This window comes from Mobula birostris, chromosome 28 (assembly GCF_030028105.1).
Source record: "Mobula birostris isolate sMobBir1 chromosome 28, sMobBir1.hap1, whole genome shotgun sequence".
NCBI lineage: Eukaryota > Metazoa > Chordata > Chondrichthyes > Myliobatiformes > Myliobatidae > Mobula > Mobula birostris.
In genome coordinates, this window is record NC_092397.1 from 8821022 (window position 1) to 8893110 (window position 72089).

Here is a 72089-nt window from a genome sequence, read left to right on the forward strand (position 1 = left end):
AGAATTATAACACATAGTTACAACAGTGCAAAGCAATACTGTAATTTGATAAAGAGCAGACCATGGGCACGGTAAAAGAAAAGTCTCAAAGTCCCGATAGCCCCATCATCTCACACAGACGGCAGAAGGGAGAAACTCTGCCTGCCATGAACCTCCAAGTGCCGCCAACTCGCCGATGCAGCACCATTGGAAGCACCCGACCGCAGCTGACCCTGAGTCCGTCCAAAAACTTCGAGCCTCCGACCAGCCCTCCGACACCGAGCACCATCTCTGCCGAGTGCTTTGACCCCAACCCGGCCGCCGAGCAACAAGCAAAGCCGAGGACTCGGGGCCTTCCCCTGCGGAGATTCTGGATCACACAGTAGCGGCGGCAGTGAAGCAGGCATTTCAGAAGTTTCACCAGATGTTCCTCTGTGCTCTCACGTCCGTCTCCATCAAATCAGGACTGTGCACGGCACCCGACTTGACAAGTAACAGACATCACCACTGGAGTGGCCGCTGCGAGCTGCGTCGCGCCGCCATCTTCTCCTTCGGATCACAAAAGTATCAAGATCCAACAGTAGACAGCAATAACTTGCTGAAAAATACTCTGGAAAAATTTCCCAAAGTGTTTCGCAGAGACGTACTCAGGGTAGGCTTTTGAGCCTCCAAGCGGAAGGTCATTAAAGTTGGAGAGTAGCTTTACCATAGGGGTGCATTTGGAGAGGGAAGCTGAGAGCGGAAGGGTTGGAATTCTGGAATGAGGGGGCAAAGATGCCTAATCTGTGTGTCGGAGTATCCCTCAGCAGAATACAGACAGGGAAAGCTGAGACTGCGATGGATTTGAAGATGAGGATGAAAACAGTAATCGTTGCACACTGTGAGATGGCACCGATGACCCACTTTCTTCAAACACTGCCTCCGCGTACCAAAGCTGTTGCCAGTGCACTGCTGGGAATGCGGAGCCCGGGTCTTAATATATTTACAACTCAGGATGGTGCCAAGCCTGGGAGGAGATGATGGCATGCCCATGTTCTTGTGGAGACCATAGAACAGAATGGTGTCGGCAAAGAAGAGCGTGCAGGAACACACACACACAAAAGGCTGGAGGAACTCAGCAGATCGGGGAGCATCAATGGAAAAGAGTAAACAGTCAACATTTCGGGTTGTGACCCTTCCTGAGGACTGCAAAGGAAGGGGGAGGATACCAGAATAAAAAGGTGGGGGGGTCGGGTGGGGGGGAAGAGGAAGAAGGCTAGCTGGAAGGTGACTGGTGAATCCAGGTTGGTAGGAAAGAGCTGGAGAGGAAGGAATCAGATAGGAGAGGAGAGCGGCCCATAGGAGAAAGGGAAGGAGGAGGGGACCCAGGTGGAAGTAAGAGGCAGGTGTGAAGAGGTAAAAGATCAGAGTGGGGAATAGAGGAGTGGGGGGTGGGGTAGTTTTTTGCCAGAAGGCAAAATTGATACTCAGGCCATCAGTTTGGAGGTACCCGGACAGAATATAAGGTGTTCCTCCTCCTCCACCCAGGTGGTGTAGCGGCATCGACGCCGGACTTTGGAGCGAAGGCTCCCGAGTTCGAATCCAGCCGGCTCCCTTGCACGCTTTCCATCGGTGACGGGTTGAGCGTGGAGCTGGCAACTCGGCCTCGTAAAAAAGGAAATTGCCTGCTACAGAAACATCAACCGCACAAAGCTGACGGCCCGTGCTCTCTCTCGTGAGCTTAAGGGCAATTTCTTCTTTCTTTCCTCCACCCTGAGGGTGGCCTCATCCAAGCACAAGCCCGACACGTTGGAACAGGGAATGCGGATGGGAATTAAAACATCGGCTACCGGGAAGTCCCACTTGACCATGCAGGAATTGTGCAGCTAATCCCACTCCCCAGGCTTAATTGCTGGCGCCTTTCAAGTTCCTTTTCCTTTCTATTCCCCTTCAAAGCCAAGATTAAATCCCTCCTCTGCGTCACCAGGCTATATACTTAAGATGCTAACAACTCCCTCAGTTGATGATCAGAGTCAGGTTTATATCACCGGCATATGCCGTGATAATTGTTAACTTTGTGGCAGCAGTACAAAGCAATACATGATAATAGAAGAAAAGAACTGTATATTAAATAGTTAAATTAAGTAAGTAGTGCAAAAATTGAAACAAAAGAAGTGAGGTTCAACGTCCATTCAGAAATCGGACGGCAGAGGGGAAGGAGCTGTTCCTGAATCATTGAGTGTGTGCCTTCAGGCTTCTGTATCTCCATCCTGATGGTAGCAATGAGAAGAAGGCATGTCCTGGGAGATGGGGTCCTGAATGATGGTTGCTGCCCCTTGAAGATGTCCTGGATATTACCGAGCTTGGTGCCCACGATGGAGCTGACTGAGTTTACAACTCTCTGCAGCTTACTTCGACCCTGTGCAGTAAACCCTTCCCCACCCCGCCATCTCGGATACTGATGCAGCCAGTTAGAATGCTGTCTCTGGTACGTCTGTAGAAATTAAGGCCAAAGCATCACCGGCAACAGTATCTTTTCCTATTTATGTGCTGCTCATCGCTGGCATCTTTTTTTCCTGATCTTCTTCACATTTTAATCTTCCTTGTTTTCTGAATCCTTCCAAACAGCTCTACACCCTTTTTGTGACTGGGTAACCAAAGTGTGCATTGTACTGGTTAGCCTGTTTTTGTGAGTTTTATAATTGCATTTTCAGGCTTGCATTCAATTACCTAATCTTTATTCTGTTAGCCTTTTAGTCTCCTGCTGCACGAAATAGACATTAATTGATGAGCTTATAATTAATTTTGGTCCCCTTTTAAATTTTCCAATGATAAAATAACTTCCTTCTCCACTAATGGCACATGTTGTCATTAATTATTTTCCATCAATTAATCAAATTTTCAATCATATTATTAAAAGTCCACATTCTGATCCAGTGGCAGGTGTAAAATCTTCCTGGTTCCAACTCATGATAGATCTCATATTTAGCTGTAACTCTGAAGCCTTAATAAGAGGTTATTTCAGGACTGCATCTACCCACTTGATGAAATAATTTATAATTTTTTTTTGTTATCCAGCTGGGCACTGAACTTTAATTAAAATAAAATGCATGTGCATAGTTTTTCAAACTTTATTTAGTTCAGTAGTTCCTAAAAACAAAAAAATACAATACTTTCTTCAGTCCTTGGTAAAAGTTTTTTTTTTCGCTCTCAGTATCATGTACCATTGAGCTAAGTCTTCTAATATACAGGCTACAACAAACTCAGAGTGGATTAAATTATTAGCACGTTTATTACTTGCAAGGGAAAGTCTACCTTCGTTTGTTAAGTTGGTGGTAGGTAGCTTCAATCTTACAACTCAAAACAGAACATTTTTATACATTTACAGAGTCCCCTTTAAAATGGATGGTGACCAGGGGGAATTGTTGGCAAGGACACAGCCTATTTTGTTTTAATATCTTCAATCCTTTGCATCCATGCCAACCAAGTTGCGTACCTGAGCTCATGCTTTTTGCCTGATGTGCCCTTTCCTACTCATGTACCTGTCTTGCTTGCCTGCTGCGGTGGAGGAGGCAAATACATTAGAGGCTTTTAAGAGACGCTTGGATATGCACATGGATGTGAGGAAGATGGAGGGATATGGACAGGAGGGAAGAGGGAGTAGTGAATGGGTGTTTTTGATTTGCTTTTTTAGATGGCTCGGCACAACATTGAGGGCCGAATGGCCTGTTCGTGTGCTGTCCTCCTCTATGTTCTAGGGATATATTGTGTGTTTTAAGATCACCAATACCATCCCTTTGTAGATATATTTCAAGATAACACTATTCTCTTCTTTGAATTCTGTAGCTACCATGATTCCGTGGTAAATATAGACATCTAAAAGCTCACGCATCTATGGTTCCAATGATAGATGACCGTGTTTATCCTCAAGGGCCCCTTTCTTTGTCTCGTTACCTTTTTGCTGTTAACATAGCTGTAGAATTAGGGCTCTGCAAGATGGCGCCAGCGAACAAGGCGACCAACGTCCCGCGGACATTTGCAAAACTGCTCTTTTTACTTCTTCTTCTTTCAAATACGATCCCGCGACTGAGCTGCGTGCGGCTTGCATCCTGAGATTTGCATTCGGACGGTGTGTTCTGGGGCCGATTGCTTGGTTTGATGGGGCGGCCGCTGCGGACTGGGGCGCTTCGGCGAAGGATAGCCCTGTGGCTTGCCGTTGGCTGGCGGCGCGGCGCTGAACTGAACTAAACTGGATACTGCTGGTTCGACGTTTGATACTCTATGCGATGTTTGCTTGTTTTTTGCCATTGTGCGATTTGTTCTTTATTTTTGACGTGTTGGGTGTTCGAAGTTTTCTTGAGCAGGCTCCATGGTGTTTCTTTGTTTCGTGGCTGTCTGTGGGGGAAGACAAATCTCAGAGTGGGGTTCTGTATACATACTTCGATAATAAATGCACCTTGAATCTTTGTGTATAAGAAGGGCCAGAGTCACCTCTACTTCCTGAGGAGACTGAGGCCCTTTGGAGTACGCAGGCCTCTCCTTCACATGTTCCACCAGTCTGTTGTTGCCAGTACAGTCTTCTATGCGGTGGTGTGCTGGGCAATGGCATCAACACGGGTGATGCCAACAAGCTCAGTAAACTGATCAGAAAGGCTGGCTCTGTTATAGGAGTCAAACCGGACACACTGGAGGCTGCGATAGAACCAAGAGACCTACGGAAAATCCGGGCAATTCTGGACAATGTTTCTCACCCTCTGCATGAGGAGAACAGAGGAACACTTTCAGTAACAGACTAAGACAACTGCACTGCTCCAAAGAGCGCTATAGGAGGTCATCCTTACCCTCGGCCATTAGGCTCTATAATGAGTCAACCTACAGCCGGGGAAGTGATGACCCCCCCCCCCCACCCCATTAGACTGTTTGAGGTATCTTATTTTTTATTCTTTCTGCTTCTCTTCTAATATTTATATACTTTATACTTTATTGTCGCCAAACAATTGATATTAGAACGTAAAGCATCACAGCGATATTTGATTCTGCGCTTCGCACTCCCTGGATTAGAAATCGATAGTAAATATTTAAAAATTAAATTATATATCATAAATAGAAAATAGAAAAATGGAAAGTAAGGTAGTGCAAAAAAACCGAGAGGCAGGTCCAGATATTTGGAGGGTACGGCCCAGATCCGGGTCAGGATCCGTTCAGCAGTCTTATCACAGTTGGAAAGAAGCTGTTCCCAAATCTGGCCGTACGAGTCTTCAAGCTCCTGAGCCTTCTCCCGGAGGGAAGAGGGATGAAAGGTGTGTTGGCTGGGTGGGTCGTGTCCTTGATTATCCTGGCAGCACTGCTCCGACAGCGTGCGGTGTAAAGTGAGTCCACGGACGGAAGATTGGTTTGTGTGATGTGCTGGGCCGTGTTCACGATCTTCTGCAGCTTCTTCCGGTCTTGGACAGGACAACTTCCATACCACCCTAGAAGAATGCTTTCTACAGTGCATATATAAAAATTTAGTGAGGGTTTTAGGGGACAGGACAAACTTATTTAGTTTTCTCAGGAAGTAAAGACGCTGGTGGGCCTTCTTGGCAGTGGACTCTGCTTGGTTGGACCAAGTCAAGTTATTTGTGATACTGACCCCTAGTGCAGTTGTAATGCTACTGTTGCACTGTAATTTCCTTTGGGATCAATAAGTTATCTACCCATCTATCTAACTATCTAATATCCTCAATTCACCTTTGCCTATTTTATTCACCAAATCTATCCCATGTCCTTGTTCCTGATTTCACTCCTCCACTGCTGATGCAACCAGTTCTTCCTTTCCTCCTTTTGACTCCCCCTGCCTTCAAACATCCCCTCCCAATCAGCACAGGAGTTCAGGCAGCATCTATGGAAATGAGTAAGCAGTCGACGTTTCGGGCCGAGGCCCTTCCTCAGGACTGAGAAGGAAGGGGGAAGGCGCCAGAATAGCAAGGCAGGTGGGGGAGGGGAGGAAGAGGGCTAGCTGGAAGGTGATAGGTTGAGCCAGGTTGGCGGGGGGGGGGGGGGGAAGGAAGAAACTAGCTGGAAGGTGATAGATGGAGCCACGTTGGGGGGTGGGGAGGAGGGGGCCAGCTGGAAGGTGATAGGTTGAGCCAGGTTGGTGGGGGTGGGAGGAAGGGAGCTAGCTGGAAGGTGATAGGTGGAGCCACGTTGGGGGTGGGGAGGAGGGGGCTAGCTGGAAGGTGATAGGTTGAGCCAGGGTGGGGGGGGGTGGGAGGAAGGGAGCTAGCTGGAAGGTGATAGGTGGAGCCACGTTGGGGGTGGGGAGGAGGGGGCTAGCTGGAAGGTGATAGGTTGAGCCAGGTTGGGGGGGGCGTGGGAGGAAGGGGGCTAGCTGGAAGGTGATAGGTGGAGCCAGGTGGGTGGGAAAGGTCAAGGGCTGGAGAGGAAGGAATCTGATAGGAGAGGAGAGTGGACCATAGGAGAAAGGAAAGGAGGAGGGGAAGTGATAGATGAAAAGAGATAAAAGTTAGAGTAGGGAATAGAGGAAGGGGAGGGTGGTGGGAGGTGGAGGGGAAGTCTTGTTTATTGGAAAGAGAAATCAATATTCATACCATCAGGGTGGAGGCTACCCAGACAGAATATAAGGGATCGCTTGTCTACCCTGAGGGTGGACCAATGGACCGGCATGTCGGAACGGGAACAGGAATCGGAATTAAAATTCCCCAATCACCCAATCACCTTTGCAAGATTCTGCCAAATGTCATCAAGATTATCCTTGACCCAGATTCGAACTTTAAGTTGCGAGCCACTTCTATCTTCCTTCACCCCCCGTCCCCCATAAAGTTATTTAAAAGGAGTTTCAATCATCCCAGGGTTCTCCCCCGCTGACACTGCAGTCCATTCTCTCTCCGCCTTTTCCCAGTAGGAGGTCAAACTGTTGCACTCTCCTGTATGAGTAAACTTTGTGACGTACTTAAAAGTGGGTTTTTTTTGTAGTAATTTTTAAATTACTGTGGACATCAGGAAGGTCAAGGAACCTAAATTACAGTCTCGGGTTTGACAGGAGGTGAAATTCAGCATTACTCCTGTCAGAGTTTACAAGGGTGTGCAAAGCAGGCACCGCCGAGGCCTCACAGTGCAGAAAGGCAGCATCTGGACGGAGCAGATGGGCAAGGGCTGAGGTTGGACTGGGTCCAGCGTCATCCAGACAATGTTTCTTTGAGGGAGCTGAAGTGGTTGAAGAAGGACATTCCGGGAGAATGCACTCCAGTAACTCGAAGCGACCGTGAAACGAGAGGCGAGAAAGTATATTTGCAAATGAAAGAGTCACGGGGAATTAACATAATCAGTTAATGCAATCTGGAGCGGGCTGCCTGAAAGGGCAGTGGCAGTAGGTTCAACAATGACTTTCCGAAGGAAATTGGGTCGACCCTTTCAAGCGTAATGTTTGGAGATTTCAAAGATTCTAAGTGCATTTATTATCGAAGTCTGTTTGCAGTATACAACCTGAGATTTGTCTTCCACACAGACAGCCACGAAGCCAAGAAACAACATGGAACCCGCTCAGAGAGAAACATCCAACACCTAACGAGTAAAAAAAAAAGAACCAATTGTGCAAATGGCAAAAAAAAGAACGAGTGAAAATGACAGAAGATAAAATATCAAGCCACAGAGTCCTTGAAACAGCCTAGGAATGTTCAGTTCCGTTCAGTTCAGATCAATTTAACGCTGGGTTGTTTGTTGACTGCAGGTCCGCCCGATCAAAATCGCACAAAATGGCAACCAGAAACCAGAAACGCGAAACGCGTCATGACGTGAGCTACAGAGTCCAATCCGCAAACTGCGTCGATTAAACCTTACCCAAGACCCAAGACTCCGGCGCCATCTCCGGCAGCAGCGAGCGAGAGGGAGAGAGAGAAATAGACCGGTCCATCGCAGGCAGACGGCGCTGAACGCCCTCTCGTCCTCGCTGATTTCAATCTTGCTCGACGCTTCAGTCGGCGAGAAATGGAGTCGGTCGCGGGCTCCAGGCTTCTGGGCCTCCAGGCCGTACACTCCGCTTCGAACCTTGCCGAACTCCCCCGGGGACAGCAGAGCACCAGGCCGCTCAATCGGCCAGAAAGCGCGCCTCCAAAATGTCAATCGCAGGTTCCAACGGCGGCAGAGTCGCATTTGGAAGAAGAAGAAGAAGGAGGAGTAAAACTGCCTGAAGGATGTTGCCATGGCTGCAGTGTTCGCTGGCGCCATCTTCTTCCGAGAATTACAAAGCAACATGCTGAGTTTGAAAAGCAATGCAGAAGCAATGGGCTGAATGGCCTCCTTACATGCCACACCATTGAGTTTTGCTGTAAGTTTAAAGTTCACAACGAAACAACACTCTCATCTTCAATCACGGTAACCGACCTATCAACTGAAGCGATTTGTCTTTGCACGGAGACCACATGCGATGTAACATCACCTGGATGTACACTTTCAGTCACAGCCTGAGCGGGTTTTACTGAATACTCGTGCTTGTTAGGTAAACCATGCGTAGGTTCACAAACACTGTAAATTGTTTTAATATTAATAGTGCGGCAAGAACTAGATAGGCCAAATGGCCGGTTTCTGTGGTGTACGGTCTATGATTCTATGTCATGGGGGACGGAGGGAGAGTCACTAATTGTAGCCGATCCCTTGAGAATAAACCTGTGCCGGGTGTGCAGTGGTATCTGCCCCCGGACTTTGGAGCAAAAGGTCCCGGGTTCGAATCCGGCCGGCTCCATCCGTGCTGGGTTGAAAGTCGAGCTGGTGACCCGGCCTCGTAAAACAGGCAAATGCCAAAGAAATGGCCAGGCGCGGGGAGAATCTGCACCAATAAAGCAGCCTCCACAAGACACTGAAGGAACTCAGGAGATCAGGCAGCATCTATGGAAAGGAATAAACAGCCGACGTCTCGGGCCGAGTCCCTTCTTCAGGACCGAGAAGGAAGGGGGAAGAATAAAAAAAAAGGCCTGGGGGGAGGGGAAAGAGGCCATCTGGAAGGTGATAGGTGAAGCCAGGTGGGTGGGAAAAGTAAGGGCTGGAGAAGAAAGGATCAGATAGGAGAAGGGAAAGGGAAGAAGGTGGGAACCCAGGGGGAGGTGATGGGCGAATAGAGGAGTTAAAGTTAAAGTCTGTCCCGAGCCTTGAAGCCCATCAGGCCGGTGCTTATGCTGGTTTCTGTGGTGTAAAGCGACTGAGAGTACGAGACCTCCCCCCAGATAGGACGCCAGTCTATCGCGAGGTTAGCCCCCAGCATTTGCCGGTACCCATTTTCAGCTGGGTGGACTGGAGCAGTGTGTGGTTTAGTGCCTTGCTCAAAGACACAACACGCTGGCTTGGCCGAGACTCAAACCCACGACCTTCAGATCGCGAGCCCTATGCCCTAACCACTTGGCCACGCGCCACGAATAGAGGAGTAGGGGTGGTGTAATTTGTTCACTGGAAGGAGAAGTCTGCTTCCTCTTTTGGTTCGACGATTAAGAACTTAATTAAAAAAAAAACACAGAACTTCAAATTATTTGGAGTTCAGGTCATCGCAACTGACCTTGACATTGAGATTGATCAGCTGTGAATCTTGCCTCACTCAGTGTGATCAGATGGTCACAATTTTTTCTCTCCGAACCGTAGACGTGCTTGGTACTGTGATGATGGACTGGAACAGAAAGCAGAAATGACTGGAGTTTACAAGGGGCGCTGTCCAGCAGAGCTGTCTTCCCTATTAAAGAGCAAATCAAACCAAATTTCTCCGTCCCAAATCAGAGAATAATTGTGTCATTAGGTATTCATTGCTCTTGGAAGCGATTTCACTTGCACATTCAGTATTAATATTTGAAAAGTTTGTTTTATGTTAAGTTTATATGCTCTTCTATAGATGTGTGGTGGAGAGTTTAAGATACTGCTAGAGAATCTCAGAGACTTCTGGCTGGAGGCTGATAAAACAAGGATAACAACTGAAACACTTTGTTAATCACACTTTTGCTGGTAAAGGATCATCGCGAGTCATAGTCTGTAACTTCCCTTTGGACTTAGAGACAATTGACGAGGGGAGGCAGTGGACCCTTCGCCGAGAGCAAGGAAGACCTAAGATTTAGAACATAGAACATAGAATAGTACAGCACATTACAGGCCCTTCGGCCCACAATGTTGTGCCGACCCTCAAACCCTGCCTCCCATATAAGCCCCCACCTTAAATTCCTCCATATACCTGTCTAGTAGTCTCTTAAACTTCACGAGTGTATCTGCCTCCACCACTGACTCAGGCAGTGCATTCCACACACCAACCACTCTCTGAGTAAAAAACCTTCCTCTAATATCCCCCTTGAACTTCCCACCCCTTACCTTAAAGCCATGTCCTCTTGTACTGAGCAGTGGTGCCCTGGGGAAGAGGCGCTGGCTATCCACTCTATCTATTCCTCTTATTATCTTGTACACCTCTATCATGTCTCCTCTCATCCTCCTTCTCTCCAAAGAGTAAAGCCCTAACTCCCTTAATCTCTGATCATAATGCATACTCTCTAAACCAGGCAGCATCCTGGTAAATCTCCTCTGTACCCTTTCCAATGCTTCCTATAGTGAGGTGACCAGAACTGGACACAGTACTCCAATTGTGGCCTAACCAAAGTTTTATAGAGCTGCATCATTACATCGCGGCTCTTAAAGTCTATCCCTCGACTTATGAAAGCTAACACCCCATAAGCTTTCTTAACTACCCTATCCACCTGTGAGGAAACTTTCAGGGATCTGTGGACATGTACCCCCAGATCTCTCTGCTCATCCACACTACCAAGTATCCTGCCATTTACTTTGTACTCTGCCTTGGAGTTTGTCCTTCCAAAGTGTACCACCTCACACTTCTCCGGGTTGAACTCCATTTGCTGAATTGGAAAGGTCGGGTACCGGCCGAGCCGAGGCTACGGGGTCCAGGCCCCAGGGCGTGTCGAAGCAACTGAACCCCATGTTTGGATGATGATTTGGGCACCGGGCCGAGTCAGGAAGGTCGGGTACCGGTCGAGACGAGGAGGCGGGGTCCAGGCCTCAGAACGTGTCGCGGCCACTCAGCCCAGTGTTTGGATGACAATTAGGAGCCGGGTCAGATTGAGAAGGTCTGGGTGCCGGGGCTCGAGACGAGGGACGGGCATGGTTCAGCTCACTGCTCCGCGACGTTGACTCGGCTCTGTGCTGAACTGAGGGTCTGTGGTCGGACTCTCTTTGTGGACTCCAGTTCAGAATACGATCTGCTTACATTATTGTTTGCGTGATTTGTTTTTTTTTCTCTCTCTCTCTGCACATTGGGTGTTTGGCGGTCTTTTTGGGTTCCTTTGGGTTTCTTTGCTTCGTGGCTGCCTGTTAGGAGACGAATTTCAAGGTCGTACAACGTATGCATACTTGGACGATAAATGTACTTTGAACTTTTGAACTTTGAGAGTATATTGACTGGCTGCATCACAGCCTTGTATGGAAACGCCAATCAGCCCAGTACATCACAGTTAAAGCCCTCCCAACCACTGAACTCCCAAGCATCTACCTGAAACATTGTTGTAGGAAAGCAGCATCCATCATCAGAGATCCTCACCACCCAGGCCATGCTCTTTTCTTGCTGCTGCCATCAGGTAGAAGGTACAAGAGCCTCAGGGCTCACCCCACCAGGTTCAGGAACAGTTACTACCCCTCAACCATCAGGCTCTTGAACAAAAGGGGATAACTACACTCAACTTCACCTGCACCGTTCCTGAAATGTTCCCACAACCAATGGACTCGCTTTCTCATGTTCTCGATATTATTAGATTATTAGACTATGAGGACACTCAGTCCTTGTTTATTGTCATTTAGTAATGCATGCATTAGGAAATGATACAATGTTCCTCCAGAATGATATCACAGAAACACAGGACAGACCAAGACTAAAACTGACAAAACCACATAATTATAACATATAGTTACAACAGGGCAAAGCAATACCGTAATTTGGTAAAGAGCAGACCATGGGCACAGTTAAAAAAGAAGTCTCAAAGTCCTGATAGCCCCATCATCTCACACAGACGGTAGAAAGAAAAAACTCTCCCTGCCATGAACCCCCAGCGCCACAAACTTGCCGATGCAGCATCCTGAAAGCACCCGACCACAGCCGACTCTTGAGTCCATCCAAAAACTTCGAGCATCCGACCAGCCCTCCGACACCGAGCACCGAGCACCATCTCTGCCGAGTGCTTTGACCCCAGCCCCGGCAACAGGCAAAGCCGAGGACTCGGGGCCTTCCCCTCCGGAGATTCCGGATCACACAGTAGCAGCGGCAGCGAAGCAGGCATTTCAGAAGCTTCTCCAGATGTTCCTCCGTGCTCTCACGTCTGCCTCCATCAAATCAGGATTGTGCACGGCACCCTACTTGACAAATAACAGGTATCATTCACCGGAGTGGCCGCTGCGAGCTGCGTCGCGCCGCCATCTTCTCCTCTCCTTATATTTATTTATATTTGCATTTGCACAGTTTGTTGTCTTCTGCGCTCTGGCTGATCTTTCATTGATCCTGTTTACAGTTACTATTCTATAGGTTTGCTGAGTATGCCCGCAGTAAAATGAATCTCAGGGTTGTATGTGGTGACATGTGTATACTTTGGTAATAACATTTACTTTGAACTTCGAAATAAATAAATTGTGCAAAGAAAGTAATAATGGGGAAGCATTTAATCCTAGAAATAGAAATCAGTAAATGCGAGGAATTTGAAACCAAAAATTCTAAAATGCAGAGAGGAAGTTTTAATCTGTTTAAATGAAACTGTTGTAATTTTTGATTTTGTTCTTGCACTTTCTGTGTTTAGAGCACAGTTCTTATGCTTAGTTAGCAACTTCATCTGTTCAAAGTTCATTTATTGTCGAAGCACGTATACATTATACAACCTTGAGATTCTCCTCCTTACAGGCCTCCACGAAAGAAAGAAAGCTGAAGAGCCCGTAAAAGAGCAGACCGTAAAGCACCCAATGAAACTAAAAGCAAACCGCGCAAAAAATAAAAGTAGGCGAACAGCATTCCGGACGAAAGCGAGACCACAGACGCAGGGCCCGGAGCAGGCTTCAGCCTCAGCCTCAGTTCAGCACAGAGCCGAGCAAAGGAAGTAGTGGGCAGAACCGGCCTCTGGGCCTGACACCATGCCTTTCCAATCTGTTTCTTTTACTCTTAAAATCAGTCTCCTCACTATAATGGATGTAAATTCACAACTTAGCTGCTTATAAGCTTCTGAATCAAATAGGTGGATCCCACCAATTATAATATCCTTGAAGCCGTTATTGATATAAACTCATCACAAATCCTTTTAATCCCGTGGGAGACTTCTGTGGGAAGATTGGACGTGTCAAATTGAAAGTAAATGCCTGCGTACAGATTGCAGGTTATGGGCATAGAATGTCTCATAAATAATGATGATAGCAAATTCAGACGCATCTGAATACGTTTATCATCACCAGTAGCTCTGGTTACTACTGCATCTTGTTGCCTGGCATGGATGTTCCCCCCTTTTTTGGTTTCACCCCGTGCTTCTGAAATCGGTCACTGTTCGATAACCAGGCCCCTTCAAAGTCGTAGAGTCATAGAAAAGTATAGCACAAAAGCAGGCCCTTTGGCCCATCTAGTTCGTGCCGAGCCAGTTAAGCTGCCATCAACCACAACCCTCCCTACCCCTACCATCCGTGTACCGATCCAAACTTCTCTTAAACGTCAAAATCGAGCTCGCGTGCACTACTTGTGCTGGCAGCTCGTTCCACACTCTCACCACCCTCTGAGTGAAGTGGTTAGATTAGATTATGAAGACAGGCAGTCCTCTTTTATTGTTATTTGGTAATGCATGCATTAAGAAATGATACAATATTCCTCCGGTGTGATATCACAAAATACAGGACAGACCAAAACTGAAAAAAACTAACAAAACCACATAATTATAACATATAGTTACAACAGTGCAACAATACCATAACTTGATGAAGAACAGTCCATGGCACAGTAAAAAGTTCGAAGTCTCTCAAATGTCCCACATCTCATGCAGACGAGAGAAGGAAGAAAAACTCTCCCTGCCATACCTGACCACGGTCCGACTCTGAGTCATCGGAAAACCTCCAGCTCTGATCAGCTGTCTGACACCGCGTACTGAGCGTCGTCTCTGTCCGAACGATTCGACCTCCTTCTCAGTCGCCAATGGCAGGCAAAGCCGGGGATTTTGAGGCCTTCCCTCCGAAAGATTCCCAATCGCGCAGTAACGACAGCAGCGAAGGAGCGTTTCAGAAATTTCTCCAGATGTACCTCTGTGTTTTCACGTCCATCTCCATCAAATCAGAATTGTCCATGGCCCCTATTTAACGGATATGATATCATTTTTCACCAGAGGGCTGCGCACGCACGGCGTGCTGCTTCTCTCTCCTCCCCTCATGTTCCCCTTAAACTTTTCACCTCTCACCCTTAACCTATGACCTCTAGTTGTAGTCCCACCCAACCTCAGTGGGAAAAGCTTGCTTGCATTTACCATATCTATACCCCTCATAATTTTGTATACTCCTATCAAATCTCCTCTCAAGCTTCTACGTTCTGAGGAATTAAATCCTAACCTATTCAATCTTTCCTTATAAGTCAGGTCCTCCTTGTAAATTTTCTCTATACTCTTTCAACCTTATTTACGCCTTTTCTGTAGGTAGGTGACCAAAACTGCCCACGATACTCCAAATTAGGCCTCACCAACACCTTATACAACTTCAACATAGCATCCCATCTCTCATACTCAATACTTTGATTTCTGAAGGCCAAAAGCTTTTTTATAACCCTCTCTACCTGTGACGCTAATTTCAACAAATTATGTGCCTGTATTCCCAGATCGCTTTGCTCTACCTGTCCTGCAATTTGCCACACTGTTTACCAGTCGCACATTTTGTTTAGTGTTTCACTGATTTCTGTACTAAGAATGGTTTTGAGGAAGCACTTTAAACCGTCGCGGGTCAATAAATTCAGTTTTAAAAGATTTGACAATCCAAAGGTCAGCTTGTATATTGACATACGCACCCGTGGAATGCGCCGTTGCCGTCGGCGACCAACACAGTCCGAGGATGTGCTGGGGGGCGCTGGGGAGCTGCCCACAAGTGCCGCCACGCTTCCAGTACCAGCGTAGCACCAACCCTAACCCCGCACGTCTTTGGAACATGAGAGGAAACCGGAGCACCCGGAGGAATTTTAGCCAGAGGATGGTGAATCCATGGGACTCGCTGCCACGGGCGGCCGTGGAGGACAAGCCATTGCGTGGATTAAAGGCAGAGGTTGATAGGTTCTTGATTGCTCAGGGCCCGAAGGGATAATGGGGGGTAGATCGGGGGCTGAGAGGCGAAATGGATCAGCCATGATGAAATGGTGGAGCAGCCTTGATGGGCCGAATGGCCTAATTCAGCTCCTGTGCCTTATGGTCTTGCAGGAATATCATGAAGGATCCCACCCAGCCTGCTGGCAGACCGTTTGCCCCATTCCCATTAGGGGAAGGGCAATGCAGAATCCAAGCCAGGACCGCTGGACTCAAGAATAGTTAATTCCCCTAGCAGTCAGGCTGAGCAACACCTCCACCCATTGACCCACCCCACCACCATCACTACATCCACATCCGCCGTTCCTTTCCAAAGCCCCTCAGCACCCTTCCTTCACTGTCACTTTACCTGTACATTCCACACCTCATGGCTACACCGACATGCTCGCTGTCCTGTTGTGCTTCCAGATGCCCTGCTGGTAACGGGAAGAGTTCCCCTCACCTAGAGTCAAACTCAATTACTTGTACATTGTATTTTGTAGGATTGCTTTTATGTCTATCTGTCTGTCTATCTGTGTCTGCCCTGTCTGGTCTATCTTGTCTATCTTGTATTACGTAACCAGCAACAATGAATATCAATCGAGACAGGTTATATAAAAATAACCAAACATTTACTAAACACGGATAAACAATAACAAAAAACAAATAGAAATCTTAACCAGAAGTTAACCGCTTTTCAGCCGTTCAACAAATCGTCACTGGTTCTTGAAGCGTTAAATGCGAAAACAGTTCTTAAAATGGTAAAGTCAGATACAGTTCTTAAAATGGTATATTTGAAAGTCGAACAGATTTATACGTTCAATTGGGGGAGACTTCTCTGGAGAAGGATTTCTTCATAGACGCGACTTTCCTGCTGGTTCTGTCCAAAGGATTCACCATGCAGGAAATAAAACAGTTTAAAAGAACTGACCTTAATTTCTTTTAGAGAGAGCAAACCTTTGCATGAACTCTTTTCTCTCTTGGCAAGAGTTATCTTTGATGCAGGTCACTACTCCTTCAACGAAGACTCAATAAGGTCGATCCTTTGTTAAACTGCCGAATGATACCGACTCCTCTCAATCCTTTGGGTCCTGAACCTCGATAAAGTCTTCACTCTCCCGCCTACTGCTAGAATAAGGTACATCAACACATCTAGCAAAAGTTTCGGTCCAGCAGTGTTATTCCTTGCAACAGAATGTAACAACCGTTTAAAAAATGAAACTGCGTCATAAAAACAAATACGCAACAGAAACGGAGACACACTAACGTTCTAGCTGGAAAACTAAAAACTAAAAATAAATACGTCATCTGGGGTCTACCCTTTTATACCCATGGTGCACATGTCATCACGTGACCTCACATCGGCGGGAAAATTACATCAGGTGACCTCCAAAAGACCATTACATCATTCTCACAAGAAAAAATCACAGATCTCTTTGAGGAATGTAACACTTGTCTATGCAGAATAGGCCTTTCTGGCCCTTTGAGCTTTGCTATCCAGCAATTTTCCCTGATTTAACCCCAGCCTAATCACAGGACAATTTACAATGACCAACTCACCCACCAACCGGACTGCCGGAGGAAACCGGAGCACCCGGGGGAAACCCGCGCGGTCACGGGGAGAATGTACAAACTCCTCGCAGGCAGTGTTGGGAATTGAACCCGGGTCGCTGATTCTGTAAGGCGTCGTGCTAACCACTACGTTACCGTGGGCAACACATGCAAAACGCTGGAGGAACCCAGCAGGACAGGCAACATCTGTGGAAATGAATAAGCAGTTGACGTCTCGGGCCGAACAATAGTCCCCCCCCCCGCCCCCACTTCCTCTCTTTCCCATTCTGACCCTTTACCTCTTCTCACCTGCCCATTACTTCCCTCCCTCCTGTTGTCCACTCTCCTCTCCTATCGGATTCTTTCTTCTCCAGCCCTTGACCTTTCCCACCCACCTGGCTTCACCTATCACCTTCCAGCTAGCCTCTTCCCTCTCCCCCCACCCCGCCGCCTTTCATTCAAGCATCTTTTCCCTTCTCTCTCAGTCCTGAAGAAGGTTCTCGGCACGAAAGCTCGACTATTTATTCATTTCCATAGCTGCTGCCTGACCTGCTGAGTTCCACCAGTAGTTTGTGCGCGTTGTCTTGGATCTCCAGCATCTGCAGACTTTCTTGCCTCTATACTTATCGTGTATTTATGCTACGTCGGATCATTTTGATCCCCTTTGCTGTCGACTGGACGCTCTTGAATTTTGTGACGAGAACAGTTCGAATCTGCCTCACGATGCAAACTGGTTGAGTGAACATGCAAATACGTGGCAAGTGGAGTTTGATGCGGGGAAGGTGTGAGGCCATGGCGTCTAAAGACAGACAATGATCTAAATGAGGAAACGCCAGGCACGAGCGAAGTGCAGATGATGTTCTTGTGCATGAACGGCAAAAGAACTAGCAAATGGAAAGGAAAGCACATGGTTTATTGGTCTTGGACGAGAGTGATGATAGGGAAGATTACTGCTACATTTGTACAGAGTACAACTGAGGACACATCTGGAATACCGTGCAGAGTTTAAGAAGCAGGTAGTCCAAAACACATTGACTTGGCTAATCTCTGGAATTCGAAGATTATCCTAATTTTATATATATAGGGGGAAGACGATAGAATAAAAGAGTGCGGGAGGGGAAGGAGTCTAGCTGGAGGTGATAGGTGAAGACGGGTGGGTGGGAAAGGTCAAGGCTTGGAGAAGAAGGAATCTGATAGGAGAGGAGATGTTGAGGTCTATTTGTGTGCAAATTTTGACCCAGAGCTGACAAAATCTTCTCCTTTTCAAAGGTTTGAAGGTACAATTTAATGTCAGAGAAATGTACACAATATGCATCCTGAAATGCTTTTTCTTCACAACCATCCACAAAAACAGAGGAATGCCCCAAAGAATGGGGGAGGGAACGTTGACCCAGACCATGAGAGGCCTACGTCGGGCATTTTCATGCCTTACAAGGCGCAGATTTGAAGTCCGTGTGAGGCGCCACTCCTCGCACAGACTAGAGCAATGTGTGGTTAAGTGCCTTGCTCAAGGGCACAAACATGCTGCCACAGCTGAGGCCTGAACTAGCGACCTTCAGATCACCAGATGAGCGCCTTAACCACTTGGCCACAGGCCCAACACAATGCCCAAGGAATGAATGACAGTTAAATGTTAGAACCCCAAAGTCCCCCCCCCCCAGCTCTCCCCTCTCATGTGTAAACGACTGCGAGCAATAATCCCCCCATCCTCTCACCGGCAAAAAAAACGCTTTGGCATTGCCACTGAGCACTCAAGTGTGAGCAAAGTGATAGAAAAGACACAGACTTGCAGTTACCCCAAAGACTTCGTGTTTCACCCAGTATTTGACATACCGCAGGTTCTCTCTCTCTCCCTAATAAGGGAGAAGGAGGTGTCTCCATTTTCCCAGCGAGCAGGGAGACATAACAAACAACTTGCTGGTTTACGACGTTAGAAGTCCGTTACGTCACTTTTTACTTTGGCGGTCTCTCAGATCAAGGATGATCTGCTTCAACTCCAGTTCTGAAAAGTTGCCTGTGCATAAATTTCTTTCAACATGAGGTAAATTGAAATGAATTGAATTGACTTTATTACTTCCATCCTTCAAATACATGAGGAGCAAAAATCTTTACGTTATGTCTCTGTCTAAATGTGCAATGTGCAATTACAGTAATTTATAATAAATAGTATGTACAACAGGATAGTCAATATAACATAGAAATACAGTTATGTCAGCATGAATTAATCAGTCTGATGGCCTGGTGGAAGAAGCTGTCCCGGAGCCTGTTGGTCCTGGCTTTTATGCTGCAGTACCGTTTCCCGGATGGTAGCAGCTGGAACTGTTGAGGACTTGACAGAGCACGTTTTTGTCGAGAACAAGCAGACCAGAAGTGATTAAGGAAATGACTCTGTTGCACAGATTCAGCATATAGACAGAGAGAGGGAGACAAACAGACAGACAGACAGACAGACACACACACACACACACACACACACACACACACACACACACACACACCCTGGTTTGCTTTGTATGTGTCCAGGATGTACTTATGTATGTGTGGTAGAGTAACATTCAGAATGAACCATAGTGTGGTGAATCTGTGAAATTTGTTGCCACAGACGGCTGTGGAGGCCAAATCATTGAGTGTATTTAAGGAAGAGGTTGATAGATTCTTGATTAGTCAGGGCACGAAGGGATACGGGGAGAAGGCAGGAGACTGGGGCTGAGAGGAAAGATGGATCAGCCGTGATGAAATAGCGGAGCAGACTCGATGGGCCAAACTGGCCCTATATCTCCTGCTCTTATAGCAAAAGAATCTCAGAGTTCCAAGCACATCTATTATCAAAGTACGTAAACATTATACAACCTTGAACAGACATCCCACCCCTGCAAAAGCTCATTTCAGGGAGGTAGCACCATCAATTTGCAGGAGACTCCGGGAACTTCCAGGAGAGGTGGGATGTCTGCAATAGAGTAGCTCCTTAGCAGCTAGTCAGCTAGTTAAAATACCGTTAGCTATGCTAATGAACGAATGACAACTGTTAAACTCACCTCAACATGTCTTTTACAGTCTTAACCCACCATGGGCAATAGAAAAGTCACTGTTGCAAACAGTGCAGCAAGCAACACTGTCATTATTTTTAACCACTATTAGGCAGGGGTACACTTTAGGGTAATCTGGGGTGACGTACGTTTTATATTTTCTTTTTTTGGAACACTCTGCCATGGTGCGCGCTCTCTCTCTCTCTCTCTCGTGGTCGCTCTCTCTCGCTCGCGCACCCTCTCTTGTGGTCGCTCGCTCTCTCTCTCTCTCTCTTGTGGTCACGCTCGCTCTCTCATGCTCTCGTGCTCGTTTTCTGTCTCTCTCTCTTGTGGTCGGTCTCGCACGCTCTCTCGCTCTCAAAAAAATTGGTTTCCGGGACATTGTATATAATTTGCGGGCATCAGAGAGCCACTATTAATATGCGGGAGACTCCCGGAACTTCCGAGAGAGGTGGGATGTCTGCTTGAAATTCATCTCCTTACGGGCAGCCACAAAACAAGAATCTCAAAAGAACCCATTAAAATAGGAAGGCCAACAAACACCTAATGTGCAGAGAGAGAGAGAGAGAAACAAATTGTGCAAACAATAAAAGTAAGCAAATAGCATTTAGGATGAAAGTGAGCCCTCAGACACAAGGCCCAGAGTAAGCCCGCAGCCTCAGCGTCAGTTCAGCACAGAGTGGAGGAAGTGTCGCGGAGCCCTCACACACAAGGCCCAGAGCAGGCCCGCAGCCTCAGCCTCAGCTCAGCATATTGCGGAGTAAAAGTACACATATCTCTCCTGAGATAGGACAGAGAAATACAACAGAATCAATGAAAATCTGTGCTGATTCAAAAACTGACAAGCGACGGATGTGCGGAAGAGGGCAAACAGAGCAAGTACATTTAAAGAAAGGCAAATACTGTTGCCAGGTTCCTAAACAAGTATCACCACACACTTTACCTTTAATTATCTCCTCTTATACACCCACAGACACTGAAGAGAAAAATAAAAATGTAAAATCTTCATTTCCTCGTGAGGAACAACTCAAACCCGCATGCAGCTCTCCTTCCAGCAGATTAGCTACCGTCAACTGGCCACAGCGCAGCCGTGGGGAGGAAAAGTGCTCTGGAGATCCACTGGACGAAGGCGCAGGGGCACGGAACTGAAGAATCTATTAGTTGATGAGCTGATGATGATTTTAATGTATTATGTAATGGATGGAGACAGGTGGTTTGGAATAGTTTGCTGGTGTGGATTTCCACATTTTTGACAAGTAGGAATCAGAATCAGGTTTGATATCACTGGCATATGTCGTGGAATACGTTCATTTTGTGGCAGCAGTACACTGCAGTACATAACAATAGAATAAAAGCAAGTAATACTTACGTATTTTTAAAAATTAAAATAAATAGTGCGAAAAGAGGGAAAAAAAAACAGAGAGGTGGTGTTCCTGTGTTCAACGTCCGTTCAGAAATCGGATGGCAGAGGGGAGGAAGCTGTTCCTGAATCGTTGAGTGTGTGCCTTCAGGCTCCTGTACCTCCTTCCTTTCAATGAGAAGAGGGCCTGGATGAGGGTGGGGTCCTTATGATAGATGCCTCCTTTTCGATGGTCCAGTGGTTCGATTTAATATCAGAGAATATATATACAGTATACAACCTGAAAGTCATACTCTTCACAGACATCCATGAAACAGGGAGAAAGAAAACCCAAAAGAATAAATGACAGAAAACGTTAGAACCCCAAAGCCCCCTCCCCCCTCCCCGCACTTGCACCAGCAAAAGTATCAACCCCCTCCTCCCCTCACCGCCACCACGCCGCTTCGACGCGCCCTTGGGTTCTATGTTCAATGTAAACCAGCTGCTCCTCGCATTCTTGCCCAAGCCGTTTGCAAAATACATGCGGCCTCACCTCGAAATTCCAGTCAGTCTGCGCCCTCGATGGCCAAAAAAAAAGACCTACGTTTGTGAACTACTATTTCTTAAGAAAAATGGCAGCCCGGTAACTAATCCGCACAAAGGGGTGTTGAAGTATCTTAACGTTCAGGGGAGCTTTGATGAGAAAGAATGGCTGTAGATGGTGCAGCTGCCAAGGATTCGTAGCGCCATGAGCAGCTTTTGAAGCTAAATAAACAAACACCCTGTATGGTAATTTCTGTTGAATTATTCTTGCTACAGTGACGGTAATCTGGAGGAGTTTGCTTCACTTACAGTTGTAAAAATGTAAATTGCCAAGAGTGAAATATTCCGTATGCAAAGCTGAAACAGTGATGTGGGGATATTGCGTCTTAACTAAGTAAGCAGCCTATTATTTTAAGCCTGTTAACTACACTGCTTGGTTTAAAGTGACATAGGGCATGTCTTATAGAGATTGTTAATAGAATGATCTTGAATTTTCCATCCGTGTCTGTAAACCTCACACGAGGCCCATGCAAACCCATTTAGGTCAAGTGCCTATGTGAGCAATTTTTAAAGTTGCTCATTTGAAGAGAAAGCCAGATAAGTGCGTGAGGGAGAAGAAGAAGCCTTCTAAGAAAAGCGAGGGTAAAGCAAAATAGCAGTCTCATCTGAAATATTAACGCTGGCACGGCCCAGTGGGACTAAGCCGACTGCTCTTGCCACGCAAGTTATGGAATTATTTTGACTCATTTGGCCTACTGAGGTCAAGTAAAAGAATGCATGAACATGGAAATGTGTCTTTAATTTGTAAACCGATACCCTGTAAATGGAATACGTTAAAGTTTATGATGATCCGAGCAGACTGCCAGAAGGAAGAGAGGTGATAGCTCACCACAGCACTCCATTGGGACCAAATTGTAGGATTTGGAGACGGCAGAGACAAGAATAGGCCAGTGCTCAACCTGTATGCTTCTAAATGATTGTTGCAAAACTGTGAGGTTTGGAGCGGAGCATGTGGCCTGGAGGCCGGGAAGCCTGGACACAGGGCCCGAGCCTGTGAAGCCTGGAGACAGGGCCCGAGCCTGTGAAGCCTGGACACAGGGCCCGAGCCTATGAAGCCTGGAGGTAGGGCCCGAGCCCATGATTGACTCCATTGCTTTACTCCGACTGGGGCGTCGAGCAGGGTTGGAGTCGACGAGGGCGAGAGAGAGCAGTGCACAGGCTGGTGTTTGGCGGCATCTGCTTGTGTTTGACCAGTCTTCCTCTCCCTTTGGTGAGCTGCTGTCAGAGGAAAGTGCAGGAGGTTTGGGACCCATGTTGCAAGGATTGATCAACGAGGCTGTGGACTCCTTTTGAATGGACTTTAAGGTTCATGTTGCATGTGTGCCTGGGTTCTGATTCTGATTCCTAAATCATGACTTTTCAGTTTTACAACTATATATATGTATATAATAGTTAAATTAAATAATTAGTGCAAAAAATTCATGGGTAGTATTCATGGGTTCAATATCCATTCAGAAATCGGATGGCAGAGAGGAAGAAGCTGTTCCTGAATCACTAAGTGCGTGTCTTCAGGCTCCTGTACCTCCTCCCTGATGAGAAGGGGGCTTGTCCTGGGTGATGGGGGCCCCTAACGCTGGACGCTGTCTTTCTGAGGCACGGCTCCTTGAAGATATCCTGGATACTACGGAGGCTGGTCCCCATGATGGAGCTGACTAAGTTTACAACTCTCTGCAGCTTATTTCAATCCTGTTCAGCAGCACCTCCCCCCACCCCCGTACCAGACGGCGATGAAGCCAGTTAGAATGCCCTCCATGGTACGTCTGCAGAAATCTACGAGTGTTTTAGGTGACATACCAAATCTCCTCAAACTCCTAATGATATATATCCCCTGTCTTCCCTGCTTTATAACTGCATCAATATGTTGGCACAAAGGACATTTTCTTTTAAAATTCTTATTTTAAATTTAATCCGCCTTGGACTTATCATTCCCCCTTCTTTGTCACATCTGGCAATTCTCTGAATTCTCTCCAGACTCTTCCATCCTTGGCTTCTCGATTTTCCCTGCTTGAATTGCTCTGAAATTCCCTGCCTAAATCTCTCAACCTCATTAATCTTCTGTTAAGAATCCACCCCCTGCCCGTTCGCCTCCTCCCTCAACTCCATTTGGGGCCCCCAAATCATTCTTCCAGGCGAGCCAGCACTTCACCTGCGAACCTGCTGTGGTTGTCTTTTGTGCCTGGTGTCCCGAGGCAGCCTCCTCTACCTTGGTGAGACCCATCGTAAATAGGGAGACCACTTCGCCGATCACCGAGACGCCGCCTGCAAAAACCAGAATTTCCCACGGCCAAACATTTTAATTCCCGTTCTGACACGTTGGTCCGCGGCCTCCTCTCCAGAAAGGTTGAAGCCACCCTCGAGTTGGAAGAGCAGCAGCTTATATGCCATTTGGGTAGCCTCCAACTTGATGGCAGGAATATCGATTTCTCCTTCTGGAAAATAAAATACGCCTCCTCATTCCCTCTTCCTCTATTCCCCACTCTGGCCTATTTACCTCTTCCCACCTTCCCTGGGTACCCTCCTCCTTCCCTTTCTCCCTTGGTCCACTGTCCTCCCCTATCAGATTCCTTCCTCTCCAGCCCTTGACCTTTCCCACCCACCTGGCTCCACCTAACTCCTTCCAGTGAGCCTTCTACGCGTCTCCCCACCTTTTTAATTTGGCATCTTCCCCGCTTCCTTCTCAGTCCTGAAGAAGGGTCTCGGCCTGAAACATCGACTTTTATTCTTTTCCATAGACGCTGCCTGGCGTGCTGAGTTCCTCCAGCATTTTGTGTGTGTGTTGCTTTGGATTTCCAGCATCAGCAGAATTTCTCATGTTCGGATTTAATATCGCATGTCATGAAGTTTGTTATTTTGCGACAGCATTACAGTACAGTTCGTTCGTTATGTGCTGTCTCGTATGACATCATCATTATGTGCCATGTCACATGACGTTGGCGATCACGGTCTTTCCGTGATTTATGTTTGTTCTTGGCAAATTTTCCCTACAGAAGTGGTTTGCCATTGCTGCCTTCTGGTGTGTCTTTACAAGATGGGTGACCCCAGACATTATCAATACTCTTCAGAGATTGTCTGCCTGGTGTCAGTGGTCACGTAGCCAGGACTTGTGATCTGCACCGGCTGCTCGTAGGACAATCCACCACCTACCCCCATGGCTTCTCATGACCCTAATCGGGGGGCTAAGCAGGAGCTACTCCTTGCCCCAGGGTGACCTGCTTACAAGCCTTACACCTCCTTTGGTAGAGACGTATCTCCACCTCGCCACCCTAGCATTACAGTGCAATAGATTAAAAACTATAAATTTCAATAGGAAATATATAGTATATCTTCTTCTTCATGTGTTACACGCTTGGCCGATCATGGCACTCCACATCGAACGATCCCACGCAGCGTTAATGATATCTCTCACACCTAGACCTGTTAGTTCTTTCACAGTGTCCATATATTTTCTTCCTTGCCTTCCTCTTCCGCGTTTCCCAGACATACGGCCGTGTAATGTAAGGCATTCTATTTCTCCCTTTCTGATGACATGGCCCAGGAATTTAAGTTTCCTCTCATTTAATGTTCTCATTAAAGATCTTTTTGTAAGGGCATGTTGGAGTACTGTCTCGTTAGTTACCCTATCTCTATATGATATTTTCAGCGTCCTGCTAAGAAACCACATTTCTGTTGCTTCTAAGTTTCTTTGGAGTTCTAGTGTTATAGTCCATGTTTCGGAAGCATACAGCAAGATTGACAAGATGTAACACTTTAGTAGCCTAAACCTTGTTGTCATAGAAATGTGTCTGTTGGTAAAAATGGGTTTCATTTTTTGGAAGTTGGTTTTGGCGATGGCAATTCTTCTTTTTATTTCTACTTTACTTCTAGCATCTTGTGATATAAAGCTAACAGGGTAATTAAAGGTGGTCTTTTGTTCAATCTCTTGGTTACCGATGTACAATTGGCAGTTGGGAGTATCCTACTGTTTTGATATCACCATACATTTGGTTTTCTTTTTTACAGTTGACGGTTAGACCAAAATCTGCACTTGTTTGTACTTTCTTGTCTTGGAGGATTATACAGTATATAAGAATTTATATTAATCAAGTAGTGCAAAAAGTGAGCAAAAATACTAAGGCAACTCAGATCAAAGTTGCTGGTGAACGCAGCAGGCCAGGCAGCATCTCTAGGAAGAGGTACAGTCGACGTTTCAGGCCGAGGCCCTTCGTCAGGACTAACAAAGGGTCCTGTCAAAGGGTCTCGGCCCGAAACGTCGACTGTACCTCTTCCCAGAGATGCTGCCTGGCCTGCTGCGCTCACCAGCAACTTTGATGTGTGTTGCTAGAATTTCCAGCACCTGCAGAATTCCTCGTGTTTACGTTTTTAAAAATACTGAGGTAATATTCATGATCCATCAGAAATCTGATGGCAGGCGGGTTGAAGCTGTTGCTGAAATGTTGGGTGGGTGTGCATTTTCAGGTCCCTGTACCTCCTCCCTGATGGGCAGGAATGAGAAGGGAGAATGGATGCCACCCTTCTGAGGCATCGCCTATTGAAGGTGTCCTCAGCGGCGGCGAAGGTAGCGCCCCCCGATGGAGTTTGTAACCCTCTGCAGCTTTTCCCAATCCTGGGCAGCGCCCCCCACCCCCCATACCAGACGGTGATGCAGCCAGTCAGAACGCTCCCCACTGTGCATCTGTAAAGATTTGCTAGAACCTTTGGTGACAAACCAAATCTTCTCAGATCCCGAATGAAATAGAGCCATGCCCCGCATGTAAAGGTCTTTACCTCATCCCCTCTCTAATCCTTCAAGGAGACATCTTAAATCTATGATCCCTGAATTTTGAAACCTTTGCAAAGAGGAACTTTTCCCTCTTAAAGGGCTTCTCATGATTTTATATATCTCAGTGAAGTCTCTCTTTTGGAAAGACTACCATAATTCAGCACAGCCTACTCCATTAAAGATTCAGAGATTCTTATTCTCAAAGTACGTACGCTGTATACAACCCCGAGATTTGTCTTCCCGCACAGACAGCCACGAAACGAAGAAATACCGCACAACAACTTCAAAGAAAGCTTCAAACTACCCTCCCCCAAAACGTGCGGAAAAAAAACAATTCACGCAAACGGCAAGAAAAAAAACGGGCGAGAAACACCGAGTATAAAACATCGAACCACAGAGTCATTGAAACCAGTGTGGAATGTTCAGTTCAGTTCAATTTAGCACTGTGTCTTAATATTGCCAAATTATACTCGATCACTGCTGTGATCCCACTGACAAATTGGGCGAGGTTGGAACAGGAACTTATTTGTTGCTGGAGGAGCAACACTTTATATTCCACCTGGGTAGCTTCCAACTTGATGGTATGAAGATTGATTTCTCCTTCCAGGGAACAAGTTTCCCCCTCCCCTTCCCCACTCTGACCTTTTACTTCTTTTCCCCTCCCTGGGTCCCCTCCTGCTTCCCTTTCTCCCGAGATCCACTCTCCTCTCCTATCAGATTCTTTCTTCTCCACCCCTTGACCTTTCCCACCCACCTGTCACTTGTCACCTTCGAACTAGCCTCTTCCCCCTGCCCCCCGAACTTTCAACTTAGGCAACTCTCCCCCCCCCCGCCCAACAGTCCTGAAGAAGCGTCTCGGCCCGAAAGGCCGACTGTTTATACGTTTCCACAGATGCTGCCTGACTTGCTGAGTTCCTCCAGCATTTTGTGCGTGTGGCCCAACGGGTTTGCGCATTCTAAAAGCCCCGTGCAGCGTTACTAAAATTAAATATGAATAAAAATATAAATTCAGCATCGTAAGCACTTCTGGCCAGCGTAATTTCACCAGTGAAAAAATACTTTTTTTAACATTTATTGGTTAAAACTGAAAAATCGAAGCCATAATTCAAAATACAATACTGTGCAGGTTACAAGTCAACAAACAGAATATCTAAAATGTTACATTATTTACATTTCACTGGGAAATTCTTCTGCATTTTAAGTTGCCTATGCGAGAAAAATAGGATCTTCTAACAGTGGAATAATTGGTATTTAGTCTCAGTCACAAAAATGATATTTTATACCCTGAGGAAATATCAATATATTTACGCAGCTAAAATTCTGCAAGCAAGATCCTGAGAATATTTGCCAGTGAGGATTATTTTTCTTGTACAGACTTGGGAAGGAGATATCCTGTTGTGATAAAGAGTATTTTCCTTATCAACATTCAGTCAGTCAGTCAGTCAGTGGGCGCCGTCCGGAATCTGGGGTTGGTGGCTAAGCACCTCCATCTTCTTCGATCTTGCGCTCTTTTCCTGGCCTCAGCATAACTCAACCCAGTCCATTGCCTCACATTATCGTACCAAGTGGTTCGCTGCCTTCCTCCTTCCCTCTTTCCTTCTATCATCCCTTCCAATAACAATTTCTGCAGCCCACCACCTCTTAACAAGTTCCAGCTTCCTTTTCTGCACATTCTTCAGCATCTCCTTTTCTTTCCTCGCTCCCTTCAACACTTCCATATTACTGACCTTCATCCCTCGTCTAATTTTCTGCATTCTCCTTAAGCACCACATTTTAAATGCCTCCAGTCGTCGTTGCGCTTCCTTGCATAAGGTCCACGGTTCGACTCCATACAACAGACTGCTCCAGACGTAGCATTTCCAAATTCTGCAACGCGGCCCAAGTCCAACCTCTTGCCACACATTATCTGCATTCCGGCAATATAATTCCCGTTTGCTGGTTCGCCAGCTGGCTCCTGGTGGTTCTGATGGACCATGGGGCTCGGTCCAATGGCTAGAGGTGGTCTAACATGTCTAAAGACTATTGAGAAATCCGGTGGACTTTTCTCTCCGTCTATTCTGGATGGTTCGTTAATTTAATTAGTTCATTCCTTCATTAATTTTATGATTCAAGTTTCAAGTCTACTTACCACATGTACAGTACAGTGCAATGCGTTGGTTCCGTTCACAACCAACACACCATATTCCGACGCCAACATGGCTTACCCACAATGCTCTGCAGAGCAACGCAGAACGCAACAAGCGACAAAACGAAGGCCAAGCAAGCCCTGTTCCTCCCTCCCGCCCGTGCGTATACACGGTCCCTTAACCCCAGGGCAGGCGTCTACTTCGGCCCCAGCGGATCCGGACTTTGGACCTTTGACTGCCCCCAGCGGACCCGCAGAGATTCGCAGGGCCGGGTCTCGGCTTCCAGACTTCTAATTTGGCGATCAGGCCCCGGACCTTGGCGTCCACCCTGGGGCTCGCTGATGACCAAGCACCGGGCCTCAGACTCTGCATTCGGGGATTTGAGAAGCCAGGGGTGCCAGGGATGGGGGTGGGGGGGTCAGAACCAAAAGGGGAGTAGCTTCAGGCAAATCACAACTTGGCGTTGGAGTTCTCCCGCTTGCCTCCAGACTGCAGAGGACTTTTTCTCATAGAGCCATAGAGAAGTACAGCACAGAAGCAGGCCCTTCAGCCCATCTTGTCCATGCTGAAACCATTTAAACTGCCCAGTCCCATCGACCTGCACCGGGGCCACAGCCACGGAGGATAGTGCCCAGGCTGAAGTTGTTTTAAGCAGATGGAGAACAAGTTCTGATGAACTAGCAGAGTCGTAGCTCATTCCTAGAGAGCAAATTAACCTGAACAAGGCCCCTAACCGTTCATCTTCTGTTCTCAAACCACAGGCAGACCAAGAGGTGTCAAATGATCATTCTCTTTTCTGAAGTGCAGGTTCCTGCCCAATCACATTAGTCTAAGCCAGGGGGGAAGTTTTGAAAAGAAATTTAAACACTCTTTTCCCTCCGCCTCTTTTTTTAAATTCCCATGACGGCCGTTATCAGCTCAGACCTTGCCAGTTATTTCTCTGTGCCCCACTCCAGCGTCCTGTCCTGAACTGAGGAGACATTGACAAAAATAAAATCCGACCAACTCAGATTGAAGCGGGGTTTGATAGAGGTACGCAACACAATAAAGGGTAGGTAGGGTAAATGCAAAGAATGCTTTCTTCACTGAGGTTGGGTGAGGCTGGAGCGAGGGGTCATGGGTTAAGGGTGAAAGGTGAAATGTTTAAGGGGACTCAGGTTGGGTGGGACTGGAGCGAGGGGTCATGGGTTAAGGGTAAAGGGTGAAATGTTTAAGGGGAACATGAAGAGGGGATTCTTCACTCAAAGGGTGGTGAGAGGGTGGAACAAGATGCCAGCAGAAGTGGTGGGCACGGGTTTGATTTAGAACATAGAAATCTACAACATATTACAGGCCCTTTGGCCCACTGACCATGTAACCTACTCTGGAAACTGCCTAGAATTTCCCACCACAAGGCCCTCTATTTTTCTAAGCTCCATGTACCTATCTGAGAGTCTGTTAAAAGACCCTATTGTATCCGCCTCCACCACTGTCGCTGGCAGTACATTCCACGCACCCACCACTCTGTGTGTGAAAACTTACCCCTAACATCCCCCTTGTACCAACTCCCAATCACCTTAAAACTGTGCCCTCTCATGTTAGCCTGGGGGGAAAAAAGGCCTCTGGCTAGCCACAGGATCAATTTTCAACACTTATGAGAAATTTTGAGAGTTACGTGGATTGTCAGGGTGTGGAAGGCTATGATATGGGTGCAGGTTGATGGGACGGGGCTGGTTAATAATTCAGCGTGGACTAGATGGGCTGAAGGGCTTGCTTCTGTGCTGTAGTGTTCTAAGGCTCTGTGAGTCTAAAGCTTTATAACAATTATGTTAGGAAAACGAAACGGATCAGGACAGCACTGTAAACTGATAAGCAAGATATAGAGTTGTCAGAAACAAGCCCTTAGGCCATTGTGTCTAAACAGGCATTGCAGTTATCTACACTATTTCTACTTGCTCATATTTGGTTAGCCTACTTTATCTCCCCAGTCCAAGCGCTTATCGAGACGCTTGCTCGATGTCCGGAGAGTACCTGCCTCATCCCCTGAAGGCAGTCCAGACTCCAGCCACTTTCTGTACAGAAATACCTCCCCCTCAGATCCTTCCAAACCTCCCTCCTCAGAAGAGAAGGATGTCCCTTTAGAACAGAGGTGGGGGGGGGGCGAGTTTCTTCAGCTGGAGGGTGGTGAAAAAACTGTGGAATTCTTTGCCGTGGACGGCTGTGGAGGTCAGGTCGTTGAATTTATTTAAAGCAGAGTTTGACAGGTTCTTGATTGGTAAGGGTGCCGAACACACTGGGGAGAAAGCAGGAGAATGGAGTTGAGAGGGAAAATAAATCAGCCACGATGAAATGGCAGACCAGATTCGATGGGCCGAGTGGCTTAATTCTTATGGTCGCATGTTTACCACATTTTCACGTCCATCAGCTCAAACTTCTCAGGCGCTGTGACGGGATTCATAGAAACATGGAAAATAGGTGCAGGAGTAGGCCATTCGGCCCTTCGAGCCTGTACTGCCATTCAGTATGATCATGTCTGATCATCCAACTCAGAACCCTGTACCTGCCTTTCCCTCCATACCCCCTGATCCCTTTAGCCACAAGGGCCATATCTAACTCCCTCTTAAATATAGCCAATGAACTGGCCTCAACTGTTTCCTGTGGCAGAGAATTCTACAGACTCACCACTCTCTGTGTGAAGAAGTTTTTCCTCATCTCGGTCCTAAAAGGCTTCCCCTTTATCCTGAAACTGTGACCCCTCGTTCTGGACTTCCCCAACATCGGGAACAATCTTCCTACATCTACCCTGTCCAATCCCTTTAGAATTTTATACGTTTCAATGAGATCCCCCCCTCAAACTTCTAAATTCCAGCGAGTATAAGCCTAGTCGATCCAGTCTTTCATCATATGAAAGTCCTGCCATCCCAGGAATCAATCCGGTGAACTTTCTTTGTACTCCAAGATTCGAACTCAAGACACCAATTGGATCCAGTTGGGAGTTGGCTGGTCCAGCGGTGACTGAGATTTAGAGCCAAGCCCTTTCAAGGGCCTAGTTAGAAAAAAAGTAGTGGAAGATAATGATAATCTGGATATCTGTGAAAACGATTGTTAATTTTTGAATTAATTGGGAATTATTTGAATTTTATTATTCCAAAGATTTGAGGGAGTGTGGGGTAATGGTGGATACCTGGAATTAGGCCGCAACTCAGCCACAATTTTCTTAGATTATAGAAGATTGAGAGGATATTTGACAGAGGTATACAAAATTATGAGGGGTATAGATAGGGTAAGGATAAAAGCAGGCTTTTTCCACGGAGGTTGGGTGGGACTACAACCAGAGGTCATGGGTTAAGTGTGAAAGGTGAAAAGTTTAAGAGGAACATGAGAGGAAACTTCTTCACTCAGAGGGTGGTGAGAGTGTGGAACGAGCTGCCAGCACAAGTGGTGAATGCGAGCTCGATTTCAACGTTTAAGAGAAGTTTGGATAGGTACATGGATGGTAGGGGTCTGGAGGGTAAACACAAAATCCTCTGCAGATGCTGGGGTCCAAGCAACACGCACAGCATGCCAGAGGAACTCAGCAGGTCAGGCAGCATCCGTGGAAACGAACAGTCAACGTTTCAGGCCGAGACCCTTGGTCAGGACTGAAGAGGGAGGGGTTAGGGGCCCTATAAGGAAGGTGGGGGGAGGGTGGGAAGGAGAAGGTTTATAAGGTGCCAGGTGAAAAACCAGTAAGAGGAAAGATCAAGGGGTGGGAGAGGGGAAGGTGAAGAAGGGTTTCACTCTGCCCCCTCCCCCAGCTGCCTATCACCTCCCTCATGGTTCCGCCTCCTTCTACTACCCATTGTGCTTTCCCTTATTCCTTCTTCACCTTTCCTGCCTATCACCTCCCTGCCTCCCTCCCCAACCCCTTTTTCCCCTCACTGGTTTTTCACCTGGAACCTACCAGCCTTCTCCTTCCCACCCTCCCCCCACCTTCTTTATCGGGCCTCTGCCCCTTCCCTCTTCAGTCCTGACGAAGGTTCTCGGCCCGAAGCTTTGACTGATCGTTTCCACGGATGCTGCCTGACCTGCTGAGTTCCTCCAGCGTGTTGTGGGGTATGGAGGGTCATGTCCCAGCGCAGGTCATTGGGAGTAGGCAGTTTAAGTGGTTTTAGCATGCACTAGGTGGGCTGAAGGCCCTGTTTCTGTGCTGTACTTCTCGATGACTCGGGCCAGGCAGCGTCTGCGGGACATAGTGAACAGTCGCCGTTTCGATCCAAGACCCCTCGTCATGTCTTGTCAGTCCTGGTGAAAAGTTTTGGCCCGAAACGTCGACTGTTCACTCTTTTCCATAGGTGCCGCGTCTGGCCCGCTGTGTTCCTCCAGCAAGTTTGTGAGTGTAACCTGTCAACTGGTATGTCTTTGGACTGTGGGAGGAAACCAGAGCACCTAGAGGAAACCTACACAGTTATGGGGAGAACGTTCAAACTCCTTACAGAAGGTACGGGAGTTGAACTCTGAACTCCGACACCCCAAGCCATCATAGCGCCGTGCTATCCACTACATGACCGGGGCGCCCACTGTGATGACAAACACGTGTTGAAGCCTTAGTGTATGATTATTCAGATGCCTTATGAGAATAGGTTGAGTGAACTCGGAGCCTTGGAGCGACGGAGGATGAGAGGTGACCTGATGGAGGTGTATAAGATGATGAGAGGCATTGATCGTGTGGATAGGCAGAGGCTTCTTCCCAGGGCTGAAATGGCTAACACGAGGAGGCATAGTTTTAAGGTGCTTGGAAGTAGGTATAAGGGGGATGTCGGGGGTAAGTTTTTCACACAGAGAGTGGTGAGTGATTGGACACACTAGAGGCAGGAAACATGTTCCCGATGTTGGGGGAGTCCAGAACCAGAGGCCACAGTTTAAGAATAAGGGGTAGACAATTTGGAACGGAGTTGAGGAAAAACTTTTTCACACAGAGGGTTGTGGTTCTGTGGAACGCTCTGCCTCAGAGGGCAGTGGAGGCCAATTCTCTGGATTCTTTCAAAAAAAAGAGTTAGGTAGAGCTCTTAAGGATAGCGGAGTGAAGGGACATGGGGAGGAGGCAGGAAAAGGGTACTGATTGTGGATGATCACAGTGAATGGTGGTGCTGGCTCGAAGGGCTGAATGGCCTACTCCTGCACCTATTGTCTATTGAATGCATGGAATGGGCTGCCGGGAACAGAGGTGGAGATGGATACGATAGTCTTTTAAGAGACTCTTAGATAGGTACATGGAGCTTAGGAAAATAGAGGTAGGGAAATTCCAGGCAGTTTCTAGAATAGGTTAAGTGGTCGGCACAACATTGTGGGCCGAAGGGCCTGTATTATGCTGTAGTTTTTTTAATGTTTTCATGCATGCTGATTAAAGTGTTTCCTCGCCCATGTATATTAAGAGTAATTAACTCTGAATGCAATTACAGGAATGAGCTAGATTGATGTAAGCAGAGTTGTCCCTGATAAGTTACTAATCACTTCTTTCTGCTCCCCGTGCCGAGTTCAAATCATTTTCGGAAATTATGGTGATGGAACGCCGGAGGATTGTCAGGCAGGAGGATCATATTGGCGAATGTTTTGTCAGACCTGCTCTGGGGAAAATGACAGGCCGCAGAATGATGAAGATGGAGGGTGTCATTTTTCTTTTGCATGTTCCATCCTCTACCAGATCAGCAGGCCAGTCACTGCCAGGGTAACTATGCTCACGTCCATCCAACAGAATGTACCTTATTTATGCATCTGTCTCGCTTTAAACATCACCGATAAGTGGCGTCCAGGGCCGTAATTAATCCTCTATATCGTTCGGCGACTGTTGTAAGTGTGGATGGCAGGGCCTACTCAATCTCCCTGAGTGGGCGTGCATCACATATTTCAGTGCCTGGCAACCCACAGTCGTTCCAGTTTGAGGGAGCGTCGTAATCGAATCCGAGTCGGAATCGGGTTTAATATCACCGGCATATGTTGTGAAATTTGTTGTCTTTGTGGCAGCAGTGCATTGCAATGCATAAGGTTCGTCCATCGCCGTCGATGAAGACCTTGACACCGTTAGTACTTTTTTACGAGGCCGGGTTGCGAGCTCGACACTCAACCTGGCACGGATGGAAAGCGTGCCCGGGAGTGGCTCGACTGGATTCGAACTCGGGAACCTTCGCTCCCGGAGTCCGGCGCTGATGTCACTGCGCCACCAGCCGGCTCGATGGTGTCAAGACTAGTGCGTGATTTGGATTTAAGTGAGGGAGAGTTGCGCAGCGTCAACCTCACTCTCTCTTCCCAATTCCCATCTGGATCCAGTGGCAAGACAGAGTCGAGATGGCTGGAGATGGGACTAGGCGCAGTGGATGACCAGGACGTCTTCTGTGTCTTGTCCTGCTCTACGCGTTCCACGACGCTTGCAGAGACCGCCTTCTTGACCGTTGGACCTTCCATTGGTCTCGTCCGCTCAATCCGCCGGAGTCTGTCTTCACATGCTGGGATGGACAACTCCCTATCTCACCGAGGGTTTGAGACCCGTCGGCTACCCTCGCCTGGTTTAGCCGGCTTGTCGGAGCCGTTGCCCGGGGTGTGGCCGCTGTCGCGTGCCAACAGCTACGGGGAGCCACAGGTGAGAGCCGAGTGCCAGGTGGGGACCAGAGGTGGACGAACCGCCCTGAAAAGGACGCGACATGTTCCCCCACCAGAGGTGCTACTCCTCCCTGACGCCCCATACACCCCTAACGCAATACATAATGCAATACATAATAATTGAGAAAAAACTGTGAATTACAGTAAATATATATATAAAATTGTGAATTAAGTATGTAGTGCAAAAACAGAAATAAATTAAAAGGTGGTGAGGTAGTGTTCATGGATTCAATGTCCATTCAGAAATCGGATGGCAGAGGGGAAGAAGCTGTTCCTGAATCGTTGAGTGTGTGTCTTCAGGCTCCTGTACCTCCTTCCTGGTGGTAGCAATGAGAAGAGGGCATGTCCTGGGTGATGGGGGTCCTTAATGATATACTCTGTCTTTGTTTATATATACAACGTCAATGACAGGTACATAAACACATACCTGTTGTCACATCGTCACCATCATCATCATTATGTGCTGTGTTGTATGACATCATCATTATGCGCTGTGTCGTGTGACATGGGCGACCATGTCTTTCCGTGACCATGATTGTCCTTGGCAAATTTTTCTACAGAAGTGGTTTGCCATCACCTTCTTCTGGGCAGTGTCTTCACAAGATGAGCAACCCCACCCCCCCACCCCCAGCCATCATCAAGAGTCTTCAGAGATTGTCTAGCCTGGCGCCAGTGGTCACATAACCAGGACTTGTCTGATCTGCACCGGCTGCTCATACGACCATCCACCACCTGTCCCCATGGCTTCATCTGACCCCGTTTGGGGTGCTAAGCAGGTGTTACACCTTGCCCAAGGATGACCTGCAGGACTAGTGGAGGGAAGGAGTCCCTTACACCTCCTTTGGTAGAGACTATATATATAATTAATTAAGTAGTGTAAAAAGAGAGCAAAAAAATAGGATATATATATATATAAAATTAAGCAACTTGAGCAGGAAAGGGAAAGTAAGTGAGGCAGTGTTTACAGATTCTTTGTCCGTTCAGGAACCTGCTGGCAGAAGGGAAGAAACTATTCCTGAATCGTTGGCTGTGTGCCTTCAGGCTCCTTAATGGTAGCAATAAGGCATGTCCTGGGTGTTGGCGGTCCTTAATGATGAATAGAAACCTGAATCACTTTTGGGGTGGGGGGATTTAGTATCAGCTGTTACTGGACTCCAAGAGGACCACAGCCTTGTCGTTGGGCTTGGGGGCTCGCGTGCCTCAGTGACCCGCAGAGCTACACTGGCTGGAGTCAGGGCTTTGTGCTTTGGCTCTTGGTAGGGTCACCCATGCCAAACAGGGTCAAAGGGTAGAGGCCAGACTAAGAGCGGTCTACTGGTCCTCCAGGTTCTGGGGGGGTGCGGGGGGCGGCGCGGTTCAGCCAACAACCCTGACTGGTCAAACAAAACTGTTAGGGAAACAGCGATGAAGAATCCTTCTACGTTTGAGTGCGACGGTATTCCTGAGTCTCCACCCGGGACTTGTGTGACTGACGGTAGTGAAAACCGCGAGGAAGCGACTGACGTGATGAAGGAAGCCCCGAACACCGCCAGAGATGGAGGATTTTCTAAATGCCTGCGGCGTAACGGGTAGTAAGAAAGTAAATACGTTATTGAACTGCTGACAATTTAGTCCAATGAACTGTACCTTGTTTCTGTTAACTTATATTGAAAGTTACTCAAGTTGAACTCCTGTCCAGCTCTAAAACGGTGCATGTTGCGCGTCTGCTGTTGATGTCAATAAACTTGGGTCATCATTTCCCAAGCTTAGTGTGGTTAGCTTGGAATTACACCTTGCGCAGGAGGGAGTAGATTGTCTTAGATCTAATGATATAAGTGACCGTGCACTCAAAATGCTTTCAGCGTCAGCATTCTATGGTCGATGTCGCTTCTGGGAGATTTTTGCTGTTTGCGGTGGCTCGCTGCAAAGGCAGGACCCGGGAAAGCAGCGCGGCGTGGCCTTGTGGTTCGTGCAGTCGCTTTGATCGCCCGTCGGGGTTCGATTCCCAATGCTGGCTGTAAAGAGCTGTACGTTCTCCCTGTGGCCGCATGGGTTTCCCCTGGGTGCTCCGGTTTCCTCCCACCTCCCAAAGATGTACGGGCTAGACCATTAAAGCAGCATCAGGCCATTCAGCCCATCGAGTCTGCTCTGCCGTTCCATCGTGTCTAATTTACTTTCCCTCTCAACCCCCTTCTCCCAGTAGCCTTTGACGCCCTGACTAATCAAGAACTTATCAACCTCTGCTTTAGGCGGGAGGAGAAGAGAAGTGACGCGCCACGCGTGCGCAGCCCTCCGGTGAAAAAAGATATCGTATCTGTTAAATAGGGGCTGTGGACAATACTGATTTGATGGAGAATGGACGTGAAAGCACAGAGGAACATCTGGAGAAATTTCTGAAACGCTCGTTCGTTGCTGTCATTACTGTACGGTCGGGAATCTTTCGGAGGGTAAGCCTCAAAATCCCCGGCTTTGCATGCTGTTGGCGACCGAGAAGGAGGTCGAATCGTTCGGACAGAGACGACGCTCAGTCCTCGGTGTCGGAGAGCCGATCAGAGCTCGAAGTTTTCCAATGATTCAGAGATGGACTGTGGTCGGGCATGGCAGGGAGAGTTTTTCTTCCTTCTCTCCATCTGTGTGAGAAGTGGGACATTTGAGAGACTTTGAACTTTTACTGTGCTCATGGACTTCTTCATCAAGTTATGGTATTGTTGCACTGTTGTAACTATATGTTATAATTATGTGGTTTTGTTAGTTTTTTTTAGTCTTGGTCTGTCCTGTGTTTTGTGCTATCACACCGGAGGAAATATTGTATACTTTCTTAATGCATGCATTACTAAATGACAATAAAAGAGGACTGCGTGTCTTCATAATCTAAAATATACCCTATAATTAAGTGTAACCGGGTGACCGTCAGATCTAATTCAGTATCGTTAAAAGTGTACCTAGGCATCCATCTGGGTAATGCTAGAATAGTTGTCTGTGCCTTTAAGGGAGGCGGTGATGTCATTACACATGCGCGGGATAGTGGGGAGACCATCTTGCTTTCTGCTGAAGACGTGGTAAGGTGTTGGAAGTGGGTTACTCCCAGAGTGTGCTGGGCGTGGCGAGGAAAGATTTTCTCGAGTGAGTGACTCAACGCTGGATTGCGTAGTTTGGGCAAAGTTCCTCACCAGCCAAGTAGGATTGCCACTACCGTGTTTGTACCGTATTAGTTCTGGTATTTTTTATACTGCATACACAAGGGTGTGAATCGGAAGTCAAACTGAGATTGTAACGGCAAGAACTGGTTTTAAATTTGTTCGTTTTGCTTTGCGACCCTCTTCTGGCACTTAGACATCGAAAACCGATAAAGGAATTAAAACCCGAAAAAGTCTTTGTTGTCCTGAGCGGGTACTTTTCCCCAGGCTACATACGGTTAGTGAGTTGTGGACATTCCGCGTTGGCACCCTACTCGTGGTGAGCAAAACTTGCGGCCTCTTCCCAGTGCAATCCTCAGTGATTTAACACAAGCAATGGATTTCACCGTAAGTTCTGACGTACATGTGACAAATGAAGCTGATCTCCTCTGTCTCTTCAGTAAAAGGGCAGAACTGTCTCCCTCCATCGGACCATGAGGTCCGACTAGTCGAGGAGGACCACCGAAAAGTGCCAGGCAGCTTTCCACTTGGAGTCTGGTTCAGGAGGGCTGGTCAGCTACTCACTCCGTGGACGCTGGGCCGCGGGCGAGGCGGGAGCGTGTGAGCCTCTCAGAACAGCACCTCCGATAGCTGGAAGCCCTGTCTGGGAGAATGGTGATGTCAGCCACGTTTTGTATGGTGGCTGTCGGAGATGGTCAGAGACTGGGGATGGTGCTGGAGACTTCGGATGCAGAGATCTGCAAGGTAACATGCCGGAGAAGATAGAAGATTTGGGATGGTGAAGATTTGGAAAAGCGGGATAGCATGTCAGAGGACACCATCAGATATAGGAGCCCAATTAGGCCATTTGGCCCATCAAGTCTGCTCCGCCATTTCATCATGGCTGATCCATTTTCCCTCTCGGTCCCCAATCTCCTGCCTTCTCCCTGTATCCCTTCATGCCCTGACTAATCAAGAATCGATCAACATCTGCCTTAAATATGCTTGATCTCCACGGCCGCCTCTGGCAACAAATTCCACTCTTTGGCAAAAGAAATTCCTCCTTGTCTCCATTCTAAATAGATGTCCCTCTACTCTGGGGCTCTGCCTTCTGGTCTTAGACTCCCCAACCATAGGAAACATCCTCTCCACATCCACCGTATCCAGGCCTTTCACCATTTGATAGGTTTCAATGAGCTCATCCCTCGTCCACCTGAATTCCAGTGAATACAGGCCCAGAGCCATCAAACCCTCTTCATACCAGAATCATTTGTGTGAACCCTCTCCAGTGTCAGCACATACTCTGTTAGTTAAGGGACCCAAAGCTGTTCGCAATACTCCAAGTGCTTCATAAAGCCTCAACATTACATCCTTGATTTTATATTCTAGTCCTCTTGAATGTTAACTGCATTCGCCTTCCTAACTGCAGACTCAACCTGAAAGATAACCTTCTGGGAATCCTGCACAAGGACTCCCAACTCCCTTCACGTCTCAGGTTCTTGAATTTTCTCTCCGTTTAGAAAATAACCTACCCTTTCATTTCTTCTGCATGACCACGTGCTTCTCGACACTGGATTCCATCTGCCACATTCTCCTAATCTAATAGGTTGTTCCGTAAGAAGGAAGATTGGGGATGGTGTTGGGGACTTGGGATTCAGAGGATTGTGGGATTGCACGTCGGTGAAGATGGAATATTGGGGAGTTTGGGATTCAGAGGATTCTGGGATCGCATGTGAGGAGGAAGAGGAGTAGCTGGGGTTGGTTACCTGATGGACAACATTCAAGTGATTGGCTCCCTGTCCACCATTTTGCGGGGAAGACCATATTACTGGGCGGGAGCAGAAGATGGCAGCGTGACGCAGCGCGCGCAGCTCTCCGGTGAAATGATATCGTATTTGTAAGTAGGATGCTGTGCACAATTCTGATTTGATGGAGACAGACGTGAGAAGGCACAGAGGAACATCTAGAGAAATTTCTGAAATGCCCGGTTCGCTGCTGCTGCTACTGTGTGATCAAGAATCTCTAGAGGGAAGGCCCCAAAATCCCTGGCTTTGCCTGCTGCTGGTGACTGAGGCTGAGATCAAAGCGTTCGGCAGAGATGGTGCTCGGTACTCGGTGTCGGAGGGCTGATCAGAGCTCAAAGTTTTCGGACGACTCAGAGTTGGACTGTGGTCGGGCATGGTAGGGAGCGTTTCCTTCCTTCTCTCGTCTGCGAGAGATGTGGGACTTGCGAGAGACTTCGAACTTTTTTACTGTGCCATGGCCTGTTCTTCATCAAGTTATGGTATTGTTGCACTGTTGTAACTATATGTTATAATTATGTGGTTTTTGTTATTTTTTTCAGTCTTGGTCTGTCCTGTGCTTCTGTGATATCACACCGGAGGAATATTGTATCATTTCTTAATGCATGCATTACTAAATGACAATAAAAGAGGACTGTGTGTCCCCATAATCTAATTACCTCAGGAGCATCGATGATCCAAAAAGAGATTTAAGCAGGAGGTGACATCATGCCATATACACCCAGACATAGAAGTAAAGACAGAGCATAAGAGAGAATTATTTTCAGGTGCATCTCTGAAATGATATGAAACAGGGCAGAAAGCCAAGAAGGGTCAGGCCCGCAACGTCAACTGCTTGGAGTCCTGAAGAAGGGTCTCGGCCCGAAACGTCGACTGCGTGCGTGTTCGTTTCCGTGGATGCTGCCTGGACTGCTGTCTTCGTCCAGCATTTTGTGGGCACGCGTTGCTTTGGATTTCCAGCAACTGCAGACTTTCTTGTGCTTGGAAAGTCTTGCTGGCGCATTTACTCCAGAGAAAGCTTTCCATCGCAAGGCTTGGGGAGATTTGGCAGAAGTCTACAAAGCTCTGGGGGGCAGGGGTGTAGATAGGGTAAATGCAAGCAGGCTGTCTTCACTGAGGTTGGGTGAGACTAGAGGTGGTGGGTTAAGGGTGAAAGGTGAACCGTTTAAGAGGAACTTCTTCACTCAGAGGGTGGAGAGGAGGTGGAACGAGCTGCCAGCACAAGTGGTGGATGTGGCTTTGATTTCAATATTTAAGAGAAGTTTAGATCGCTGCATGGATGGGAAGGATATGGAAGGCTATGATCCCGGTGGAGATGGATAGGATTAAGCAGATAATTGTTCAGCATAGACTAGATGGGCTGAAGGACCTATTTCTCTGCTGTAGTGTTCTAAGACTCTGGGTTATATCTCTGACTGCCCGCTGTTACTTTTAGCTGCTTTAAGGACAGGATTAAGGTGCATCCTGTTTGACTGGCACAAGAGTGCTGGTTTTTCTTTTGCGTGGATTCATCTGTAAAAATAGAGAAAAAAAATCATTAATAAAACTTAATGTAACGTCCCAGGAATATTAAATGTAAGTACCTTAATCTGGCATGTCACTATATGAAGTTCAAATCAAGTTCAGGCTTAAATTTATTGCCATTCGATTGTGTACGTGAAACCCCGCTGGTTTCCTTGGCTGCGTAAGTCTCGGGAAGACAATCTCCGGTCCCACCAAACCCGTGAGATTCAGACGGCTCTCTCACCCCAAACCCCGGTTTGTGTGGATGCTGTGTGATGTGCTACCCTGTTACAACTCAGTGCTAAGAAATAGCAGACAGCACACTGCATATGATTAAAATAACTATATTTATGAATCTTGACTTAACTAAAGGATTAGTAAGTAATGAAGAGTCAAATGTTCACCAGTCGGAGCTCAACCCTTCCAAAAGTCATACATATTCACTGATCCTCAGTAGACCCAGCACCTTGCTCCAGCGAATCATGGTCCCCCACCGGGCCGAATCCTACAACCGGTTCTCTCCAGCGTCTTCTCTCTTCATCACGCGCTGAACAAAAAAAAAACCCAAGACCAACCTTAGTGTCCCTCACAAAACCTCCCAGTTCCACCATCCTGATTGGACGACACACATTCCTCAACATCCCTCATCTTCAACAATAACCCACACAGTCTGAAAACAGAACAGACTGCTCTTACTGAACTGCTAGCATGAAATGCCTACAGCATCGCAGTAAAAATGTGAACCAGGGTGTTACATAGACTGACAAACAAAACAACATTCCTTCGGACCAAGGTGTGGAACATAGTACAGATAACTCATACATCATGGACCATAAGATACAGGAGCAGAATTAGGCTATTTGGTCCATTGAGTCTGCTCCACCATTTCATCATGGGTGATCCTTTTTCCCTCTCAGTCTCAATCCCCTGCCTTCTTCCCATATCTCTTCATGCCCTGAATAATCACAAATCTATCAGCCTCTGCCTTAAATACATCCAATGACTTGGCCTCCACAGCCACCTGTGGCAACAGATTTCCACCCTCTGGCTAAAGAATTTCTTCCTCATCTCTGTTCTAAAAGGACACCCCTCTATTCTGAGGCTGTGTCCTGTGGTCTTAGACTCTCCCACCATAGGAAATATTCTTTGTCACAATGGTTCTCTCAAGTGATGCTATGCCTTAGTTTGGAGAAAATTAGAAGTCGAACTTTTGAATCTATGTTTGATTTTGAGAAAAGATGGGGTTCATTTGCTCGTTATTATCATTTGAGTTAATTGATAGATTTCCTCCATGATCTAATTGTAAATTTTTGGTACATTTTTTTTCTTGCTGGCAGTTTTATGTTTATCTTTAGAAGCTTTTTGTGTGATGCATGGCTCCGGGGTTGAACACCTAATGGGATTTTTTTCCTCACTTTTTCTTGCTTAGTAGTGTTTTTTTTTTCTCCTTCGTTATCACCAAAATTTATTATAATGCTTTTTTTTCTTGAGACATTGTAAGTGTTGCTTACTTCAATGTACTCTTGTAAATTTTGGATAATAATAATAAAAAGATTTGAAAAGAAAGAAAGGCAATGTCCTCTCCACATCCACTCTATCGAGGCCTTTCACCATTCGACAGATTTCAATGAGGTCACCCCTCATTCTTCTCAATTCTAGTGAACTCACACACAAGACATAACGTAATTTTACCACACGTAAATTAGCCAATAATAAAATATATTCCAGAAGATTTACATTTATCTTAAGCTGCATTTATGACTTAAGTTAAAAAGTAAACAGAATAATGCTACTGGCATGTGACGAGACCTGGGTGATGGCAAAGAGTTCAGTTGTCTTACAGCCTGGGGGGAAGAAGCTGTTTCCCATCTTAACGGCCCAATCCTTACCTATTTTCCTCTACAAGAAAATGCACACTTCATCCCTTGCAGACTATATAAAGCACTGGTCGGGCCCCACTTGGATTATCGCAAGCAGTTTTGGACCCTTTATCTTAGAAAGGACGTGCTGACATTGGAGAGGGTTCAAAGGAGGTTCACGAATATGATTCCGGGATTGAAAAGCTTGTCATATGAAGAGCATTTGATGGCTCTGGGCCTGTATTCACTAGAATTCAGAAGAATGAGGGGTGACTTTATTGAATGGTGAAAGGCCTCGATAGAGTGGATGTGGAGAGGTTGTTTCCTATGGGGGGTGAGTCTGAGACCGGAGGACACAGCCTCAGAATAGAGGGCCGTCCTTTTAGAACAGAGATGAGGACGAATTTCTTTAGCCGGAGAGTGGAGAATCTGTGGAATTTGTTGCCACAGGCGGCTGTGGAGGCCAAGTTTTTATGTATATTTAAGGCAGAGGCTGATCGATTACTGATTGGTCAGGGCATGAAGAGATACAGGGAGAAGGCAAGAGATTGGGGGCAGAGAGGAAAAATGGATCAGCCGTGGTGAAATGGGGGAGCAGACTCGATGGGCCAAATGGCCTAATTCTTCTCCTTTATCTTATGGTCTTGTGGTCTTATATACAATTTACACCAATGTGCAGGATTTCCAGTAAAACAAATCCTCTGCATCATCCTGAGTTCAGTGTACAAGTTACTTACTCGCCCTAATAAACCCTTTTGTTTCTCGTTAACTTCTGAACTTACGATCTCACTTGGCACTTTTGCAAGGATACAGGGAGCAGTGGGTGCTGATCATGTAACTGAAAGTAGTAATTTAGAGGTGGGCTGTAATTATACAGAGAAGATTGAGTCTAGTCTCTCCAAAGCTGTTTGAGAATTTCAGAATCAGAATCATAATCAAGTTTAATATCACCAGCATATGTCATGAAATTTGTTGTCTTTCTGGCAGCAGTACAATGCAATACATAATATTAGAGAAAAAACTGTATTACAGTAAGTATATTTATATTAAATAATTGAATTAGATAAGTAGTGCATAAATAGAAATTAAAAAATAGTGAGGTTATGTTCATGGGTTCAATGTCCATTCAGGAATCTGACGGCAGAGGGGAAGAAGCTGTTCCTGAATCATTGAGTGTGTGCCTTCAGGCTTCTGTACCTCCTTCCCAATGGTAGCAATGAGAAGAGGGCATGTCCTGGGTGATGGGGGTCCTTAATGATGGATGTTACCTTTTTGAGGCATCGCTCCTTGAAGATGTCTTGGATACTACGGAGGTCAGTACCCATGATGGAGCTGACTAATTTTACAACTCTCTGCAGCCTACTTTAACCCTTGCAGTAGAACCCCCCCCCCCCCATACTAGACGGTGATACAGCTATTCCAAATGCTCCCCATGGTAAATCTGTGGAAATTTATGAGTGTCTTTGGTGATAAACCAAATCTACTTACACTCCTAATGAACTATAGCTGCTATCTTGCCTTCTTTGTAGCTGCATCGATATGTTGGGTCCAGGTTTGATCCTCAGAGATATTGACACCCAGGAACTTGAAATTGCTCACTCTCTCCACTTCTGATCCCTTCACTTTCTACCCCAGCGGTTCCAAACACTCTTCTTCTTCTTCTTCTTCTTCTTCGGTTGTCCATCGAAATCCGTTGACGACGTCCATTCCTTTAACGGTGAGATCTTTGATGACTTTACAGTCCTATCCTGGACTCACAAGCTCTATTGCAGGTGGGACAGGTATATGCAGTAGCGGTGGCAACCATGCATTTAAGACATCCGTTAGTCTTGCGAGACCATGGATCTGCGCCTGGAAAGTCTTCACTCTCCAGGGCGCAGGCCTGGGCGAGGTTGTATGGAAGACCATGCTGCAAGTCTCTCCTCTTCACGACACCGATGTTGTTCAAGGGAGGGGCATTAGGACCCATACAGCTTGGCACCGGTGTCGTCGCAGAGCAATGTGTGATTAAGTGCCTTGCTCAAGGACACAACACGTTGCCTCGGCTGGGGCTCGAACTCACGACCTTCAGATCACTAGACCGACGCCTTAACCACTTGGCCACGTGCCACACCGACCATGCATTATTGTGCGCATTACATACTGCATGTGTCCCAGGATGCTTTGCTGCTGATTTAGTCAACAAAGTTCACAGTTCAAAATAAACTTGCGATCGAAGTGTCACCATATACCACCTGAGATTCATTTTCTTGCAGGCATTCACAGTAGATACAAAGAAATACAATGAAAAACTACACACAGACGAGGGAGATGCATCCACGCTGAGAAATCTGTCTGGACTTCACGTGATGGCTCTTTGCTGCCACTAGTCTGGGAACCAGCGCAGTCTTCTTTGTAACTGATGAGTTGTTTGGAAGGGACCAACTCTTTCAGCACAGTCCTGAAGAAGGGTATCGGCCCGAAACGTCAACCGCTCACTCATTTCCAGAGATGCTGTCTGACGTGCTGAATTCCTCCAGCACTTTGAGTGCGTTGATTCGGAAGGGGCATTAGTTGAATTTACTGTAGCTGACTCTCTTAGGAACGACGTATTCTTTAGACTCAGGTAAAGACGAGTAAGTCTAGGGCAAAAGATGACAAAAAGTCTAGAGCGGGGGGTTCCCTGGGTTCCACGGACCCCTCAGTTAATGATAGGGGTCCATGGAGTAAAATCAGTCGGGAATCCCTGGACTCAAGCAAAAGATGAACCAAAGAGAATTCTTGTCTTCTTCCAGTTTCCTGTAAAAAGATAAACAAAAGTTTCAGCACAACGTTGGAGCTTTAGGAGTACAAAAACAGTTCGGTAGAAATGAAGAAGATACTTACAACCTCTTGCGATTAGCTGTATCTCTGGAGAACTGCGAAAATATTCTGCTCAAAGTCAATGTCAAAGTGAAATTTATTATCCAAGACTTGTACATTACCATAATACTTATCTGAGATTCATTTTCTCATGGGTGTTTACGGGAAAATAAAGAAATGTAGTACACTTTATGAAAAACTATACACAAGCAAAGACTGACAACAGCCAACGTGTAAAAGAAGAGAAATTGTGTAAATAAAGAAAAAACAATGATACTGAGAACGAGTTGTAGAGTCCTTGCCGGGGTGGGGAGGGGAAACCGACCGAATGTTGAAAGGAGTAGATAGGGTGGATGTGGAGGGGTTGTTTCCTATGGTGGAGGGTATCCAGAACTGGAGGGCACAGCCTCAGAATTGAGAGGCGACCCTTTAGAACAGAGGTAAGGAGGGATTTTTTTCAGGCAGAGAGTCGCGAATCTGTGGAATGCTCTGACTGCAGTGGAGGCCAGGTCCGTGGGTATATTTAAGACGGAAGTTGATCGTTTCCTGGTTGGTCAGGCCGTCTAAGGATACAGAAACATAGAAACATAGAAAACCTGCAGCACAATACAGGCCCTTCGGCCCACAAAGCTGTGCCGAACATGTCCTTACCTTAGAAATTACCTAGGGTTACCCATAGCCTTCTATTTTTCTGAGCTCCATGTACCTATCCAGGAGTTTCTTAAAAGACCCTATCGTATCCGCCTCCACCACCGTTGCCGGCAGCCCATTCCACGCACTCACCACTCTCTGCGTAAAAAACTTACCCTGGTATCTCCTCTGTACCTACTTCCAAGCATCTTAAAACTGTGCCCTCTCGTGCCAGCCATTCCAACCCTGGGGAAAAGCCTCTGACTGTCTACACGATCAATGCCTCTCATCATCTTACACACCTCTATCAGGTCATCTCTCATCCTCCGTCACTCCAAGGAGAAAAGGCCGAGTTCACTCAGCCTATTCTCATAAGGCATGCTCCCCAATCCGGGCAACATCCTTGTAAATCTCCTCTGCACCCTTTCTGTCATTTCCACATCCTTCCTGTAGTGAGGCGACCAGAACTGAGCACAGTACTCCAAGTGGGGTCTGACCAGGGTCCAATACAGCTGCAACATTACCTCTCGGCTCCTGAACCCAATCCCGCGATTGAAGAAGGCCAATGCACCGTAGAGTCAACCGACGCAGCAGCTTTGAGTGTCCTTGGTGAGGAGGCAGGTGTGTGGGGTTGAGTGGGATCCGGGATCGGCCGTGATGGAATGGCAGAGCAGGCTTGATGGGCTGAATGGCCTAATTCTGCTCCTATGTCTTATGGTGGGAGTCTTTGATGATGGATGCTACTTTCTTAAGGCAGCTGTGCATGTGGATGAGCTCAGTCATGGGGGCGGGGGTGCTTTGGTGTGTTGAATGAGTTGCACCACCACTTTCTTAAGACTTTTAAGACTTTTCCATTCCTGGGCACTTAAGTTCCCATACCAGGCCGTGATGCAACCAGTCAGGATATCCTCCACTGTGTACGTGTAGAAGTTTGTCAAAGTCTGTGGTCACATGCTGAACCGATCCAAACTTTGAAGATAGCTGCCACGCCTGCTTTGTGATGGCGCTTGCGTACTAGTGATGCGATGGTGCTAAAGTGTTTGAAGTTACCGAGCCTCAGGGTGGCGGGGTGGGGATACGCCTGTACCAAAGGAGGTGTAAGGAGCTCCTTCACTCCGCCAGCCTGCAGGTCACCCTTGGGTGACACAAGGAGGTCTGCAGATGCTGGAAGTCCAAAGCAATGCTCTATACTTTATACTCTATTGTCGCCGAACAATTGGTACTAGAATGTACAATCATCACAGTGATATTTGATTCTGCGCTTCACATTCCCTGGATTACAAATATTAAATACTAAAGATATTTAAAAAAGTTAAAATTAGTAAATATTAAAAACTTAAATTATAAATCATAGATAGAAAATAGAAAAATGGGAAGTAAGGTAGTGCAAAAAAACCGGGAGGCAGGTCCGGATATTTGGAGGGTACGGCCCAGATCCAGGTCAGGATCCGTTCAGCAGTCTTATCACAGTTGGAAAGAAGTTGTTCCCAATTCTGGCCATACGAGTCTTCAAGCTCCTGGGGCCTTCTCCCAGAGGGAAGAGGGCCGTAAAGTGTGTTGGTTGGGTGGGTCGTGTCCTTGATTATCCTGGCAGCACTGCTCCGACAGCGTGCGGTGTAAAGTGAGTCCACGGACGGAAGATCGGTTTGTGTGACGTGCTGCGCTGTGTTCACGATCTTCTGCAGCTTCTTTCAGTCTTGGACAGGACAACTTCCATACCAGGTTGTGATGCACCCTAGAAGAATGCTTTCTACGGTGCATCTATAAAAATTAGCGAGGGTTTTAGGGGACAGGCCAAATTTCTTTAGCTTTCTCAGGAAGTAAAGGCGCTGGTGGGCCTTCTTGGCAGTGAACTCTGCTTGGTTGGACCAAATCAGGTCATTTGTGATATTGACCCCGAGGAACTTAAAGCTTTTGACCTGTTCCACTTGCGCACCACCGATGTAAATTGGGTCGTGTGGTCTGCTACTCCTTCTGAAGTCAACAACCAATTCCTTCGTCTTGCTGATGTTGAGGGATAGGTTATTGTCTTTGCACCATGCCACCAGGTTCTTAATTTCCTCTCTGTACTCAATCTCATCATTACCTGAGATATGGCCTACAATTGTTGCACAAAAATTGTTGGAGGAACTCAGCAGGTGAGGCGGCGTCTGCGGAAATGAACGAACAGTCGAGGTTTCGGGCTGGGACCCTTCTTTAGGCTTAGAAAGGAAGTGGGGGGAGGATATGCCAGAATAAAAAAGGTGCTGGGAAAGGAGGCTGGCCAGAAGGCGATAGGCGAAGACAGGTGGGTGGGAAAGGTAAAGGGCTGGAGAGGAAGGATAGGAGAGAAGAGTGGACCAAAGGAGGAGGGGACCCTGATAGGCAGGTGAGAAGAGGTAAGAGGCCAGAGTGGGGAATTGAGGAAGAGGGGAGAAGGAGGGATTTTTTTTTTTAACCAGAAGAAGAAATCGATATTCATGCCATTCAGCTGGAGTCTACCAAGACGGACTATAAGGGGTTGCTCCTCGAAGCTGAGGGTGGCCTCATCTACGCTCAATAGGAGGACCTGGGCCAACGTATGGGAACGGGAATTAAAAATGTTTGAATGGGAATCGGAGTCGGAATAACAAGGAGCACTGCTGTTCCCTGTGCGGAATCTGATGTGAACGTTACAGAAGTTGTCACTCTGAATATTGCATAAACAGCACAGTTAGATTGTGGAAAATAAAGAGATTACTGAGCATTCAGAGAGCAAGTCAGTGACTTTGACAAGATGAAATGAACTCTTTACTCACAGGGGACCTGCTGTTGAGATGTCTTTTCCTTATCCAGTTAAGACTGAAGGAGGCAGAACGGAGATCTGCACAATTGACAAAACTGGATTTATGGAACAGTGTGTCAAGTAAACAGACAAGTAAAGGAGTCTGTGAAATCCTGCCCGGCACTGGAAATGTTTGGACGGTTCACCGCAGGGCGACCAGTACAGTGGAATAAGTAGGCTTAATTTTACACTCTGATCTGGCGGGGTGGGGGTGGGAGCGGGGAGGCTACTGCACAGGATCAAAGTAAGCTGCAGAGAGTTGTAAACTCAGTCAGCTCCATCGTGGGCACCAGCCTCCGTAGTATCCAAGGAGCGATGCCTCAGAAAGGCAGCGTCCATCATTAAGGACTCCCATCACCCAGGACGTGCCCTCTTCTCATTGCTACCATCAGGGAGGAGGTACAGGAGCCTGAAGACACACACTCAGTGATTCAGGAACAGCTTCTTCCCCTCTGCTGTCCGATTTCTGAATGGACATTGAACCCATGAACACCACCTCACTACTTTTTAATTTCTATTTTTTTTTGCAGTACCTGTTTAATTTAACTATCTGATACATAGATTGTTGTCGTTCTTTCTGGCGCTTGTGGTGCATGGGGGGGGTGGGTGGGGGGGAGCAGCCCTGGCGTTTCTTCAGCATTTGTCCGTTGTTATTTTTTAAAGAGGATGAATTGCTAGCTTGGCGCCCGACGCAGATGGAAAGAGTGCAAGGAGCCGGCCAGGTTCCGAGCCGCTACCCCACATCTCGAAGTCCGGTGCGGATGCAACTACACCGGTCGGCTAATAACTAACTAACTAACTAACCAACTAGATAAATAAATATATACTTAGAGTAATTCGAGGTTTTTTTCCTCTATTATTATGTACTGCTGCTGCAAACTTAACAGATTTCACGATACTAAACCTGATTCTGATTCAGATGCTGTGGTTCTAATCTATACGACAACAGATCATAATGCTTAGATATAGAATAGTACAGCACAGTACAGGCCCGTCGGCCCACAATGTTGTGCCGACCCTCAAACCCTGCCTCCCATATAACCCCCACCTTAAATTCCTCCATATACCTGTCTAATAGTCTCTTAAATTTCAGTAGTGTATCTGTCTCCACCACTGAGATTAGTGCCGATCCTCTGAAAAGTCATGCCTATGGTTGTAAGGTTCATTCTGAGGAATTTCAGCACCGATAGCGGAAGCAGAGCGAGCGTAAACTTCTCCGGGTGCTGATGGCAGACGGAGGGATGTTTTTGCCAAGTGAACAGAAAAACGAAAACCTGCAAACTGCCTCCATCCTCTGCTGCCGACGGCTGAACTGCCTCAGCTGTTGAAGTCTTTCTGAGCTCATGTCCAAATTTGATATTTTTCAGCCTTCACGACAAGAAATAACGCCCTTGATTTCTTCAAGCGGTTTGCATAAACCACACATGTTTGCATTGTACAGGCCTATTTTACAGTGATTTAGGCCATGTACGTATGGGAGTAGCTGGCTATTTTCACAAATTCTTTATTTATTTTTATGTTATTTAGAGAGACGGCGCAAAACAGGCCCTTCCGGCCCAAACGAGCCGCACCGCCCGGCAACCTATTCAACCCAAGCCCAATCACGGGACAGTTTACAACAACCAGCCAATCTACTGGCGCGGTAGCATAGTGGTTAGCACAACGGTTTGCGGTGCCGGCCACTGGGGTTCAATTCCCACCACTGCCTGTGAGGAATTCTGTCGCAGTTTCCCCGCGACTACGTAGGTTTCCTCCAGGTGCTCCGGTTTCCTCCATTGTAAGTACCTGTTCTGCGTGGTCTGACGTAGCACCACAATCTCGTTGTCTTGAGCAATAGAAAAAGTTCTGTTCTATTCTAACAGCAGAACAGCAGCAAAAGAGGGCCAGAAGGGCCTCCTCTGCATTTTCCCTCAACAAAATAAAATGGCTGGCACGTCTTTGGACTGTGCGAGGAAACTGGAGCACCTGGAGGAAATCCACACGCTTACGGGGAGGATGTAAAAAATATTTCTTGCAGGCGACAATGGAATTGAACTCTAGCCTCTGACTCCCCGCGTTGTAATAGCGAACTGCTCTCCTACCATGGCGCCCTTTAACCCTTATCTCCTGCTTATTGCTTTTCCTTGTAAAGTTGCTAATGTTTGCTGTCAGGCACAGTTTGACACAAGTCCCCAGAAGCCACGAACCATGAGGCAAGACATCAAGATAGATGGTTGGTTTCTCCACTATACTTTTACGCACGTCAGAACATCAGTCAAGTGTTATGTACCTGGGGCAGTTACAGCTTCAACAGGGCTCAGTGGCTATAAATCGGGGGACAGGAGCCAAGGCGGGTTTTCCCTTCTAAAGTTGGTTTGGGAGCTTTCTCCTATTGTATGCACTCGGAGGCCACTTTATTGGGTACACCCGGTTGTTAATGCAAATATCTAATCAGCCAATCATGTGGCAGCAGCTCAAGATGTTCATAAGAGCACGCGGACCTGGTCAAGAGGTTCAATCATTGTTCAGACCAAACATCAGGATGTGGAAGAAATGTGCTCTAAATGACTTTGACTGTTGGTGCCAGACAGGGTGGTTTGAGTATCTCAGGAATTGCTGATCTCCTGGGATTTTTACACACTACAGTCTCTATAAAGTTGTAGAGAATGGTGCAAATACAAAAAACATCCAGTGAGCGGAGGTTTGGTGAATGAAAGTAACGAGTTAATGAGCGAGGTGGGGGAAGAATGGCCAGACTGGTTCAAGCTGACAAGAAGGCAACAGTAACTCAAATAACCACCCGTTACAACAGTGGTGTGCAGAAGAGCATCTCTGAATGCACAACACGTCGGACCATGAAGCAGATGGGCTACAGCAGCAGAAGATTGTGAACATGCAGCCAGTGGCCACTTTATTAGGTACACCTGCTCATTATTGCAAATATCTAATCAGCCAATCATGTGGCAGCAACACAGGAGGTTCATTAAAGAAATTCAACGGGTTCTGATCTTGTTCAGACCAAACATCAGAAAGTGGAAGAAATGTGATCTAAGTCACCAACTGTACAATGATTGCTGGTGCCAGATGGGGTGGTTTGAGTATCGCAGGAACTGCTGTTCTCCTAGGATTTTCATGCACAACAGCCTCTAGAGTTTACAGAGAATAGGGCTTTGGGGTTCCCATGTTTTTCTGTCATTCATACTTCGGATTTTCGTTTTCTCCCTGTTTCGTGGCTGTCTGCAAGGTGTAAGAATTTCAGGTGTTATACTGTATGCATTCTCTGATATTAAATTGAACCATTGAGAAACAAAAATATCCAATGAGTGGCAGTTTGGCGGGCGAAATTGCCCTGTTAATGAGAGAGGGCAGAGGAGAATGGCCAGACCGGTTCAAGCTGACAGGAAGGCGACAGTAACTCAAATAACCACTCGTTAAAACAGCGGTGTGCAGCAGAGCATCTCTGAATGCACAACACATCAAACCTTGAAGTGGATAGGCTACAGCAGCAGAAAACCATAAGCACAAGTCAATGGCCACTTTATTAGGTAACATTAGGGGAATCTAATCTACCAAGTAGATTTAAAAAAATTTTTAAATTAAAGCCATATTGCAAAAGCCTCTTTTCGGTGGGGCACCCTGTGGGGGGGGGGGTGACGTATTCCTAAGAAGTTGCACACCACAAGTTGTTTAACTATTGAACTAAGAAACATGACCCGGAATGATGCAAGCGTGGCACTGTAGCCTAGTGGTTAACACATCATGTTACGGTTCAAGTGACCTGGGTTCAATTCCCGCCACTGCCTGTAAGGAATTTGTACGTTCTCCCTGTGACTGGGTGTTCCGGTTTCCTCCCACAGTCCAAAGGCGTACCGGTTGGTAAGTTAATTGGTCATTGTCGATTGTCCCGTGATTGGGCTGGGGTTAAATCGGAGGGTGGGTGTGGCTGGGTGGCGTAACTTGAAGGGCTGAGAAGGGCCTACTCCACGCTCTGTCCGCCTCTCGATAAATATAGGTCATGTCCACCATCTGTAACTATTGAAGATGGCCGACCATTAAAGATGGCCGCATGGGTTTCCTCCAGGTGCTCCAGTTTCCTCCCACAGTCCCACAACCTACCGGTCGGTAGGCTAATTGGTCATTGTAAGTTTTCATGTGATTAGGCTAGGATTAAATTGGAGGTGTGGCTCCAAAAGCCAAAAAGCCCTATTCCATTCTGTATCTCAATAAAGAAAACAGAATCATTACTTAAGCCAGGTGTGATGACAATTTATAAGGACCGCTAGCTCTAAAGCACTTTGAGGCTATCTGTAAAGGATCTGAATGGGAGTCCAGAGAACGAAACACAAAATGCTGCAGGAATTCAACAGGTCAGGCAGCATCTATGGAGAGGAATAAACATTTGACGTTTCGGGCTGAGAACCTTCATCAGGACTCAGAGAGGCGGATGAAGCCAGAAAGTAGAAAGAGGGGGGGAAGGAGTACAAACAGGCAGGTGATAGGTGAGACCAGGTAAAGGGGAAGGTGAGTGAAGAGGGGGACATGAAGTTAGAAGCTGGGAGGTGAAAGGTGGAACGTGTAAAGCCATGAAGAAGAAGGAATCTGATAAGAAAGGAGCTGACCTTTTTCCTGCTTTTTGCTTCGTTAGTCAAACCGCTACAGTGCCTTGAAAAAGTATTCTGACCCCACAACTTTTTTACTGTCTCATTTTCTAAATTTAAATTACATTAAAGCAGGGTGTTTTGAACTAACCTACAAAATATTGTGCATCGTGTCAAATCAACAGAAAAATTCCCAAAACTGTCAACAATTTACTAAATATTAAACACCGAACTTCTGAGGCTGAAAAATCATTTATCTCCTCTGTAATTACTATGCTAACTTTCCTACCTTACCAACTCACCCAATTTGTTGATGTAGAAAAGTTGGAAATTCATCGATGAATTCATAAGAATAAATGGCCCCTCTCTCAGTAAGGTCCAACAGTATGGTAGAGTTTCAACAGACCAGACCAAAACGAAGACATAAAAAACATTCAAGACAAATCGGGGAAATGATAATAGAGAAGCACAAATCTGGGGAAAGATACAAGACCATCTCAAAGGCACTGAACGTACCTTGGAACTCAGTGCAGTCCATCATAAAAAAAAAATGGAAAAAATATGAAACCACAGCCACACTGCCTAGGTCAGGCCGCCCCTCTAAACCTAGTTGCTTGAAAAGAATGGCACTTGTCTGAGAGTCTACTGTGACTCCAATGGCAGAATGAGCTGCAGAATTCAATGGCCGCAAATGGAGATGAAGTTCACGGCTCCACAATCTCCAAGGCCTTGCACAAAAGGGGTATTTATGGAAGAGTGGCAAGGAATTGGATCAGCAAGTTTGCTGATGATACAAAGATTGGAGGTGTAGTAGACAGTGAGGAAGGTTTTCAGAGCCTGCAGAGGGACTTGGACCAGCTAGAAAAATGGGCTGAAAAATGGCAGATGGAGTTTAATACTGACAAGTGTGAGGTATTGCACGTTGGAAGGACAAACCAACGTAGAACATACAGGGTTAATGGTAAGGCACTGAGGAGTGCAGTGGAACAGAGGGATCTGGGAATACAGATACAAAATTCCCTAAAAGTGGCGTCACAGGTAGGTAGGGTCGTAAAAAGAGCTTTTGGTACATTGGCCTTTATTAATCAAAGTATTGAGTATGAGAGCTGGAATGTTATGATGAGGTTGTATAGGCATTGGTGAGGCCGAATCTGGAGTATTGTGTTCAGTTTTGGTCACCAAATTACAGGAAGGATATAAATAAGGTTGAAAGAGTGCAGAGAAGGTTTACAAGGATGTTGCCGGGACTTGAGAAACTCAGTTACAGAGAAAGGTTGAATAGGTTGGGACTTTATTCCCTGGAGCGTGGAAGAATGAGGGGAGATTTGATAGAGGTATATAAAATTATGATGGGTATAGATAGAGTGAATGCAAGCAGGCTTTTTCCACTGAGGCAAGGGGAGAAAAAAACCAGAGGACATGGTTTAAGGGTGAGGGGGGAAAGTTTAAAGGGAACATTAGGGGGCGATTCTTCACACAGAGAGTGGTGGGAGTATGGAATGAGCTGCCAGTCGAGGTGGTAAGTGCGGGTTCTTTTTTAACATTTAAGAATAAATTGGACAGATACATGGATGGGAGGTGTATGAAGGGATATGGTCCGTGTGCAGGTCAGTGGGACTAGGCAGAAAATGGTTCAGCACAGCCAAGAAGGGCCAAAAGGCCTGTTTCTGTGCTGTAGTTTCTATGGTTTCTATGGAAGAAGCCCTGGATTAAAAAAAACATGTAACATCTTGGCATCGCTTAGAAGATACTGTAAAGATGTGGAAGAAGGTCTTGTGCTCAGATGAGGCTAAAGTGGAACATCTTGGCCTCAACACTAAGCACTACATGTGGCGTGAATCTAATTCTGCACATCAGCCAGGAACACCATCCCTACTGTAAAGTATGGTGGAGGTAGCATCATGCTTCGGGGATGCTTTTTAGCAGCAGGGACTGGAAATCTGGTCAGGATTGACGGGAAGATGAATGCTGCTAAATGCAGAGAGATCTTCGATAAAAACCTGACAGCCTCTGCCAGAAATTTTAAACTGGGGAGGAAGCTTGTCTTTCAGCAGGACAACGACCCAAAGCACACTGCCAAAGCAACCACGGAGTGGCCTCAAATGAAGAAATATGATGTCCTTGAGTGGCCCAGTCAGTGTCCTGACCTTAACCTGATTGAAAATCTCTGGCAAGACCTCAAGACTGCTGTCCATCGCTGCTCCCAAACTAACCTGGCAGAGTTTGAGCAATTTTGCAAGGAGGAATGGACAAATCTTGCTCCATCACGCTGTGCGAAGCTATTAGAGACTTATCCAAAAAAACACTACTGGCTGTAATAGCTGCGAGAGGTGGTTCGACGAGGTACTGAGCAGAGGGAGATGAATACTTTTGAACTGCTGACATTTCATTTTTTCATGCTTTATTAATTTTCCTGTTTTTTTTGGGCTCTGCCGTGAAAAAAGTATATTCAAGGATTCAAAGATTTGAAGTATATTTATTATTTAAGTGCATAGGCAATATAGAAAATTAGAACACATCATGACCCGGCTGGTGGCGTAGTGGCATCAGTGCCGGACTTTGGAACGAAAGGTCCTGAGTTCGAATCCAGCAGGCTCCCCTGCACGCGTTCCATCCGTGCCGGGTTACAGGCTGGTGATCTCTATGGAAACTCACCCGGCAGAAGGCAATGGCAAACCACTGGTGTAACTTGCCTCGTACGCGGTTCCCCACTACGTCAGAGAGGCGTGGAGGGAATATGTCCGCTGACAGGAGAAACTCCGGATGCGACGTACCATTCTGTTCAGAATGCATCATAAACCTGGATTAGAGCCCAAATCCACAAACTGCATCGACTAAATCTTGCTCCGGTAACATCTGCCGACGGCATCGGGGGAGAGGATTGTAGGCGGCGCTGAATGCTCGTTCTCCTGGATGATTTCAGTCCTCCGCGAGAGCTTCATTCGGCGAGAGATGGGGTTGACCGTGGGCTCACAGGCTTCCCGACCTCCACGCCATACGCTTGTGGAGACACAAAGCGACAGATGGCCCGATTGGCCCGAAATGGCCAGGACATAGACAACAGGCTCTAACTGGCGGAACCATAAAGAGAAGAAGAAAGGACTGGCTTCATGAACCGTACGGAGGACGTCGCCTCTGGTAGTGTTGTTCGCTGGCGCCATCTTCTTCTTTCGTACAATGCGCAAATGAAAATTCTCAGTTAAATTGATCAAAATCCTCGCTCATAATACTCATTTATGGGAACAAAGGGTTGAGGTCTGAATGCTTTTACAGGGCACTGTATTAGTTAAAGGGCCGTTAACAGCATGGTCTTATTTTAAATTTTAATGTGGGTGAAACACTTGCTATTTTCATTAACATGACCCTTATAAAACCACCCATATTACATTTCAAACACCATCTCCAGTCGTCTGTCCCTGTAATGTGAAACCCAAGAGAGCTACTGTACCTTTCTCTTCATTTAATATCAAGTGAGCTGATTTTTATGATGATTTTACTACACATTAGGTGAGCTTCTTGAACTTTTCTCCCATCTATATCCCATAATTATATTCAACAAATTTTTATTAAAAAGAAAAAAAATCTGTGGTGGAAATGTGAAATCAAATTAAAATGTCTGCTAGAAATATTCGGAGGTCAAGCAGTACCTGTGCAAAGAGAAACAAAGAACCCTTGAAACTAATTTCCTCATTGTGGGATCAGAAGTGGAGAGAGTGAGCAGTTTCAAGTTCCTGGGTGTCAACATCTCTGAGGACCTAACCTGGTCCCAACGTGTCGATGCAGCTTTGAAGAAGGCAAGACAGCGGCTGTATTTCATTAGGAGTTTGAGGAGATTTGGTCTGTCACCTAAAACACTCAAACTTCTGCAGATGTACTGTAGAGAGCACTGGGTCTAGCTGCATCACTGTCTGGTAGGTGCTGCACAGGATCAAAATAAGCTGCAGAGAGTTGTAAGCTCAGTCAGCTCCATCGTGGGCCCCACCCTCCGTAGTATCCAGGACATCTTCAAGGAGCGGAGCCTCAGAAAGGCAGCGTCCATCACTAAGGACCCCCATCACCCGGGACGTGCCCTCTTCTCATTGCTACCATCAGGAAGGAGGTACAGGAGCCTGAAGGCACACACTCAACGATTCAGGAACAGCTTCTTCCCCTCTGCCGTCCGGTTTCTGAATGGACATTGAACCCATGAATGCTACCTTACAACTATTTTATTCCTATTTTTGCACTACTTATTTAATTTAATTGTCTAATATGCATATATATTTAATATAGTTCACATTTTTTCCCTCTCTGTTATCATATAGTGCATTCAACTGCTGCCCGCAAAGTTAACAAATTTCACGGCGTCCGCCGGTGATATTAAACCTGACTCTGATTCTGATCAATCAGATCAGATAATAGTATATCAATCTGAAAGATTAAACCTTCTTTCTGTCCATAGGAACACTGGATACTTATAGCAGCTTCTGTTTTCATTTCGATTCACATTGAGTCCTAGAGCACTAAGGAACAGAGACAGGCCCTATGCTGAACTATTAATCTGCCGTTCGACATTCACACCCTCCACTCCCCTCCCATCCATGTACCCATCCAAACGTCTTTTAAGTGTGGAAATCAAGCCCGCATCCTCCACTTCCCTTGGCATCTCGCTCCACCCTCAGAGTGAAGAAGTTCCCCCTTAAACATTTCACCTTTCACCCTTAACCCATGACCCCCAACCCAACCCTCAGTGGAAAATTAAAAAGCCTGGTCTGTCCCCCTCAGCAAACTGACGTGGTTGAAGCACCACACATCAAAGTTGCTGGTGAACGCAACAGGCCAGGCAGCATCTCTAGGAAGAGGTACAGTCGACGTTTCGGGCCGAGACCCTTCGTCAGGACTAACTGAAAGAAGAGATAGTAAGAGAGATTTGAAAGTGGGAGGGGGAGTGGGAGATCCGAAATGATAGGAGAAGACAGGAGGGGGAGGGATGGAGCCAAGAGCTGGACAGGTGATTGGCAAAAGGGATATGAGAGGATCATGGGACAGGAGGCCCAGGGAGAAGGAAAAGGAGGAGGGGGGGGGGAAAAACCCAGAGGATGGGCAATGGGTATAGTGAGAGGGACAGAGGAAGAAAAAGGAGAGAGAGAGAAAGAATGTGTGTATATAAATAAATAATGGATGGGGTCCGTGGGGGAGGTGGGGCATTAGCGGAAGTTAGAGAAGTCAGTGCTCCAACCTGATGGCATGAACATTGACTTCTCTAACTTCCGCTAATGCCCCATCTCCTCCTCGTACCCCATCCGTTATTTATTTATATAGACACATTCTTTCTCTCACTCTCCTTTTTCCCCCTCTGTCCCTCTGACTATACCCCTTGCCCATCCTCTGGGCTTTTCCCCCCTCCCTCTTTTCTTTCTTCCCGGACCTCCTGTCCCGTGATCCTCTCATATCCCTTTTGTCAATCACCTGTCCAGCTCTTGGCTCCATCCCTCCCCCTCCTGTCTTCTCCTATCATTTCGGATCTCCCCCTCCCCCTCCCACTTTCAAATCTCTTACTCGCTCTTCTTTCAGTTGGTCCTGACGAAGAGTCTCGGCCCGAAACGTCGACTGTACCTCTTCCTAGAGATGCTGCCTGGCCTGCTGCGTTCACCAGCAACTTTGATGTGTGTTGCTTGAATTTCCAGCATCTGCGGAATTCCTCGTGTTTGTGGTTGAAGCACCCTTTGCTCACCTCAGGCTTTTGTGCGCCAGAGCAGATGTGAAGCAGTTGGCTTTATTTGCCGCGTGTACATCGAAGCATACAGTGGAGTGCTCCGTGTCTTGTCGGAGGACTGTGCTGGCGGCAGCCCACAGGTGTCGCCACTGTAGCGTCCCCACAACTCGCTGACTCCAACCCGTACGCCTTTGGACTGTGGGAGGACACCACAGCACCTGGGGGGAAACCCACACATTCACGGGAAGAAGGCCCAAACTTTTACCGACTTCGGCAGAGGAATTGCACCTCTGATCACCGGTGCCGTGTCACCTCTTCACCACTGTCTTTGTGCCTTGTTTTTCTGCCTTCCAAGCTGATGGCTCCCAAAGCCTTTCTTAGACCTTGTGGGCTCTTGTTAATCATTCCTTCATCCATTATTTGCCCTGTTGTGTGACGTGGGCGATCATGGTCTCTGACCATGATTGTTCTTGGCAAATCTTTCTACAGAAGTGGTTTGCCATCGTTGTCTTCTGGGCAGTGTCTTCTCAAGACGGGTGAACAACCCCGCTCCCCCCAAGCCATGATAGAACATAGTACATAGAATAGTACAGCACAGTACAGGCCCTTCAGCCCACAATGTTGTGCCGACCCTCAAGCCCTGCCTGCCATATAAGTCCCCACCTTAAATTCCTCCATATACCTGTCCAGTAGTCTCTTAAACTTCACTAGTGTATCTGCCTCCACCACTGACTCAGGCACCAACCACTCTCTGAGTAAAAAACCTTCCTCTAATATCCCCCTTGAACTTCCCACTCCTTACCTTAAAGCCACTTACCTTAAATATTCTTCAGAGATTGTCTGCCTGGCATCGGTGGTCGCATAACCAGGACTTGTGATATGCACTGACTGCTCATACGACCGTCTACCACCTGCTCTCATGGCTTCATGTGACCCTGAGACTGGGGGGCGGGGGTGGGCTAAGAGGGCGCTACCTTGCCCAAGGGTGGTCTGCAGACGAGCGGAGTGAAGGAGCACCTTACACCTCCTTTGGCAGAGACGTATCTCCGCCCCGCCACCCTGAGGATAAGTAACTTTCAGAGGGGTTGTCCTCGGACTAGAACGTAAGCGGCATCACAAAGAAGGCGATCTGAAAAGTTTGCATGCCACCAAAAACTTTGACACACTTCGACAAATACACAGCGGAAAGCATCCTGACTGGTTGCATCGTGGCCTGGTACAGGAACACCAATATCCAATAACGGGAAACTCTAAAGAAATTGATAGATATAACCCTGTCAGCCATGGTCAAGACTTCATACAACATCAAAGCCCACGAGCACATCTAGAAGGAGCACTGCTGCAAGAAGGCAGCATCCATCGTCGGGGATGCCAACCATCTTCTCACTAATGCCATCTGGTAGGAGGTCCAGTTGTCGGAGGCCGCACACCACCGGCTTCAGAAATAGTTATTACCCTACAACCATCGGTCTCCTGAACCAGCGCGGATAACTTCACTCACCTCGACTCCGAACTGGCACTGCCTCACACTTCCTTGGGTGGGGACGCACCTTGCTGGTCATACTTCCATATTTACCAAGTGAACTTGGGGAGAATTCTCACGCTGAAGAGCCGGCGTCTACTTCTGAGAACGTCCAACAGTTTTACACGCAAGGCCAGCCTGAGGTTTTACTGCGATTTTAATTTGGGGGTGGGGTGGGGGGGGGTGCGTTATGATCACTGGAGTGAGCCATCTGTTGATAAAGTGGTACTGCGCAACGATCAGGGTTAATAATACCTGCGTATCACTGAATGGCCATGGTTTGGCTGATAAATAATGGCTAATGGTGCAGGATAAATTGCCTCTCTCTCTGCTAATGATTGCTCGAGGCCACTCACGCCAGGCAGGAGCAGATGGCGACGACTTAGTTCATCTACTTGTCAGGAATTCTCAAGGAAGGTATTAATCATTCACTTGTTGTGCTGCCACGTTACAGTGGGAAGCTTGCTGGGTCGTCATTTCAGCGGCAAAGCATTCTGTCCTGCCCGGGCTGCGCTTGGCTCTGGGGCGTACCTGTCTCACACGGAGGGAGCGTACCAAACGTGGCGTGAATTGGCATTACTTCCCCTTCTTCTCCTGTGAAGGTCAGTGCCTCTCACTGCACCAGCTTCTCCAGATGCCCAGATACTCCGGACATCTCCGTCCTTCAAGGTCGCAGAGATCAGAACCCGAATCAGGTTTAATATAAATGGTAACACAAACAACAGGAATTCTGCAGATGCTGGAAATTCAAGCAACACACATCAAAGTTGCTGGTGAACGCAGCAGGCCAGGCAGCATCTCTAGGAAGAGGTGCAGTCGACGTTTCAGGCCGAGACCCTTATAAATATAAATGGTGTAGGGTGCGAAATGTAGTGCCTTTCAGCAGCAGTACATTGCAATACAAACTCTGATTCTTGAGTCAGAGAACTCATGGCAAAAAAAATCGACGGGGTAGACTTTAATATAAGGCACTGGTGAGGCCTCACCTTGAGTATTGTGAACAGTTTTGGGCCCCTTGTCTTAGAAAAGATATGCTGGCATTGGAGAGGGTCCAGAGGAGGTTCACAAGGATGATTCCAGGAATGAAAGGGTTATCATATGAGGAACGTTTGATGGCTCTGGGTCTGTATTCACTGGAATTCAGAAGGATGGGGTGGGAGGGGGATCTCATTGAAATCTTTGGATGTTGAAAGGCCTAGACAGAGTAGATGTGGAAAGGATGTTTCCCATGGTGGGGGAGTCTAGGACAAGAGGGCACAGCCTCAGGATAGAGGGGTATCCATTCAAAACAGAGATGTGGAAAAATTTCTTTAGCCAAAGGGTGGTGAATTTGTGGAATTTGTTGCCACAAGCAGCTGTGGAGGCCAGGTCGTTGGGTGTATTTAAGGCAGAGATTGATAGGTTCTTGATTGGACTTGGCATCAAAGGTTACAGGGAGAAGGCTGGGAACTGGGGTTGAGGCGGAGATAGAAAAAAAGGATCGGCCACGATTGAGTGGTGGGGTGGACTCGATGGGCCGAATGGCCTAATTCTGCTCCTACGTCTTATGGTCTTAATATTGCAATCAGTGAGTTGTTTTTTTTCTTTGTTTTGTTAGTCTCCCCTCTCACTAGGTGACACCTCTTTGCCCTATTAGGGAGAGAGAGAGAGGGCGAGCCCATGGCATGCTGAATCGTTTTTGTTGGATTGCAGATTTTGCCGTTGCTTGCTTGCTGGGTGGTGGGTGCTTTGCTGCTGCTTGTGCTTGGGAGGGTGGAGGGAGAGGGCTTCGGGGTTCTAATCTTTTTACTGTCAGTCATTCTTTGGGGCACTCTTCTGTTTTGTGGGTGTCTGTGAAGAGTAAGAATTTCAGGTTGTACACTGTATACATTCTCTGATATTAAATAGAACTCTTGAACTATAATAAAAATGTTAGAAAAACACTTAAAAAGTGAAATATATCTGTGTTTACTTACTGCCCGTTAAGCCGCTGGTGTTTCGGGCAGCGATGAACGTCCTCCATCTCTGGCGGTGTTCAGGGCTTCCTTCATCGTGTCAGTAGCTTCCCCTCGGTTTTCACTACGGTCAGTCGGCGCAACTCCCGGGTGGAGACTCAGGAATACCATCGCACTCAGATGCGGAAGGATTCTTCATTGCTGTTTCTGTGACAGTTTTGTTTGACCAGTCAGGGTTGTTGGCCCTGAGCTGAACCTCCAAACCTGGAGGACCAGTGGACCACTCTTAATCTGGCCTCTACCCTTTGACCCCGGTTGGCATGTGTGCCCCTACCAAGAGCCAAAACATAAAGCCCCTGACTCCAAGTCATTGAGGTACACAAGCCTCCAAATCCAATGACAAGTTTGTGGTCCTCGTGGAGGATATGTATAAAATCGAAAAGGGTGATTACTGGACTTGTTTTTATTTGAATGCGGGCAGTATGCAGAATAAGGAAGATGAACTTGCAGCACAGCAGGTATGATGTTGTCGGCATCACTGAATCATGGCTGAAGGAAGATTATAGCTGGGAGCTTAATGTCCACAGATGCACATTGAATCAAAAGGGCAGGCAGGAAGGCAGTGGGGGTGGCATTGTTCTGTGGGTAAAAGATGAAATTAAATCATTCGAAAGAGGTGACATAGGGTCAGAAAGTGTTGAATCATTGTGGATAGAGCTGAAGAACTGCAGGGGTTAAAAGACCCTGGTCGGAGTTATAAGCAGACTCCCAAACAGAAGTATAGATGTGGCATACAAATTGCAACAGGAGATAGTAAATGCCTGCTAAAAGGGCAATGTTACAATAGTCATGGGGGATTTCAACATGCAGGTAGATTGGGAAAATTAGGTTGGTGCTGGATTCCTGGAGGGGGAATTTCTAGAGTGCCTACTAGATGGCTTTTTAGAGCAGGGTCATGGTTGAGCCCACTAGGAGATCAGTTATTTTAGATTGGGTGTTGTGCAATGAACCAGAATTGATTAGAGAGCTTAAGGTAAAAGAGCTCCTAGGGGTAGTGATCATAATGTGATCGAATTCATCCTGAAATTTGAGAAGAGAAGCTAAAGTCAGGTGTATCAGTATTACAGTGGAGTAAAGGGAATTACAGAGACATGAGAGAAAAGTTAGCCAGAATTGCTTGGAAAAGAACACTGGCAGGGATGATGGCAGAGCAGCGCTGGCTGGAATTTCTGGAAGCAATTCAGAAAGCACAGGGTATGAACATCCCAAAGAGGAAGAAGTATTTTAAAGGGAAGATGATAACACTGTAGCTAAGAAGAGAAATCAAAACCAAACAAAAGACAAAGAGAGGACATATAATAGAGCAAAACTTGGTGGGAGTTTGTAGAATTGGGATGCTTTTAAAAACCAATAGAAGGCAACTAAAAAGCTCATTATGAAGGTAAAGATGGGATATGAAAGTCAGCTAGCCAATAATATTCAAGAGGATACCAAAAGTTTCTTCAGATACATAAAGTGTAAAAGAGAGGCGGGAGTGGATATTGGACCATTGGAAAATGATGTTGGAGAGGTAGTAATGGGGGACAAAGAAATGGCAGACAAACTGAATAAGTATTTTGCATCAATCCTCACTGTGGAAGACACTAGCAGTGGGGTGGAAGTCCCAGGTGTCAGGGGTCTTGAAGTGTGTGAAGTTACCATTCCTAGAGAGAAGGCTTTTGGGAAACTGAAGGGTCTGGAGTTAGATAAGTCACCTGGACCAGAGTTCTGAAAGAGATGGCTGAAGAGATTGTGGGGGCATTAGTAATGATATTTCAAGAATCACTAGATTCTGGAATGGTTCCGGAGGACTGGAAAATTGCAAATGTCCACTCCACTCTTCAAGAAGGGAAGGAGGCAGAAGAGAGGAAACTATAGGCCAGTTAGTCTGACCTGAGTGGTTGGGAAGGTGTTGGAGTCGATTGTTAATGATGAGGTCTCAGGGTACTTGGAGGCACATGGTAAAATAAGATGTAGTCAGTATGATTTCCTCAAGGGAAAACCTTGCCTGGCAGATCTGTTGGAATTCTTTGAAGAAATAACAAGCAGGATAGACAAGGGAGAAGCAGTTAATATAGAACACAGAACCAGAAAACCTACCACACAATACAGGCCCTTCGGCCCACTATGCTGTGCCGAACATGTACTTACTTTAGAAGTTGATGTTGTGTACTTAGATTTTCAGAAGTCCTTTGACAAGCTACATAACAAGTTATGAGCCCATGGTGTTACAGGATGGATAAAGCAGTGGCTGGTCGGCAGGAGGCAAAGAGCAGGATTAAAGGGAGCCTTTTCTGGCTGTCTGCCAGTGTCTAGTAGAGTTCCACAGGGGTCTGTGCTGGGACCAATTCTTTCTAAATTATATGTCAGTGATTTGGATGATAGAATTGATGGGTTTGTTGCAAACTTTGCAGACGATATGAAGATAGGTGGAGGGGCAGGTAGTTTTGAAGAAGTAGAGAAGGTACAGAAGGACTTAGACAGATTAGGAGAATGGGCAAAGAAATGGCAGATGGAATACAGTGTCAGGAAGTGTATGGTCGTGCACTTTGGTAGAAGAAATGAAAGGGCTGATTATTTTCTAAATGAAGAGAAAATACAAAAAAAAAAACAGAAGTGGAAAGGGACTTGGGAGTCCTTGTGCAGGATTCCCTAAAGGTTAATTTGCAGGTTGAGTCTGTGGTGAGGAAGGCAAATGCAATGTTAGCATTCATTTCAAGAGGACTAGAATATAAAAGCAAGGATGTAACGTTGAGACTTTATAAAGCACTGGTGAGGCCTCACTTGGAGTATTGCGAGCAGGTTTGCATCCCTTATTTTTGAAAGGGTGTGCTGAAACTGGAGACCGTTCAAAGGAGGTTCACAAAAATGATTCCAGGATTGAAGGGTTTGTCATATGAAGAGCGTCTGATGGCTTTGGGCCTGGAATTCACTGGAATTCAGAAGAATGGGAGTGACCTCATTGAAACCTATTGGATGGTGAAAGGCCTGAATAGAGTGGATGTGGAGAGGATGTTTCCTATGGTGGGAGAGCCTAAGACCAGAGGACGCAGCCTCAGAATAGAAGGAGAATGAGGAAGTAGAGAAGTTTAGAATGGAGATGAGGAATTTCTTTAGCCAGAGAGTGGTGAATCTGTGGAATTCTTTGCCACAAGTAGCTGTGGAGGCCAAATCTTCATGTACGTTTAAGGCAGAAGGAATACGGGGAGAAAGCAGGAGATTGGGGCTGAGAGGAAAATTGAATCTGCCATGATGAAATGTCAGGGCAGTCTTGATTGGCCAGTTGGCCTAATTCTGCTCCGATATCTGTGGTTTTATTATATAGTTCAAAGTAAACTTTATTATCAGCGTACATATATGTCACCATATACAACTGTGGGCATACTCAGCAAACCTATAGAGTAGTAACTGTAAACAGGATCAATGAAAGATCAACCAGAGTGCAGAAGACAACAAACTGTGCAAATGCAAATATAAATAAATAACATGATAAAGAGAACATGAGATAATGAGATAAAAGAGTCCTGAAAGTGAGATCACTGGTTGTGGTAACATCTCAATAGAATGAGGGTAGTTGTCCCCTTCTGTTCAAGAGCCTGATGGTTGAGGGGTAGTAACTGTTCTTGAACCTGGTGGCATGAGTCCCAAGGCTCTTGTACCTTCTCTCTGCTGGCAGCAGCGAGAAATTAAATTTGTGGTGCAAAAATTAATCAAAAAAGTAAAAAGAAACAGTACAGGGGTTCATTGTCCATTCAGAAATATGATGGCTGAGGGGAAGAAGCTGTTCCTGAGTCGTTGAGTGCATCTCTTCAGGCTCCTGTACCTTCTCGTTGATGGTAGCAAAAGAGAAGAGGGTACGTCCTGGGTGATGGGGGTCCTTAATGATGGATACCACCTTCTTTGTAGCTGCATCAATATGTTGGGCAGATAGATCTTCAGAGATGTTGACACCCAGTTTGAGGGGATTTGGTGTGTCACCAAAGACACTGTCAAATTTCTACAGATGTACCATGGAGAGCATTCTAACTGGCTACATCACCGTCTGATATGTGAGTGAGGGGGGGCGGCGCGAGGGGGCTACCACACAGGATCGAAATAAGCTGCAAAGAATTGTAAAATTAGTCAGCTCCATCATGTGCACTAGCCTCCATAGTATCCAGGACATCTTTAAGGAGCAATGCCTCAAAAAGGTGGTGTCCATTAATGAGGACCCCCATCACCCAAAACAAGCCCTCTCCTCATTGCTACCATCAGGGAGGAGGTACAGGACCCCGAAGGCACACACTCAGCGATTCAGGAACAGCTTCTTCCCCTCTGCTGTCCGATTTCTGAATGGACATTGAACCCATGAACACTACCTCACTGCGTTCTTTCCCACTTATTCTTGCTCTACTTATTTACACAGGAAGGGGATGAATTGCAAGGAAAAGACGCAGATATTGAAATTCTGCACAGTGGGGGAGGAAGTTACAAGACGAGTTGGTCAATTACTGCGGAGAATTGGAGAAGCTTGCAGGCCCGTGAATCTGTATGAGCGATTCAATTGGTTTTGCACCCCCTGCAGTTTTGTCTCACAGGTCGGTACAATTGATAAATTAAACCCAAGCAAGCCACTGTTAGTGTCAGAGAAGTTTCAGCCAGCAAAAGAAAAAATAATTTTAAACTGTTGAAATGAAAATCCTTCTGGAATAGAACTAGTTTACCGTTATGGTACGCACCTGACCGCGCCAGCCTCTGGGGTTTCGATGCTCTGATTCTCCGGAGTATGGCCCCTTTATAGATTCAGGCCCGCCCCGCTAATTGGCAGCCACGTTTTGGCGCCAAGGTTTGGATATTTAAAGAGCATCTGAACTCGGGTTTGGTGCTCGATCATCAGCTCAACTTTGGTTCAGCCTACCGTTGCGTTTAGGACTCCTGTCTCATTTTTGGATTCGCGTCTGACATCTCGTCGAGAAGCCTCAAAATCGTGCGTTGACTCCGGTCTCAGATATTCCAGCACTGGGGTCCTTCCCGTCCTCTCCTTGGTCCCTCGTCGCAATTCAATAGTTCCACTTAATATTGGAGAGCGTAGACAATATACGGCCTGAAATTCTTGCTCTTGGCAGATGTCCCCGAAACAGAAGAAAAATCCTAAAGAACAAGTAACAGTAAAAATGTTAGAACCGCAATGTTCCACCTCCTCTCTTCCACACACAAACAGCAGCAAAATCATTAACCCCACCTTATTTCAGCAAAAAGCACCAGCCCCACCACCCACCATGCAAGCAACAGCAAAGCCCCCAGAGAGACCTTGATCTGGAGTACTCAAAAACAACTGTTCGTCCCACAGGCTCTCTCCCTCACTCACGAATGAGGGAGAGATAGAAATCTCTCCTGCTGCAATTCATCAGGAATGTAATTAGAAAGAAGGTATTGTAAGTGTTTAGACCACAATCAAACATAGCAGATGGGTTTTTAAGGCTTTTGAAGGAGGCTGAGTGGCGTTAATTTATTCTTGTTTGGCTCGGGTTATCACAAAAAGAGATATATTCAGTAGACGATATATAATCCATGAGCAATAAAGTGCTCAGCTCTCTTTTTGTTGTGCACAGTTCCTACTTTGCAAAAGCCAAGGGATAAACTAATAATAGGATAATAGGCTCAAATGCCATGAGTAATTTGCTGATGATACAACTATTGTTGGCAGGGTTTCAGATGGTGTTGATTAGGGCGTACAGGTGCAAGATATACCAGCTTGTTCAGCGGTGTTGCAGGCCCTCAACGTCAGGAAGACCACAGAGGTGACAGTGGACTTCAGGAAGGGTAAGATGAGGGAACACACACCAGTCCTCGTGGAGGGATCAGAAGTGGAGAGAGTGAGCAATTTCAAGTCCCCAGGTGGCAAGATCTCTGAGGATCTCTGGGCCCAACGTATCGATGCAGCTACAAAGAAGGCACGACAGCGGCTATATTTCACTAGGAGTTTGAGGAGATTTGGTCTGTCACCAAAGACACTCACAAATTTCTGCAGATGTACCGGTGGAGAGCATTCTAACTGGCTGCATCAGCATCTGGTATGGGGCTTATTTACAGGATCAAAAGTAGCTGCAGAGAGCTGTGAACTTAGTCAGCTCTATCATGGGCATCAGCCTCCGTAGTATCCAGGACATCTTCAAGGAGCGATGCCTCAAACAGGTGGCATCCATTATTAAGGACCCCCATCACCCAGGACATGCCCTCTTCTCATTGCTACCATCAGGGAGGAGGTACAGAAGCCAGAAGGCACACACTCTCAACAAGCTCCTTCCGCTCAGCCATCTGATTTCTGAATGAATATTGAACCCATGAACATTACTTCACTACTTTTTAAATTTCCGTTTTTGCACTCCTGGTTTAACTATCTAATATACCTACTTACTGTAATCCGCCATCTTATTTTCTATATTTATCATGCACTGCTGCCGTAAAGACAACAAATTTCATGACCTACGCCGGTGATATTAAACCTGATTCTCATTCCGAACCCCTGATGTTTCATTATTTAAAGTTTGAAACTTAGGTTACGAGGGGTGATTGATAAGTTTGTGGCCTAGGGTAGGAGGAGTCAATTTTAGAAAACCCAGCACATTTATTTTTCAACATAGTCCCCCTCCTACATTTACACACTTAGTCCAGCGGTCGTGGAGCGTTACGTGAGCATGCAGTTCAACTCTTTAAGTGATTATGCAGAAAGTTTGAAGTTAATAAACTCATCCGTTAATAACTCATCGGGGTGGTTAATACATTCGTGGCCTAAGGTAGAAGGAGATGTGTTATTAACTTCAAACTTTCTGCATAATCACTCAAAGAGTTGAACTGCATGTAACGAGAACTGTATAACTCATCTCCTTCTACCTTAGACCATAACTCATCTCCTTCTACCTTAGGTCACAAACTTATCAATCACCCCTGCTGTGGACACTTTCTGGAGGTCCAAGATCCGTCTGCTCCACGGCCGCTGGACTAAGTGTGTAAATGTAGGAGGGGACTATGTTGAAAAATAAATGTGCTAGGTTGTCTAAAATGGACTCCTTCTACCTTAGGCCACGAACTTATCAATCACCCCTCGTATTTGGGACCAGAAGCTTTCCCTTTTGATCCTGGTTATAACCTCCTGTCTTCTGTTTCAAGGAATCCTTACGCTGAAAGCTTATTTCTCCAAATCACAAACCTGGCATCAATGCTTCAGATTTTCAGCTTGCTTTGGATTTCCAGCTTCTGCAGATCTTCTCTTGTTTGCGATCAGCGTCAGAATCAGGTTTAATATCACCGGCATATGTCGTGAAATTTGTTAACTTTGTGGCAGCAGTTCAATGCAATACATGATAATAGAAAAAACTGTGAATTAAAGTAAGTATTATATATATATATATAATAGTTAAATTAAATAAGGAGAGCAAAAATAGAAATAAAAAGGTAGTGAGGTTATGTTCATGGGTTCAATGTCCGTGCAGAAATTGGATGGCAGAGGGGAAGAAGCTGTTCCTGAATCGTTGAGTGTGAGCCTTCAGGCTCCTGTACCTCCTCACTGATGGTAACAATGAGAAGAGGGCATGTCCTGGGTGATGGGAGTCCTTAATGATGGATGCCACTTTTCTGAGGCATCGCTCCTTCAAGATGTCCTGGATACTACGGAGGCTGGTGCCCATGATGGAGCTGACTGAGCTTACAACTCCCTGCAGCTTATTTTGATCCTGTGCAGCCGACCCACACCCCGCCCCCGTACCAGTTGGTGACGCAGTCAGTCAGAATGTTCTCCATGGTACATCTGTAGAAATTTGAGAGTGTCATTGGTGACAAACCAAATCTCCTCAAACTGCTAATGGAATATAGTCACACACATCAAAGTTGCTGGTAAACGCAGCAGGCCAGGCAGCATCTATTGGAAGAGTTTCAGTCAACGTTTCAGGCCGAGACCCTTCGTCAGGACTCACCAGGCAGCATCTATTGGAAGAGCTTCAGTCGCCAGGCAGCATCTATTGGAAGATCTAACCAGCAACTTTGATGTGTGTTGCTTGAATTTCCAGCATCTGCAGAATTCCTGTTGTAATGGAATATAGTCACTGTCTTGCCTTCTTTGTAGTTGCATCAATAAGTTGGACCCAGGTTAGTCCCTCAGAGGTATTGACACCCAGAAACATGAAACTGCTCACTCTCTCCACTTCTGATCCCTCTATGAGGATTGGTGTGTGTTCCCTCGTCTTACCCTTCATGAAGTCCGCCATCAGATCTTGGTCTTACTGACACAGAGTGCCAGGTTGTTGCTGCAACACCACTCCATGAGCTGATGTATCTTGCTTCTGTACACCCTCTTGTCAACATCTGAAGCTTGCAGGTTATCTAGTCCGTATTATTTAAGTACTGGTACTGACCCTCAGTAGAGGTCATGCTGGTTAGAAGACTGAAGCTCTAAACACTGAATTAAGGGATGCTGCAGAAGGGGATGGAGGGGGAGGGGGAGGGGGAGGAGCTGATTGGATATCGTTTAC